The sequence below is a fragment of the Ascaphus truei genome, chromosome 15 (assembly GCF_040206685.1).
Source record: "Ascaphus truei isolate aAscTru1 chromosome 15, aAscTru1.hap1, whole genome shotgun sequence".
Lineage (NCBI taxonomy): Eukaryota > Metazoa > Chordata > Amphibia > Anura > Ascaphidae > Ascaphus > Ascaphus truei.
The window spans coordinates 925,803-997,891 of record NC_134497.1 but is presented as its reverse complement, the minus strand read 5'-3'; the positions used below and the strand labels follow the sequence as shown (position 1 = coordinate 997,891).

The 72,089-nt window shown below is 47.1% G+C and overlaps 1 protein-coding gene across 1 annotated transcript; it reads left to right on the top strand.

The window, feature by feature from the left end:
- The first annotated feature begins 33,894 nt into the window (after positions 1-33,894).
- Positions 33,895-64,511, top strand: PTPN1 (protein tyrosine phosphatase non-receptor type 1). Its single transcript, XM_075571258.1, has 8 exons — positions 33,895-34,050; positions 34,912-35,012; positions 35,808-35,906; positions 45,369-45,506; positions 47,667-47,876; positions 48,132-48,293; positions 48,841-49,073; positions 63,063-64,511. The coding sequence occupies exons 1-8, from the start codon at positions 33,936-33,938 to the stop codon at positions 63,262-63,264; spliced, it is 1,260 nt and encodes a 419-aa protein (XP_075427373.1). The 5' UTR covers positions 33,895-33,935; the 3' UTR covers positions 63,265-64,511.
- Positions 64,512-72,089: the final 7,578 nt, after the last annotated feature.

The following is a 72,089-nucleotide window of genomic DNA, read 5'->3' as shown; positions in this document are numbered from 1 at the left end:
TTCAGTGAGCTTACTTCTGTAAGCTGTCCAGCTCTAGAAGTAACACACACACACACACACACACACACACACACACTCCCAATGACTATAAATATTAGGTGCAAATAGTGAACATTTGAGAAATGTACCATTTTATAATTAAAAAAACGCAGAAGTGAAAAATATGCAAGGTGTGTAAACATAACACATGAATTGTATATAGATTAATATAATATAGCGTTCTAAGTCAAACTTCTTTGGGTTTTGTCAATGAAATTGTGTTTTTGATGCTTTAGATTGAATGATAGATTTTTCAGAGTAATGACATTTAGATACCTTACAATCCAAAATATATTTATCTTACTTTAGTTATGATAAGCCAATTATATCATGTATTACAAATGATTACTATGTAAATTTCAACACAAAAATAAATAAAATTATAATCTCAAATCTTTAATTGAATTAAAAACACCACCATCACAAATATAATTTTTGTGACAAGACGAGGTTTCCCTTACAATGGCCGTGCTCGGTGAACACAACTTTTTTTTAAAGAAAGTTAATCAACCAAATAACAGAGCTTTTAATTGGTGATCTCAAGATGGATTTTACAGAGGCTGTTTGTGTGTATTTCAAACCCCATCTAACAGGAATAGGATAAAACATATAAAGATTATAAGTAGTATTTTTGTATTTGTCCCATTTGCCCCCCCCCCCTCCAATTTGTGTATTTATTATTTTGTGCACAGAATATTATACCACAATTTTAAAGCAACAATACTATCCCCCTCCCCCACAACCCCCTCTTATTTTTGTATTTAAAGCGTGTGGCAATGTATAATTCTACATTCTTACCTAAGATGACAATTGTTTGGTGCTCCTGTTATAAATCTTTAAAAATCCTGATTATGTGCCTAACATAATGGCTGTCTTTTGATGTCATGCTGCAGTGTGTGAAATTTGCAGCTGATATGTAACATATTACGAAGTGTAACATATTATTGTTACAGCTTTCAGAGTAATAGACAGTCTGCTGTTTGGAACACAGCAGATCTGTTTGCGATACTTAGTTGCCAAAGGCCAGAGCTAAAAAAAGGTTCTTGTCAGAGCCTGTTTCAAATCAGAAAGTGGATGTGTGCTAAGCAGGCAAAGGATGCACCAAAGGGTACATTAAAACGATTATTACAAATAACATTAGGAGTTTAAGAAAAATGCAGACCGTATTTAATTCTACAGGACTGATTTAATTTGAAAAAAAAATTTGATAGGATTTGTCATGTTTTTGCTACTTTACAATCACTGCTATATTTGTTAGGTTTCCACAAGTGTACAAAGTTACGACTGGAAGTAATGGTTCCTAGATTTACTGCATAGTACATTTTATTTCTAAAGGTAACAAAAATATTTGTCAATGTACTTTTTTTTTGTATGCTTTGATTTACTTCTATTTTCAATAAATATGGGCTACTTGTATTATCCAACACTATAGCCACCTCCTTCTGCAATAAGAACCGCATTGCGATACGTGGTTCTTAGATCCAATCGGTCTGAGCTACTGTAATTCTATAAAAATAAAAAACCGGAGCATTACGTTGTACTAAAGCTATAAAAATGGCATTAAGAATTACCTGGTAAAATACGGTTTCTGGTGTTGCATGCTTGCCTTTTTATATTAAATCTTGTGTTTTATTGGCTTTTGCTTGTCAAATTGTCCTTGAAATGTGGAGACTGTGAAACAAGGCTTTCAGCAGTATTCCACAATAACATTGTGGTGATAATACACAAGCTTTGTGTAGAAGGGCTTTTGTTAATTTCTTTTTGCCGTAGTTTGATCACCTTTTTTTATAGCCTTCTGCTTGAAGGCCACGAAAAGGCAGGCATGCCATTAATAAACAGAACTGCTTGCTGCACCCTGTTTAGCCATGCAAATAGAAATACTTAGCTACTACAGTATCTTTTTTTTATGCAGTGACAAAAACAAAATTTTGCGGTCTCTACACACACACACACACACACACACACACACACACACACACACACACACACACACACACACACACACACACACACACACTCACTCACTCACTCACTATTGTTGGTTCTGGGCTTTCCAAGAATATCTGTGGCCAGGTTATTAAAGTTTTATGTACCATTTAATAAAAGGCAGCAATCTATTATAAATTACATTTGCAATAGGGAGATGACTGCAGTATCATTTAAAAGAAGTAATGTGTTTGTGTGGGACTCGATTAATAGAATATGATTTATTTATTTTTTATGGAGCGATTGCACAGAGAAATGATGCATGTCTATAAACTTTTTTTGTATTGCTGTGTTTTTTAACTTGGCTGCTTTAAAGTCACTCTGTTTTAAACCTTATAACCACGCTTACACCGTTTGTCACCATTGTTATAGTGCGGAGTTTCTCCTGGTTTAGGACTGTTGGCTTACACACCTGACCACTGAGAAATGTAGACCTATTCCCTTTTCCAAGATTGCCTCTTGGTAGCTTCATTTTTCTAAGCTGACGTAGGTCAGTTATTGGTTTGTTAGAATTTTCCCATTTATTTATAACATTATATAGCACCATTATCCCACTTGTGGCCATTTGAGCTCCCAAAAAAGTCTGTTACGTCTGAAGTAGTATCTGTTGTCCATGAGATTCCCGGTGCTAAGATGGCAATTACATAGATGGACAAAAACGTGCCTATTCGGATTTCGGCTTCAAGAGCACCTGTTGTGTGTGTGCAGCACCCAAAACCAACCTTACCTGAGGTAATATGTTTGCTCCACATTTAATTACAAGTCTACAGTTCTATCCTGAGCTTTGCCTTCATTTTCTAGTACGTCTTTGTTTTTAATGTCTGTGTTTTGAAAGGGGCGTTGGACATATCTAAGTGCTATAAATGAATCGCATAGTAATGATCTATTTTCATAAAACCCTGCTTGGTGCATGTTCATTCTGCAAGCCGTTTCTAGGGAAGCATTATTTTTATTTTATCCCATGGCAAGAAACAAAACTGAGATTTAACAATATCTTAATGTCTTAATCTACCTAAAATGCTGCTGTGCAGTAAGACTTCTGGTGTCTGCGGGTGAAGGTGTTCTAAAAGTAACCCAACTTCCTATCTTGGGAGGTCCTCTTTGGATCTCAATTTAAGTCCTACGAATTGCCCTCGTGGGTTCATGTTTATTGTCCGTTTAAACTGTTTTTGCGAGTACATTTTGTGCATTTGATTGAATGACTCTTATATTAAACGAGGGAATTGCTCGTTCACTTTGCAACCTTCTGGCTCTCCCTGGTATTTGATACAGAGCTGGCACTGGGTCCAATGAGCACATACCGGAAGCGCCTGATAATTTTAGATTGAATTTGAGCTGCTGCTGCTTATTGGAAAGCCATTTCTAAGAATCCATTTGGCCTTTTTAAGAATCATGCCCGCTCGTGTGTCTCCAGATCAATGCCGTTTTTGAATGCACAATGTTACTTTCTGTGTTTATTTCATGCTGGCTTCATCTGTGACCATATATTTTTCTTCATAGAAACACTAATTTCTCTGTCCTTGACCAGTTTGCAGTATACTTTGTAAACATGCTATAGAAAGTGCAAACCGTTGTTTGTTCCAAGGACTTGAAGATCACTAAATTGCTTAATGTAAAATAGATTGAAAAGAACCCACAAAAATGCTCTTCAGAAATATATATTTTTTTATTACATTGGGGGTTATTTTTAATGGGACAATTCATCCTAGGACCAAAGTGAACTAGTTCAGCGACATGTTTAACAGGCCTCATCTGAGTGATCAATAAGTATTTTTAAATGACTGTTTAAGTGAGATTTGGGAGGGGTGTGATTCCCTCTGGCTGCTCAGTTTGTGTGATGTCACTGTGTGATCAGCGAGCGCTTGTGCAGCCAGACCCCCTTCCCCTGATCTGTATTGTCTCTCTGATAAGGACAAAGGGGATAAGGGGAATGGGAAACACTTAATTGACAAACACTTCCCCATTTAGGGTCTGCAAAGAAATTTAACTTGTAGCGAATTTCCCCAAAACATGAGCCAAACATTTGTTATTCGTATTGTTGCATTTGCTATTAGTATTGTTGCATTTGCTATTAGTATTGTTGCATTTGCTATTAGTATTGTTGCATTTGCTATTAGTATTGTTGCATTTGCTATTAGTATTGTTGCATTTGCTATTAGTATTGTTGCATTTGCTATTAGTATTGTTGCATTTGCTATTAGTATTGTTGCATTTGCTATTAGTATTGTTGCATTTGCTATTAGTATTGTTGCATTTGCTATTAGTATTGTTGCATTTGCTATTAGTATTGTTGCATTTGCTATTAGTATTGTTGCATTTGCTATTAGTATTGTTGCATTTGCTATTAGTATTGTTGCATTTGCTATTAGTATTGTTGCATTTGCTATTAGTATTGTTGCATTTGCTATTAGTATTGTTGCATTGCTATTAGTATTGTTGCATTTGCTATTAGTATTGTTGCATTTGCTATTAGTATTGTTGCATTTGCTATTAGTATTGTTGCATTTGCTATTAGTATTGTTGCATTTGCTATTAGTATTGTTGCATTTGCTATTAGTATTGTTGCATTGCTATTAGTATTGTTGCATTGCTATTAGTATTGTTGCATTTGCTATTAGTATTGTTGCATTTGCTATTAGTATTGTTGCATTTGCTATTAGTATTGTTGCATTTGCTATTAGTATTGTTGCATTTGCTATTAGTATTGTTGCATTTGCTATTAGTATTGTTGCATTTGCTATTAGTATTGTTGCATTTGTTTAGGGTGGTTGGTTAGAATGTTAAATGTGTGTTTTCTGGCAGACTAGGATTGCACCTTAAGGCCGCGGGCATGGTCAGCGCTGAGCCGCGCTCATGATAGTCAGTGAGCCTCTGCAGCCTCAGAGAGAGAGGCTTTAGCAGGGGCTCGCGCACGCTTCCGCAGGCGTGCAGAGGCGTAGCAGACAACACATTTTTAGTTTAAGTGCTGACTGGAGCGGAGGGCCGGTCACATGAGCGGTTCGGCCAATGAAGGCGAACCAGCTCCGTGACGTGACTGGCCCGCCCCCGGACGGCGTGCGTAGTAAGGCCAGGGAAAGCACCCGCTTTCCCTTCGCCTCCGCGCCCCTCTGCACGGCTGGAGTCTCTCTATGGACTCAGCCTAAGGCTGAGGAGCCGCTGCACACGGCCGCCTTGCTTGCCGGCGGCATGTGCAAGTCACTGCACCGCGGTCTGCTGCTGACTTTTTTCGGCACGGGGGGCGTGACCAAAATGGGTCGGGTGAGCGTGGCCATGACGTGGGGGGCGGGGCGATTACCCACAGGCACACTATCAAACTCCCCCTGCTGCAGAGTGTTGCACACCCACACTATCAAACTCCCCCTGCTGCAGAGTGTTGCACACCCACACTATCAAACTCCCCCTGCTGCAGAGTGTTGCACACCCACACTATCAAACTCCCCCTGCTGCAGAGTGTTGCACACCCACACTAGCAAGCTCCCCCTGCTGCAGAGTGTTGCACACCCACACTATCAAACTCCCCCTGCTGCAGAGTGTTGCACACCCACACTATCAAACTCCCCCTGCTGCAGAGTGTTGCACACCCACACTATCAAACTCCCCCTGCTGCAGAGTGTTGCACACCCACACTAGCAAGCTCCCCCTGCTGCAGAGTGTTGCACACCCACACTATCAAACTCCCCCTACTGCAGAGTGTTGCACACCCACACTATCAAACTCCCCCTGCTGCAGAGTGTTGCACACCCACACTATCAAACTCCCCCTGCTGCAGAGTGTTGCACACCCACACTATCAAACTCCCCCTGCTGCAGAGTGTTGCACACCCACACTAGCAAGCTCCCCCTGCTGCAGAGTGTTGCACACCCACACTATCAAACTCCCCCTACTGCAGAGTGTTGCACACCCACACTATCAAACTCCCCCTGCTGCAGAGTGTTGCACACCCACACTAGCAAGCTCCCCCTGCTGCAGAGTGTTGCACACCCACACTATCAAACTCCCCCTGCTGCAGAGTGTTGCACACCCACACTATCAAACTCCCCCTACTGCAGAGTGTTGCACACCCACACTATCAAACTCCCCCTGCTGCAGAGTGTTGCACACCCACACTAGCAAGCTCCCCCTGCTGCAGAGTGTTGCACACCCACACTATCAAACTCCCCCTGCTGCAGAGTGTTGCACACCCACACTATCAAACTCCCCCTGCTGCAGAGTGTTGCACACCCACACTATCAAACTCCCCCTGCTGCAGAGTGTTGCACACCCACACTAGCAAGCTCCCCCTGCTGCAGAGTGTTGCACACCCACACTATCAAACTCCCCCTACTGCAGAGTGTTGCACACCCACACTATCAAACTCCCCCTGCTGCAGAGTGTTGCACACCCACACTATCAAACTCCCCCTGCTGCAGAGTGTTGCACACCCACACTATCAAACTCCCCCTGCTGCAGAGTGTTGCACACCCACACTAGCAAGCTCCCCCTGCTGCAGAGTGTTGCACACCCACACTATCAAACTCCCCCTACTGCAGAGTGTTGCACACCCACACTATCAAACGCCCCCTGCTGCAGAGTGTTGCACACCCACACTAGCAAGCTCCCCCTGCTGCAGAGTGTTGCACACCCACACTATCAAACTCCCCCTGCTGCAGAGTGTTGCACACCCACACTATCAAACTCCCCCTGCTGCAGAGTGTTGCACACCCACACTATCAAACTCCCCCTGCTGCAGAGTGTTGCACACCCACACTAGCAAGCTCCCCCTGCTGCAGAGTGTTGCACACCCACACTAGCAAGCTCCCCCTGCTGCAGAGTGTTGCACACCCACACTATCAAACTCCCCCTGCTGCAGAGTGTTGCACACCCACACTATCAAACGCCCCCTGCTGCAGAGTGTTGCACACCCACACTAGCAAGCTCCCCCTGCTGCAGAGTGTTGCACACCCACACTATCAAACTCCCCCTGCTGCAGAGTGTTGCACACCCACACTATCAAACTCCCCCTACTGCAGAGTGTTGCACACCCACACTATCAAACTCCCCCTGCTGCAGAGTGTTGCACACCCACACTAGCAAGCTCCCCCTGCTGCAGAGTGTTGCACACCCACACTAGCAAGCTCCCCCTGCTGCAGAGTGTTGCACACCCACACTATCAAACTCCCCCTGCTGCAGAGTGTTGCACACCCACACTATCAAACGCCCCCTGCTGCAGAGTGTTGCACACCCACACTAGCAAGCTCCCCCTGCTGCAGAGTGTTGCACACCCACACTAGCAAGCTCCCCCTGCTGCAGAGTGTTGCACACCCACACTATCAAACTCCCCCTACTGCAGAGTGTTGCACACCCACACTAGCAAGCTCCCCCTGCTGCAGAGTGTTGCACACCCACACTAGCAAGCTCCCCCTGCTGCAGAGTGTTGCACACCCACACTATCAAACTCCCCCTGCTGCAGAGTGTTGCACACCCACACTATCAAACTCCCCCTACTGCAGAGTGTTGCACACCCACACTAGCAAACTCCCCCTGCTGCAGAGTGTTGCACACCCACACTAGCAAGCTCCCCCTGCTGCAGAGTGTTGCACACCCACACTAGCAAGCTCCCCCTGCTGCAGAGTGTTGCACACCCACACTAGCAAGCTCCCCCTGCTGCAGAGTGTTGCACACCCACACTATCAAACTCCCCCTACTGCAGAGTGTTGCACACCCACACTAGCAAGCTCCCCCTGCTGCAGAGTGTTGCACACCCACACTAGCAAGCTCCCCCTGCTGCAGAGTGTTGCACACCCACACTAGCAAGCTCCCCCTGCTGCAGAGTGTTGCACACCCACACTAGCAAGCTCCCCCTGCTGCAGAGTGTTGCACACCCACACTAGCAAGCTCCCCCTGCTGCAGAGTGTTGCACACCCACACTAGCAAGCTCCCCCTGCTGCAGTGTTGCACACCCACACTAGCAAGCTCCCCCTGCTGCAGTGTGTTGCACACCCACACTATCAAACTCCCCCTGCTGCAGAGTGTTGCACACCCACACTATCAAGCTCCCCCTACTGCAGTGTGTTGCACACCCACCCACCATGCATACCAAGCCGCCTCCCTCCCGTTCCTCCCCTCATTGGCTGCTTCGCGTACCACGTGACGCGCCGGCGCTTCTATCACCAGAAGCTTGCAGCTGCGGCAGTCAGCCCTGTCGGAAGGAGGCAGCAGGGAACAGCACACTTGAGGTAAGGAGCTGGTGGACCGCGTGCCGCCGACCTCAGTGGGGCCACAGCCTAAAGCTGCAGACCAAGCAATACCCTACATGTGGTGTCTCAGCCTAAAGCTGCAGCCCAAGCAATGCCCTACATGTGGTGCCTCAGCCTAAAGCTGCAGCCCAAGCAATGCCCTACATGTGTCTCAGCCTAAACTGCAGCCCAAGCAATACCCTACATGTGGTGTCTCAGCCTAAAGCTGCAGCCCAAGCAATGCCCTACATGTGGTGTCTCAGCCTAAACTGCAGCCCAAGCAATGCCCTACATGTGGTGTCTCAGCCTAAACTGCAGCCCAAGCAATACCCTACATGTGGTGCCTCAGCCTAAACTGCAGCCCAAGCAATACCCTGCATGTGGTGTCTCAGCCTAAACTGCAGCCCAAGCAATACCCTACATGTGGTGTCTCAGCCTAAACTGCAGCCCAAGCAATGCCCTACATGTGGTGTCTCAGCCTAAACTGCAGCCCAAGCAATGCCCTACATGTGGTGCCTCAGCCTAAACTGCAGCCCAAGCAATACCCTACATGTGGTGTCTCAGCCTAAACTGCAGCCCAAGCAATACCCTACATGTGGTGCCTCAGCCTAAAGCTGCAGCCCAAGCAATACCCTACATGTGGTGTCTCAGCCTAAACTGCAGCCCAAGCAATGCCCTACATGTGGTGTCTCAGCCTAAAGCTGCAGCCCAAGCAATGCCCTACATGTGTCTCAGCCTAAACTGCAGCCCAAGCAATGCCCTACATGTGTCTCAGCCTAAACTGCAGCCCAAGCAATGCCCTACATGTGGTGCCTCAGCCTAAAGCTGCAGCCCAAGCAATACCCTACATGTGGTGTCTCAGCCTAAAGCTGCAGCCCAAGCAATACCCTACATGTGGTGTCTCAGCCTAAACTGCAGCCCAAGCAATGCCCTACATGTGGTGTCTCAGCCTAAAGCTGCAGCCCAAGCAATACCCTACATGTGGTGCCTCAGCCTAAAGCTGCAGCCCAAGCAATACCCTACATGTGGTGTCTCAGCCGAAAGCTGCAGCCCAAGCAATACCCTACATGTGGTGTCTCAGCCTAAACTGCAGCCCAAGCAATACCCTACATGTGGTGTCTCAGCCTAAACTGCAGCCCAAGCAATGCCCTACATGTGGTGTCTCAGCCTAAACTGCAGCCCAAGCAATGCCCTACATGTGGTGCCTCAGCCTAAAGCTGCAGCCCAAGCAATACCCTACATGTGGTGTCTCAGCCTAAAGCTGCAGCCCAAGCAATACCCTACATGTGGTGTCTCAGCCTAAAGCTGCAGCCCAAGCAATACCCTACATGTGGTGTCTCAGCCTAAAGCTGCAGCCCAAGCAATACCCTACATGTGGTTTCTCAGCCTAAACTGCAGCCCAAGCAATACCCTACATGTGGTGTCTCAGCCTAAAGCTGCAGTCCAAGCAATACCCTACATGTGGTGTCTCAGCCTAAACTGCAGCCCAAGCAATGCCCTACATGTGGTGTCTCAGCCTAAAGCTGCAGTCCAAGCAATGCCCTACATGTGGTGTCTCAGCCTAAAGCTGCAGCCCAAGCAATGCCCTACATGTGGTGTCTCAGCCTAAACTGCAGCCCAAGCAATGCCCTACATGTGGTGCCTCAGCCTAAACTGCAGCCCAAGCAATGCCCTACATGTGGTGTCTCAGCCTAAAGCTGCAGTCCAAGCAATGCCCTACATGTGGTGTCTCAGCCTAAACTGCAGCCCAAGCAATGCCCTACATGTGGTGTCTCAGCCTAAAGCTGCAGCCCAAGCAATGCCCTACATGTGGTGTCTCAGCCTAAAGCTGCAGTCCAAGCAATGCCCTACATGTGGTGCCTCAGCCTAAAGCTGCAGCCCAAGCAATGCCCTACATGTGGTGTCTCAGCCTAAACTGCAGCCCAAGCAATGCCCTACATGTGGTGTCTCAGCCTAAACTGCAGCCCAAGCAATACCCTACATGTGGTGCCTCAGCCTAAACTGCAGCCCAAGCAATACCCTACATGTGGTGTCTCAGCCTAAACTGCAGCCCAAGCAATGCCCTACATGTGGTGTCTCAGCCTAAACTGCAGCCCAAGCAATACCCTACATGTGGTGTCTCAGCCTAAACTGCAGCCCAAGCAATACCCTACATGTGGTGCCTCAGCCTAAACTGCAGCCCAAGCAATACCCTACATGTGGTGTCTCAGCCTAAACTGCAGCCCAAGCAATACCCTACATGTGGTGTCTCAGCCTAAAGCTGCAGCCCAAGCAATACCCTACATGTGGTGTCTCAGCCTAAACTGCAGCCCAAGCAAAGCCCTACATGTGTGTTTTTGTTTTTAAATCAGTTCTGTGCTATAAGAAAATACTTGTTGCATTTTTTTTTAAATAACTCTGAATAACATTTTTAATGTATTATAATGTAACAGGCATTTTTTGTTTCTATACCAACCATTTACAAAGTCACATCCCCTTCCTTTTCTGAAACAGGCTCTGGCACACCCCTTTTGAGCCCTGCCCTCTCTCTAGCAGTGCACTAATTGTATCTAGTGACTGCCTGGTCACATGATCTTCCCCACAGAACATTTCATCTTTGGTCCTCTTCTGCTTCACTGAGTCATTTAGTGAACCCCCGAGCCGAATCTCCGCTGATCGACAGACAACTTAGCTATTTACTTAGTGTGGATTGTATTGGTGCACATATTAAGGGGGGAAATAAATAATTAAATTAAAATGTCAGCTTGAACTGCAGCTTTAAGCATATAAAAATACCCTTGTGACCATATTCACAGGTCTGCAACCCTGCCTTTCCCCATTATCTATTAGGCCTCGTTTATAGTACAGACTGTGCGCGCAACCGCGTGATGTCACTCGCACGTTGCTTGCACTGCAGGCAACATTGGCTGAACTGCTCACGTGACCGGCAAGATAAATTTCAGATGTTTGTTGAAAATTGCTTGGACGCGCGATCAATTAAAACCATGCATTTGTTTAGTGCCACCACTCTAATCGTGTCCTTAGCATACAGTGCCTCCACTGCAGCCAGGGATTCTGGGAAATTGCATGCAAATGAGCAGAGTATCACCTTTTGCTTCAAATCCACTTTGACATGGACAACCCCTATTGGGTATATGGACATCATAAGATTAAAATGTTGTACCATGCAACACCATTTCAAAACGTTTCTCTGCTCGGGATGTATTTGAGCCCGGTGTGGTGGGGGGTGTGGTGGGGGGTGTGGTTGGGGGGTATGGGGGGGTGTGGTTGGGGGGTATGGGGGGGTGTGGTTGGGGGGTATGGGGGGTGGTAGTGGTGTGTGCTGTGTTTGGAACTGAATGCATTCTGTAATTAGCTGCCTGTGAGGCAATGCAGCGACTATATCATACTATAGATCTCTGCACCTTTTTGGAATGGCTTGCGTGAGGTTTCTACAGCAAACTCCAATTCATTAAGCAGAAGAATCATTTTTCAAGTGAACTGTGCAGAATAGGGTGCGAGGCCCCATGAGGTTGTGGCTGCATGTTGGGGCAATCAATATGTCCTCAATATGTCCTCCATGTGAGAACTGTAATCACAAATAGCTGCTGGTTTCATGCTGTAAGTTCAGCTCTAAATACCCACGAGTGGCGCAGTTGGACAGACGGAGGAGATCGGTCTCTTACACTTGCTGTAGTCTCTGATCTGACATTTGGCCTTTTCTGTCACTTTAATTTTCTTCTGTGTCAGGGATGAGGTTAGAACAGGAGTTCTCAACGCCAGTCCTCAAGACCCCCGCCCCCAACAGGTCAGGCATTAAGGATATTCCTGCTTCAGCACAGAACAGAGCCACCTGTGTTAAAGCAGGAATATCCTGAAAACCTGACCTGTTGGTGGTTTTTAAGGACTGGAGTCGAGAACCACTGGATTAGAACATTATGATAATCCTGTGTAATCGACGCAACCAGTGTTGGGATCATTGGGCTCTTGCAATTTGTTTTCTTATCTGCTTCCTGGTGCTCCCTCACCTATTCATCACTTCCCAGAAACACCTCCCTTTCTCCCTGCACCTCCGCCCATATCCTCAGGGTAACGCCTTAACCTCCCAGATCCTATACATCGGGCTCTCCAGTTATACCTAGGGGGTGGAAAGCTGGACAGACGTGGAAATGCACATCTCCAAATGGGAGAGCAGAGTATAGCTTCATTTGTTTGTTTTTTCTTGTATAGCTGGCAGTATATGCCATGGTGTACATAGAATTGTGCAGGCACAATTATTCTCTGTCCAAAAGAGCTAACAATCTAATAGTGGTGCCTGAGGCATCACAAGACTGTGACTTGACCAGGGTTACAGGGATAGCTGTGGCTGGGATGTGATCTGTGTTCTTTAAGCCCGGCTGTAAGTCTTGGAGACAAAGGATTCTGGCAACATAAATGCTTATAAGCGCTCAAAGCTGTTGCCGTTTGTGCCTATAATTGGTCCCATACATAACCTGCACCCTGTGCTTCGCACGGCTATGCTTGGTCCCATACATAGCCTGCACCCTGTGCTTCGCACGGCTGTGCTTGGTCCCATACGTAACCTGCACCCTGTGCTTTGCACGGCTATGCTTGGTCCCATACATAGCCTGCACCCTGTGCTTTGCACGGTTGTGCTTGGTCCCATACATAACCTGCACCCTGTGCTTTGCATGGCTATGCTTGGTCCCATACATAACCTGCACCCTGTGCTTTGCACGGCTATGCTTGGTCCCATACATAGCCTGCACCCTGTGCTTTGCACGGTTGTGCTTGGTCCCATACATAACCTGCACCCTGTGCTTTGCATGGCTATGCTTGGTCCCATACATAGCCTGCACCCTGTGCTTTGCACGGTTGTGCTTGGTCCCATACATAACCTGCACCCTGTGCTTCGCACGGCTATGCTTCGTCCCATACATAACCTGTACCCTGTGCTTTGCACGCCTATGCTTCGTCCCATACATAACCTGCACCCTGTGCTTTGCACGCCTATGCTTCGTCCCATACATAACCTGCACCCTGTGCTTTGCACGCCTATGCTTGGTCCCATACATAACCTGTACCCTGTGCTTTGCACGGCTGTGCTTGGTCCCATACGTAACCTGCACCCTGCACCCTGTGCTTTGCACGCCTATGCTTCGTCCCATACATAACCTGTACCCTGTGCTTTGCACGCCTATGCTTGGTCCCATACATAACCTGCACCCTGTGCTTTGCATGGCTATGCTTGGTCCCATACATAACCTGCACCCTGTGCTTTGCACGGCTATGCTTGGTCCCATACATAGCCTGCACCCTGTGCTTTGCACGGTTGTGCTTGGTCCCATACATAACCTGCACCCTGTGCTTTGCATGGCTATGCTTGGTCCCATACATAGCCTGCACCCTGTGCTTTGCACGGTTGTGCTTGGTCCCATACATAACCTGCACCCTGTGCTTCGCACGGCTATGCTTCGTCCCATACATAACCTGTACCCTGTGCTTTGCACGCCTATGCTTCGTCCCATACATAACCTGCACCCTGTGCTTTGCACGCCTATGCTTCGTCCCATACATAACCTGCACCCTGTGCTTTGCACGCCTATGCTTGGTCCCATACATAACCTGTACCCTGTGCTTTGCACGGCTGTGCTTGGTCCCATACGTAACCTGCACCCTGCACCCTGTGCTTTGCACGCCTATGCTTCGTCCCATACATAACCTGTACCCTGTGCTTTGCACGCCTATGCTTGGTCCCATACATAACCTGTACCCTGTGCTTTGCACGGCTATGCTTGGTCCCATACGTAACCTGCACCCTGCACCCTGTGCTTTGCACGCCTATGCTTCGTCCCATACATAACCTGTACCCTGTGCTTTGCACGCCTTTGCTTGGTCCCATACATAACCTGCACCCTTTGCTTTGCACGGCTATGCTTGGTACCATACATAACCTGCACCCTTTGCTTTGCACGGCTATGCTTGGTCCCATACGTAACCTGCACCCTGCACCCTGCGCTTTGCATGCCTTTGCTTGGTCCCATACATAACCTGCACCCTTTGCTTTGCACGGCTGTGCTTGGTCCCATACATAACCTGCACCCTGTGCTTTGCACGGCTGTGCTTGGTCCCATACATAACCTGCACCCTGTGCTTCGCACGGCTATGCTTGGTCCCATACATAACCTGCACCCTGTGCTTCGCACGGCTATGCTTGGTCCCATACATAACCTGCACCCTGTGCTTCGCACGGCTATGCTTGGTCCCATACGTAACCTGCACCCTGTGCTTCGCACGGCTATGCTTGGTCCCATACATAACCTGCACCCTGTGCTTCGCACGGCTATGCTTGGTCCCATACATAACCAGCACCCTGTGCTTCGCACGGCTATGCTTGGTCCCATACATAACCTGCACCCTGTGCTTTGCATGCCTATGCTTGGTCCCATACGTAACCTGCATCCTGTGCTTTGCACGGCTATGCTTGGTCCCATACATAACCTGCACCCTGTGCTTCGCACGGCTATGCTTGGTCCCATACATAACCTGCACCCTGTGCTTTGCACGGCTATGCTTGGTCCCATTCATTGCCTGTACCCTGTGCTTTGCACGGCTATGCTTGGTCCCATACGTAACCTGCACCCTGTGCTTTGCACGGCTGTGCTTGGTCCCATACATAACCTGCACCCTGTGCTTTGCACGGCTATGCTTGGTCCCATACATAACCTGCACCCTGTGCTTCGCACGGCTATGCTTGGTCCCATACATAACCTGCACCCTGTGCTTCGCACGGCTATGCTTGGTCCCATACATAACCTGCACCCTGTGCTTTGCACGGCTGTGCTTGGTCCCATACATAACCTGCACCCTGTGCTTTGCACGGCTATGCTTGGTCCCATACATAACCTGCACCCTGTGCTTTGCACGGCTGTGCTTGGTCCCATACATAACCTGCACCCTGTGCTTTGCACGGCTATGCTTGGTCCCATACATAACCTGCACCCTGTGCTTCGCACGGCTATGCTTGGTCCCATACATAACCTGCACCCTGTGCTTCGCACGGCTATGCTTGGTACCATACATAACCTGCACCCTGTGCTTTGCACGGCTGTGCTTGGTCCCATACATAACCTGCACCCTGTGCTTTGCACGGCTGTGCTTGGTCCCATACATAGCCTGCACCCTGTGCTTCGCACGGCTGTGCTTGGTCCCATACATAACCTGCACCCTGTGCTTTGCACGACTATGCTTGGTCCCATACATAGCCTGCACCCTGTGCTTCGCACGGCTATGCGTGGTCCCATACATAACCTGCACCCTGTGCTTCGCACGGCTATGCTTGGTCCCATACATAACCTGCACCCTGTGCTTCGCACAGCTATGCTTGGTCCCATACATAACCTGCACCCTGTGCTTCGCACGGCTATGCTTGGTCCCATACATAACCTGCACCCTGTGCTTTGCATGGCTATGCTTGGTCCCATACGTAACCTGCACCCTGTGCTTCGCACGGCTATGCTTGGTCCCATACATAACCTGCACCCTGTGCTTCGCACGGCTGTGCTTGGTCCCATACATAACCTGCACCCTGTGCTTCGCACGGCTGTGCTTGGTCCCATACATAACCAGCACCCTGTGCTTCGTACGGCTGTGCTTGGTCCCATGCATAACCTGCACCCTGTGCTTCGCATGGCTATGCTTGGTCCCATACATAACCAGCACCCTGTGCTTCGTACGGCTGTGCTTGGTCCCATACATAACCTGCACCCTGTGCTTCGCATGGCTATGCTTGGTCCCATACATAACCAGCACCCTGTGCTTCGCACGGCTGTGCTTGGTCCTATACGTAACCTGCACCCTGTGCTTCGCATAGCTATGCTTGGTCCCAAACATAACCTGCACCCTGTGCTTCGCACGGCTGTGCTTGGTCCCATAAATAACCTGCACCCTGTGCTTTGCACGGCTATGCTTGGTCCCATACGTAACCTGCACCCTGTGCTTCGCACGGCTGTGCTTGGTCCTATACGTAACCTGCACCCTGTGCTTCGCACGGCTATGCTTGGTCCCATACGTAACCTGCACCCTGTGCTTCGCACGGCTGTGCTTGGTCCCATACGTAACCTGCACCCTGTGCTTTGCACGGCTATGCTTGGTCCCATACGTAACCTGCACCCTGTGCTTTGCACGGTTGTGCTTGGTCCCATACGTAACCTGCACCCTGTGCTTTGCACGGCTGTGCTTGGTCCCATACATAACCTGCACCCTGTGCTTTGCACGGCTATGCTTGGTCCCATACGTAACCTGCACCCTGTGCTTCGCACGGCTATGCTTGGTCCCATACGTAACCTGCACCCTGTGCTTCGCACGGCTGTGCTTGGTCCCATACGTAACCTGCACCCTGTGCTTCGCACGGCTGTGCTTGGTCCCATACGTAACCTGCACCCTGTGCTTCGCACGGCTGTGCTTGGTCCCATACATAACCTGCACCCTGTGCTTTGCACGGCTGTGCTTGGTCCTATACGTAACCTGCACCCTGTGCTTCGCACGGCTATGCTTGGTCCCATACGTAACCTGCACCCTGTGCTTCGCACGGCTGTGCTTGGTCCCATACGTAACCTGCACCCTGTGCTTTGCACGGCTATGCTTGGTCCCATACGTAACCTGCACCCTGTGCTTTGCACGGCTATGCTTGGTCCCATACGTAACCTGCACCCTGTGCTTTGCACGGCTATGCTTGGTCCCATACGTAACCTGCACCCTGTGCTTTGCACGGCTATGCTTGGTCCCATACGTAACCTGCACCCTGTGCTTTGCACGGCTGTGCTTGGTCCCATACGTAACCTGCACCCTGTGCTTCGCACGGCTATGCTTGGTCCCATACGTAACCTGCACCCTGTGCTTCGCACGGCTATGCTTGGTCCCATACGTAACCTGCACCCTGTGCTTTGCACGGCTGTGCTTGGTCCCATACATAACCTGCACCCTGTGCTTTGCACGGCTATGCTTGGTCCCATACATAACCTGCACCCTGTGCTTTGCACGGCTATGCTTGGTCCCATACATAACCTGCACCCTGTGCTTCGCACGGCTGTGCTTGGTCCCATACATAACCTGCACCCTGTGCTTCGCACGGCTATGCTTGGTCCCATACGTAACCTGCACCCTGTGCTTCGCACGCCTATGCTTGGTCCCATACGTAACCTGCACCCTGTGCTTTGCACGGCTATGCTTGGTCCCATACGTAACCTGCACCCTGTGCTTCGCACGGCTGTGCTTGGTCCCATACGTAACCTGCACCCTGTGCTTCGCACGGCTGTGCTTGGTCCCATACGTAACCTGCATCCTGTGCTTCGCACGGCTGTGCTTGGTCCCATACGTAACCTGCACCCTGTGCTTTGCACGGCTGTGCGTGGTCCCATACGTAACCTGCACCCTGTGCTTCGCACGGCTGTGCTTGGTCCCATACGTAACCTGCACCCTGTGCTTTGCACGGCTGTGCGTGGTCCCCTACGTAACCTGCACCCTGTGCTTTGCACGGCTGTGCTTGGTCCCATACGTAACCTGCACCCTGTGCTTTGCACGGCTGTGCGTGGTCCCATACATAACCTGCACCCTGTGCTTCGCACGGCTGTGCTTGGTCCCATACATAGCCTGCACCCTGTGCTTCGCACGGCTGTGCTTGGTCCCATACATAGCCTGCACCCTGTGCTTCGCACGGCTGTGCTTGGTCCCATACATAGCCTGCACCCTGTGCTTCGCACGGCTGTGCGTGGTCCCATACGTAACCTGCACCCTGTGCTTCGCACGGCTGTGCTTGGTCCCATACGTAACCTGCACCCTGTGCTTTGCACGGCTGTGCGTGGTCCCATACATAACCTGCACCCTGTGCTTCGCACGGCTGTGCTTGGTCCCATACATAGCCTGCACCCTGTGCTTCGGACGGCTGTGCTTGGTCCCATACATAGCCTGCACCCTGTGCTTCGCACGGCTGTGCTTGGTCCCATACATAGCCTGCACCCTGTGCTTCGCACGGCTGTGCGTGGTCCCATACGTAACCTGCACCCTGTGCTTCGCACGGCTGTGCTTGGTCCCATACGTAACCTGCACCCTGTGCTTTGCACGGCTGTGCGTGGTCCCATACATAACCTGCACCCTGTGCTTCGCACGGCTGTGCTTGGTCCCATACATAGCCTGCACCCTGTGCTTCGCACGGCTGTGCTTGGTCCCATACATAGCCTGCACCCTGTGCTTCGCACGGCTGTGCTTGGTCCCATACATAGCCTGCACCCTGTGCTTCGCACGGCTGTGCGTGGTCCCATACGTAACCTGCACCCTGTGCTTCGCACGGCTGTGCTTGGTCCCATACGTAGCCTGCACCCTGTGCTTCGCACGGCTGTGCTTGGTCCCATACGTAGCCTGCACCCTGTGCTTCGCACGGCTGTGCTTGGTCCCATACATAACCTGCACCCTGTGCTTCGCACGGCTGTGCTTGGTCCCATACGTAGCCTGCACCCTGTGCTTCGCACGGCTGTGCGTGGCGATGTTGCCTGTTGATCTCTAATATTTGCTTGTGTAGTATATTGTCCTATTTGGTAACCGGGTGGTTGTGTATTTAAAAGAGCAATCCAAGCCTTTTTTTTCCCCCCTCCTTTTTTAATACAGGGTTGAAGCAGGGAATCTCTGGAGCTGAACCCCATTAATTTCAGTTTCGGGGGGCCCCCTGCTTCCAGAGATGCAGACCTCCGTAGGGGGCGCCGGTATCTCCTGCAGTTTGAAGCACCCGGTCACATGGGCCAATAGAAAGCCGCGCCGGATGATGTCACTGCTTCCTATTGGCATGCAGGGCCCGGAGCTTTGCAAACCCTGGCTACCGGCACCCACTACGGAGGCAAGTACCTTTGAAAGCAGGGGTTCCCCGGAGCTGAAAGGAATGGGGTTCAGCTCAGGAGACTCGGTGCTTCCATCCTGTGTTACAAAAGGAAGAAAGAGAAACTGCTTGTATATTGTACTAAGGCCGCGGCCCCAGTACCCCAGTACCCCAGTACCCCAGGCGTGCGCTGTGCGTTCAAGCCCCGCCCCCTCCAGTCAGTCCGGTCCCAGTTACTACCCTGCCGCGCACATTTCCCCAGCGGTGCGCGGCAGGTTTTCAGTGAGACGGGAATTTGAGATCCGCTTGTGACGGAGGCGTGGCCACGCCCCCACCTGCGGTTCAGCCAATAAGGACGAACCAGCCGCGTGATGTCATGGCCACGCCGCTGCAAACCCACCGTCATGCCCCCTCCCGTCGCAAACGCTCCCTCTCCCAGGACCGCAGATCGCGGTGCAGCGCTGTGCACGCGCCGCCTCCCCGCCAGGTGCGCGTGCTACAGTGCTGACTGGGACCGCAGCCTAAGTCGTGAAGAAACCGAAACGCGTTTTAAGCAATGTTTTATACCGAGATGTCAAGTAGCATCTTCAGCATCTGGGTGGTTTTTAAAAGGAAGCCATAAAATACACAGGAAGCGTTATCTCAGGAAATATCCCTGCTGTGAGTGTGACATTGCCCTCCACGCTTTCACTGCCAGCTATCTTTATCATCAGCCCCTGCTAGACCTGTGTGCAGTATATACTGAGGGCTGTCCCATTATATACTGAGGGCTGTCCCATTATATACTGAGGGCTGTCCCATTATATACTGAGGGCTGTCCCATTATATACTGAGGGCTGTCCCATTATATACTGAGGGCTGTCCCATTATATACTGAGGGCTGTCCCATTATATACTGAGGGCTGTCCCATTATATACTGAGGGCTGTCCCATTATATACTGAGGGCTGTCCCATTATATACTGAGGGCTGTCCCATTATATACTGAGGGCTGTCCCATTATATACTGAGGGCTGTCCCATTATATACTGAGGGCTGTCCCATTATATACTGAGGGCTGTCCCATTATATATCGCCTTCGCTGTATTTCAGTGCACTTTACTTGGATTTCTGTGAAAATCTTTTCAGCCAAACTGTGTTTTGTGTACTCGCGTGGGCTACGAGAATTGAAACAAATGGTTGTCAAAAAGGCCTCTCCCCCCAACCCCCCCCCCCCCACCCCCTCTCCTCGTTGACTGTTCTTCAATAAAGTATAGCGGTATAAGGCAGGGGTGCTCAGCTCCAGTACTCAAGCCCCCCAACAGGTCAGGATCTCAGGGTATCCTAGCTTCAGCATAGGTGGCTAAATCAGAGGCTCAGTCAAAGATTGAGCTGCCTGTGTTGAAGCAGGGACTGATTGAGCTGCCTGTGCTGAAGCAGGGACTGATTGAGCTGCCTGTGCTGAAGCAGGGACTGATTGAGCTGCCTGTGCTGAAGCAGGGACTGATTGAGCTGCCTGTGCTGCTGCAGGGACTGATTGAGCTGCCTGTGCTGCTGCTGGGACTGATTGAGCTGCCTGTGCTGAAGCAGGGACTGATTGAGCTGCCTGTGTTGAAGCAGGGACTGATTGAGCTGCCTGTGCTGCTGCAGGGACTGATTGAGATGCCTGTGCTGAAGCAGGGACTGATTGAGCTGCCTGTGCTGCTGCAGGGACTGATTGAGCTGCCTGTGCTGAAGCAGGGACTGATTGAGCTGCCTGTGCTGCTGCTGGGACATCCTGAAAGCCTGACCTGGAGTTGAGCACCTCCTGGTATAAGGTACCAGTGTAAAGGACTTGGGGCACACACTTAACTAGTATAAGCCAGATTACTGGAGAGGGTGCTGCTGTCCCCCTGTAACAAAGGGATAGGCACACCCTAAATACGCCCAAAAAAATTCCTTTATTGTTTAACGTTTCGGCTAAAGGTTTCAGAGGGGAGCGGAAATGCTGGGCCAATAAGACATTTTTTGGCATATTTATGGTGTGCCTATCTCTTTGTTATTATTGTGCTGTAAGGTACTGTATAAAATCTACAATGACTCTAAATGACTCTCTCACTAAGGGTCTGGTTCTGTGTGAGCCGAAGCCCCCGATCGGCCGTTTTCAGCTGAATTTCCCCACTGACCTGTTGCACTTTTAAGTTGTGGGCAGGGGAGAGCATGAAGGGGGGACAAGGATGTCCCTCAAGTGTAAATATTAATGGCCCGGTTAGTATGGTCTTGTCAGCTGTCTGAGCTTATTCTGCTTTACAGCTGCAAAATGGCTCATACTCATCCCTAGAATATCGTAACGGTGCAAATCCCGTTTCTCTTGGGGTTTTTTAATAGGTGGGCAGCAGGGGGTCTTTGGCGCTGAACCGCATTGATTTAAGCCCCGGGGATCCCCTGCTTCCCGAGATGGTCCTCTCTGCGGGATGGCGGCAGCCGCTCCGCAGGTTTAAATGTCCTGGTCACGAGGGCCAATAGGAATCTGCAAGGGATGGTGTCGCGGCATGCTACTGCCCGTGGGACATTTAAGCTGCCATTTCGATAGCCCCACACAGCCCATCCGGTGCTGCTACCAGCACCCCCTACACGGGTAAGTATCTTGGGAAGCAGGGGGTCTCCTGGGCTGAAATTAACGGGGTTCATCTCCGAAGATCCCACCGCTTCAATCCTAACCCTATCCTATAACTAACGTTGTGCCTGGTGCTCTAGCTTTATTGTCCAATATATGTTGCTAAAAGTGCTCCTGGAAAGCTGTTTTACCAACTAGAAAAGGGGTGCTCAACTCCAGTCCTCAAGCTCCCCCAACAGGTCACGTTTTCAAGTTATCCCTGCTTCAGCACAGGTGGCTCAATCAGTCCCTGTTTCAGCACGGGTGGGTCAGTCCTATGCTGATGCAGAAATATCCAGAAAACCTGACCTGTTGGGGAGGGGGCTTGAGGTCTGGAGTTGAGCACCCCTGATCTACAATACAATGCTTTGTAGGTAGGGTCATGTAGAAAGTTCAGATCCTAAGTAAGTTAGTTTATTTTTGACTTTTTTGTGGTGTGGACAAATCTACGTAAGTACCAGCACTCACTGTCTAATAGCTAAATGATGAAAACAGTTGTAATGCAGAATAAACATTTAATAATAAAACGAACCAGAAATAAATCAAATGTGTTTGCAGAAACCAGTATCACAAATGGGCATGTCACAAAGTGAGGGGTGGGTGGGGGGGCGGGGAAAAAAGGAAAAAGGGGAAAAAAACATGAAACACATGGAATATACACAAAAAACGGAGAACGGAAGTATGCTAGGGGGGCGACGTTTCGAGGGACTACCTCTTCATCTGGCCCATTCCCCCTGGTCCAAAAGGTCCCAGAGGTACTTCCCTAAGCCTTCCTTCCCCTATAACTGGTTAAATCAGACACCCCTGAAAATAGATAGTAAACATACAGTGTAGGCTAAATACAGCTAAACAGCTAATAGCAGGGCAGCAAGAATCCACTAAAGTCAATGCCAGTAGTTCAAGTACCACAAGAAACTGTGGGCAATGGTACAGCACTCCACACGAGCACAAGGAGCAGAGCCACACAGGGTTTGATTACTGTCTTCATTTGCTATTCCCATTAACCTTTCATTGACTGTTGTGGACTCCTGGTGCTTCTTTGCAAGCTGCTTTCTTGCAAGCTGTGTTCAGCCTTTACTGTACCATTGCCCACAGTTTCTTGTGGTACGTGAACTACTGGCATTGACTTTAGTGGATTCTTGCTGCCCTGCTATTAGCTGTATAGCTGTATTTAGCCTACACTGTATGTTTGCTATCTATTTTCAGGGGTGTCTGATTTGACCAGTTATAGGGGAAGGGAGGCTTAGGGAAGTACCTCTGGGACCTTTTGGACCAGGGGGAATGGGCCAGATGAAGAGGTAGTCCCACGAAACGTCGCCCCCCTAGCATACTTTCCGTTCTCCGTTTTTTGTGTATATTCCATGTGTTTCATGTTTTTTCCCCTTTTTCCTTTTTTCCCGCCCCCCCAACCCCTCACTTTGTGACATGCCCATTTGTGATACTCGTTTCTGCAAACACATTTGATTTATTTCTGGTTCGTTTTATTATTAAATGTTTATTCTGCATTACAACTGTTTTCATCATTTAGCTATTAGACAGTGAGTGCTGGTACTTACGTAGATTTGTTAGTACTATACAGGGGAATAAGGGTCCCCTTTTGTTCCGTGCACCCTGCAATTGCATAAATTTAACAATATCAGAGTGCTGTCTATCGTCCCCTTTTACCCTTAGTTTTTGTGGGTTGGGTTTCGTCCTTATAATGTCAAAAGCTCTCTATCGGTACCTCATCTGACATCAACAGAGGTTTCCGTGTCCTGCGCCTTGCCGTCCATTGCTGAGAGCATGTTCTAAAATGCAAGCTGGTACAGAGCGTCTAAAAATGGCAGCGACGTGTGACGCTGTAAGTGGACGGCGGGACCTACCATTATTCCCCCTACAGGAAAACCAACCAGCCGTGTTGTAGGGATCTTCGCAGCACTTGTGGCGTTAGTCCAAAAAGTGATTGCTGTGGCTGCATATTTGTGACGCACAAATACTGGAACCAGTCCAAGATTCCCTCTTAAGATAAAAACAGGTTTTGGCGTGTACAGTTAGATCCATTTACCTTCCAGCAGAATAGGTTGATTTAGACACGTTATATATACATTTTTTTTTCTCTCCATTTTAATAAACCTATTTACTTTCAAATGTGCGCAATGTAAGCTTTCAGCTGGGTACATGTCACAAGTGAATCTGACAGTATTTTAACAGATGGGGGCTAACTTGCCACTTGTTAGATTTAGGAATGACTTATTGATAAATCCTCTGAAAATATCAACTTGGATCTTCTCATGGGCCGATTTAGTTATTCTTTTTTTTTAATGCTCTATAGCAGGGTTGGGCAACCCCAGTTCGGAAGGGCCACCAACAGATCAGGTTTTAATGCTATCCCTCCTTCAGCTCAGTCAGCCACCTGTGCTGAAGCAGGGATAGCAGGATGACCTGTTGGTGACCCTTGTGGACTGGAGTTGCCCACCCCTGGTCTAGAGCAGTGGAGTGCAAAAATTTTTTTGCACCCCCTGCCGTCTGTCCCCCTATTCTCGCGCCCCCCTACTTGACGTGTTCCTGGCGTCATGACGTCACATGACCCCACGTCGTCATGGCAACGCTTGACCAGGAGCGTCTGAAACAAGGCAAGTAGAAGTTTACAGAGGCCCTGCAGCTCCCCCGGCATTAATTTAAATGTATTCGGGAAGGGTAAACCCCGCACCCCCGCAGTGTGTCTCGTGCCCCCACTTTGCGCACCGCTGGTCTAGAGCATAAAATTGGGATTTGCAGTTTTGTATTATCGTGCACATGTACATATATTCTTACATTATATGTGGGTACATAAGCAAATAAATTAATTTGTAAAGCAAAAGATAAAATCCTCTTCCCACCGAAGGTGAACATGATGGATTGTATAATGCTGGATATCTCCCTTTGTACTCGCCCCTTCAGCTCTCCATTCTCCATGAACACACACGGATGCAGGTGCTGAAAAGCACCTTTAATAAAATGTGCAAAACGTGGCATCTCTAACCCCAGAAATATTATTTTTACATGTCTCTTTTTTTTCTGTTGCCAATGCTTTTTGTTTTTATTATATTCAGGAATTTAGCAGAAAACAAGAATGGAAATGTGAATTTCACTTGTAGGTCAGAAATGTGGCATTCTGAGTGTGAGACTGAGGATTTATAGACTACTACTACTACTACTACTACTACTACTACTACTAATAATAATAATAATAATAATAATAATAATAATAATAATAATAATAATGCACATTAACATTTTGATTCAATGGATTTCACAAACTGCATCTTTTAAAAATGATGGTGAAAGAAAACCATACTTTTATAGGTGCTAATCTTGTCTTCAAACTTGGATGATTGCCAGACCTGCTTTCCAGGAACAGTAAAACGATCTATACAGAGCTTGGAAGGTTGTGTACAACTTAAATCTGGGTAGAACTATTAAAGCTGCAGTTCAGTCAATATCCTGCATGTGTGGGTTTTTTTAATAAATCAGTTCTGTAGTAAGAAAAAATACTTTTAGCATTTTCTGTTTTTAAAAAAACAACTTTGAAAGACCAATTTTCTTGTATTCTATTTTAACAGCCATTTGCTAAGGCACTGCCCCTTCATGTCCTGTCACAAGCCCTGGCACACCCCTTTGTCAGCCCTGCCCTACCTCTAGCACATGTCAGTGCAGGAGTGCTCATGAATATTCATGAGCTTCCACTGAGAGACAGAAGCAGAAGAAAAACATCCCTTCACTGATTATGTCACCAAATTTCGCCGATCAATACATGGAGAACGAATTGACCTGCAGCTATACAGTTATTTAGGTAATTAGAGATTGCACACATAAAACTATTGAAGTAAAAAAATAAATTAAAAAAAAGACTGAACTGCAGCTTTAAAAGGGGTCAAAACCTGCAGAGAATGGCGCGCTAGTACAGGGGCGGCCAACCCCCGTCCTCAAGGACCACCAACAGGCAAGTTTTTTTTTTTTAGAATATCCCAGCTTCAGCACTGGTGGCTCAATCAGTCCCAGCTTCAGCACAGCTTCAATTGAGCCACCTGTGCGGAAGCAGGGATATCCTTAAGTCCTCACCTGTTGGTGGCCCTTGGGGACTGGAGTTCGGCCGCTCCTGGTCTAGAGACTCTCTATATCTAGTTGACTCTTTTTCTAGTAAATTGCAATATCAACGTTGCTGTCTTGTAACAGATTTATTTCCTATAGCGCAGGAGCATCGATGACCTGAAAGTCCACCCTCTGGTCCCCAAGATACAGACCGGGAAGGTGCCGCCGGTAACGAGTTCTGTAAATCCCCCTTGAGTGCATGCTAATAGGAAGCTGTGACGGGTGACATCGCAGCTTGCTATTGGCCTTTAAACCTCCAGCAGCACCATCCTGTTAAGTATCTCAGAGAACAGCAGGGAGATCCCACTTCCCACCCTTGTTAAAAATAGGGGAGATTTAAAAAAAACTGTAATTTCTATAGAACAGAGATTTCCAACGGGGGGGGGAGGGGTGTGGTTCGCGAAGGGTCGCCAAAATAACGGCCCGTAATGACAAAACCAAGGCACTGGACTAGGCTCATGAGTCCGTGTGTAGACTGTGCACTTAGTAAGGTCCCAACTGTAACATAGCACATGCGGGAGCTTCCAAAGTCACGCCCCACAATGCATTACCCCTGTGGGAGCCACGTTGGAAGCTCCGGCTGTAATTGACAGTGATTGCAGACCGCATGAATGATATAGCTGAGGGGCAGTTTGGGGTCTTATTTAAGCGTGTGTTCTCTCTCCCCCCTCACCCCCCCATGAGCTCGACACTTCCTGGGATCGGTAACACAGTTATGTTAGGGATAGTCTGACGAGTCGGCAATAACGGTTATTAATGTGTTTCACAGAACAAATATTTTCTAGCAGGGGGTGCACACAGTAAGAAAGGTTGGGAACCACTGCTATGGAGAATATGATCTGCTAAGGAATATCATATGCATGTTACAGCAGAAAATGGAGAATATTGCTGTATCACCACCGTGTTTTTCCCCCTCAAACACAAATAAATGGAAGCTTTGTGATTCCTGACACTTTCTGCAGTTATTTAGTCTCCAACAATTGTGAACAACCTAATGCAGGTGTGTGTGTTGTACAAAATGATTCCAGTAAACAGACTGCATGGACTGGAGAATTGTTACAGGCGTTCTGGGACCTCCATCGTGTTGTGTCAAACATTCCTCCGTTTCTGGCTTCTGCACGCATGTAATAACACGCCGCCAGTGTCCTGCTACAGGAGTTCCAATTCCTGCTTTATTCAAGTGAAAATCTAACCTGCAGCGCTGGGGCGGACAACTCCAGTCATCACGGGCCACCAACAGGTCAGGTTTTCAGGATATCCCTGCTTCAGCACAGGTGGCTCAGTTTTTGACTGAAAACCTGACCTGTTGGTGGCACGTGAGGACTGGTGTTAGCCATCCCTGGTATAGAGCATGATATATTGTGTAAAATGTTATTGATGGCCTGTTTAACCTATGGCCCTGTGTTGAAAGAGTTGGTGTAGTCGATCAATTGGTAACGTAGTAATAAATGTATTCGTTGTGTGCTCTGGATTTCTTCTAGGAATATATCCACAGAAAGCACAGACTGCAAAACCCCAAGTATTGCATTTTTCTATTGATTATTATGTGATGAGTTTTGGGTGTGCATAGTTATTCTTGCACCTGTATGTGTTTACGCTGTTCGGTAACTTAAGATATACAGTATTTGTAATGCATTTGAAAATCGACTAGATCCAAATATGAAACGGCACGGGGGCTAAGGGCTCTTCAGTTGCTTAATCTGTGTGCTGCCAGTACTCTGAACAAATGTTTCCCCTAGCCGAGCGATCTTTACGTAAATGATGCACAAGTTCCCCCAAAGGAGGAAGTACTTCTTCTTGCACTTCCTTAAACAGCCTTTACCCTGACCGATGTTAGTTAACCCCTTACTGAGCCCCCTCTCTCCCCCCCCCCCCCCGACAGTTGACCGTACATTTTTCTTAAAGGTGCTGCTCTACATGTAATGTGTTAGAGTTGCAACACAGAGCACAATTATCACAAATCTTCATTTTTAATATACCTACTTTTTAAAATCAAATACATTTTCTATTTCAGCTCTATGGCGGCTCTGATATCTGGTTAAATACTTCTCAGCAGGGGGTGGCCAAAAAAATGTCTCTCCACGGGTGTAAATCGTGTCCCACCTCTTTCTGCTTCAGTTATCTGGCCTACCAGGCTGGGAGGATGTAGTCTCCATTCTGGCGGTTTTATTTTATTTGGGTGGTACTTGGTACGAGATTGTACAGTCCCTAACCAGGAGCAAGGACGCGCGTCCTGTTCTTCTGCTTCTCCGTGAGAACTAGGGTAAGCAGGCAGATGTAAGATACTCTTGTCACCTGTAGGAATTCCCCCTGCCTTGCAGTTCAAGTCTACAGGTCTCACGTATACTACACCAGGCCACAACCGTGGCCCCTCCGCAGTCTCGGGAGGGCTGTTTTTACGGGAAAGTATGTTTTTCCTCCATGTTGATAAAAGCCCTGAAGAAAATAAGAGGGCAAACAACTGAGATTATCCCGATTCCCCATTTTGGCCAAGAATGGCTGGTTTCTCTGACTTGATACATTGTTTCCTACAGTTTATCCAAATCCAGAGATGTTTCATTATTTGGCCTGACCGTTGAGTGGGACATGCTCAGGAAAGCGGGTGTGTAGGAAGTACGAAGTTCAGCTTTTCTGCAGTCCCATAAGACTTTCACTTCTGAGGTATATTATGAAGAGAGAGTTCTATTCCTGGGCCAAGGATTAGGAGGGATGGAATCAAGGCGGAGCAGATTATGGATTTCCTGCAGGAAAGTTTCAGGAAAGACGTAAACCAAGTTTCATCCTTGGCCGCCCTGTTAAGGTAACCTTTAGCAGGAAGAAGTACTAGTTGTCTGATTCATAAGAGCTATATGAAAGACAAAGCCACAACAACGTGATTGAGGAGACTGGTTTGGGCTCAACATCACTTTGGGAGGTATGGTATACAGAGGCTTTGAACAAATCCAGAACATTCTGATAAGACCAAACCGGCTTATAACTGCTGTTAGAAATACCGCTTTGTATCAGCCAGAATGGCGAATGCAATACCCCTTTAATGTAAACCAAGTATGCTCAACTGAAGTCGCCCGGATCCCCTAACAGCTCATGGTTTAAGGGTATCCCTGCTTCAGCACAGGGGGCTCAATTAGAGGCTCAGTCTTCAACACAGCTTTTGAGCCACCTGTGCTGCAGCTGGGATATCCCTGTTGGGGGGTCTTGAGGCCTGGACTTAAGAACCCCTGATTTAAACCATATTTTATGTTTTTAAAACCAGACGAGGTCACCAGGTCACCAGGTCACCAGGTCACTTGTCACGAGGGCGTCTCCTTTGGTTTTCTTGAGATGTATCGCCTTTTCATTTGAATAAACGGATTGTGGTCCATTTGTTTTGCCCTAATCCTAAGAATGACGGAAGAAAAACATGGGCACAAGATGTGCGTTCGGACTGCCTGTGCTAATCGGACCATTTTGTCCTGTACGCTGATGAGAAATCAACTGCATCAATAAGATCCGGTATTCCAGAATCATACGTTGGACCTGGATTCAATTGTTTTCTTTACTCGTACTGTATCCCACCCTGTCCTTCAAGGATCAATAAAGACGTGGGCAGTGGGCGGGAGGGGACCCATGCAGTATGGGCGGGAGGGGACCCATGAGGTATGGGCGGGAGGGGACCTATGAGGTATGGGCGGGAGGGGACCCATGAGGTATGGGCGGGAGGGGACCCATGAGGTATGGGCGGGAGGGGACCCATGCAGTATGGGCGGGAGGGGACCCATGCAGTATGGGTGGGAGGGGACCCATGAGGTATGGGCGGGAGGGGACCTATGAGGTATGGGCGGGAGGGGACCCATGAGGTATGGGCGGGAGGGGACCCATGAGGTATGGGCGGGAGGGGACCCATGCAGTATGGGCGGGAGGGGACCCATGCAGTATGGGTGGGAGGGGACCCATGCAGTACAAGCACTTGCTCAACACCTAGAAATGATTGTCCCTCCAAGTACAGTAAATAAAAATACCACTTGTGGGCACATTTGCATGTCTCAGACAGGTCTAGCTTAAGACCCTATCTTTCCCCATTATCGCTTGGCATACAATGCTTCCACTACAGCCAGGGATTCTGGGTAATGGCATGCAAATGAGCACAGTGTCACTCTTTACTACTTTATCCATTTTAATGTAAACCCCTATAAGCTTATCCCTGCCGCATTACACAGCTTTTCAGAACAGCCTGGGTTACAGAAGTGCAGAGCCGGTTCCTCAGGCGGCTGTTTTTGACCTTTTGGGTCTCATCAGTGCGAGGCTTGTTGCGGACTATGCCATGTGAAGCTGGTACTTGGGTCTAACCAGACACTAAAAAAAGTTGTTTGGTAAGTAACGAGGCATATTACATGAGCAATGTCCAGGGCAGAGGCGGCCTTGGCATCTATAGAAGAAATGTGTAAAGTAGCAACTTTATCATCGATTCGCACCGTGACAAAGCGTTACATAGCGTTACAAATGGGATGTCTTGGCATCGTCGGATGCAACATTTGGAAGACAACTTTTGCAAACAATTAGATTGGTGTAGAATGAGCCTGCTCAGAAATGTTGGCCTGCTTTTGGGCATACTGACGTAACACAGTATATATTTTTTTTCGCTTTCTAAATGTTTGTAGTTCTCTGGTGGTTTTTTCCCCGTTATCATGGTTTTGTTTGTATGCGTTTTGGCAGCTTGGTGCAGCTGTGACCAAGCACGCCCAGCGAAACGTACGTCGGCATGTGACGTGATCACGTCAGAGGGGTGGGATTAGTGCTCGCGATCGGAGCGCGTCCGCTTCCAGTAGCTCTCTGCTCTCTGCTTAGAGCTATGTTTATGCACTAATATGCAAGTTTTACTGTAGCAGTGCCCTTTGGTTCAGCACCCTGCACTTGTCAGTAGGTGTTCCGCTATGAAGCCTAATCGCCAGGGCTGCTAGAAACTATCGGATGCATCGTATCTGTAACATTGGACATCATGTGTAAACAGGCACTACTTGTGCACTGTTATAATAGCTTCTGATCCTACCTTTTTGCATTTACTTACCTGTGGCTAATCTAAGCACTTCAATCCTCTGTGCAGGGTATGCATTCTAAACCATACTGGCAGGAAGACTAACTATCTATATATGCCATAGGGAGTACATTTGGCACAATTTACACACTGTATTGTGCTATTGGAAGTGTACCCCCAAGTAAATTCCACCACTGGTCAGACAAGAACTTTGGACCAGTTATATTAACACTGTGTCCTAATTAATACCACATAGAGTGCACACCCAGAGACACGGTATCTTGTTCACCTAGTGTCTCACTACATTGATTAGTTCCATATACTACAGGTCAGCCACATAATTGTGGCAGGGTTCCACCTGTACTAATAGTGGTGTTATATATACACACCCAGTGGTTATCTCTATTGACCTCAGATACTTGTTAGGATCTACGTATAGCTATTACTGCCTTGGTCACTGTACTAGTACTACCCTCTTCTCAGTGAGGATAGACATTGGCAACCTTCATCGCTGCATCCGATCTGGTTTTTAATTCGCTGTTATATTGGCTCATATACTTTGACTCTACAGCGTTCTATTTTATATCATTTGAGTCATTACTCTTAATAAAGTATTTTAATTTATTCATTCCTCATCCACACATACATTTATCCACCTGTGTACCTGTGATCTAGAGCAGCGGTGCGCAAACTGTGGGGCGCGACCCTCAGGGGGGGCGCGACACTGCCGACGGGGGGCGCGGGGTTTACAGAGGCCCCGCGCGCTTCCCGAAGGCACTTAAATTAAGTGCCGGGGGAGCTGCAGGGCCTCTGTAAACCTAACTTACCGTGGCTCCGGCGGCTTCCTCCCTGTGTCGCCATGGCAACGCGGCGTCAAAATGACGCTGCGAGGTCATGTGACGTCACGTTGCTATGGCAACGTGACGTCATTACGCCGGAGCGCGGGTAAGTTGGGGTTGGGAGGGGGGCGTGGGAGTGAAGGGACAGTCGGCAGGGGGGCGCAGGGAAAAAAGTTTGCGCCCCCCTGATCTAGAGTGTATGAGTGCTCTCCTTGGGGATCTGTTTCTCGGTGTTGTTTTGGCAGCTTGGTAAGAAATAGAACTAGAGCAGGAAGGTATAACCCGATTTACACCAAAACATATTATATCATCACTCAAACAAATAAGAAAAAATTATGCTCGTGTTTCCTTTTTGATCTTCCAAAGGTGGATCTTTAATCCGAACACACAAGGAAAAGAGAAGTTGGCAGACACACACTGTTACATGTGCAAACTGGCCCTGAAACGCTGCTCTAGTTTGCATATTTAAGGCCTCGGGTATAGTGGGCCCAAAGGAGCGCATGGCATTGCGCCTGTCGGCCGAGCGATCTGTGGACTGAGATCCACAGCGATGGGGAGGCGTCACCGTGACGTCACAAGGCTGGTTTGCCCTCATTGGCTGAACCGCTCCTGTGACCCGGCCGTCACGCGACAAGAACAAATAATTTTGTCTCCTGAAAGTGCTGCTGCGCGGTCGTGCGCTCTGTGGCGCGGCCTGTCGCGCGCCCTCAATGTCTGGGAGGGGCCTAACACTGTGTCTGCTAATTCCTTCCCTGCTGTGTTCTGATCTTTTTGTGTTGCTGCTGGGGTTTTTTATGGGGGGGGGAGGGGGGAATACAGTAAAGAGGAAACTTGTTGAGACAAATAGGAACATGTCTATTATAGTGCTGATCCAATATGTTTTTTCCTGGTTAAAACCAATGAGAAATCGGTATGTAAAAGAATGTCCCACTTTCATCCATCTTCACTTGCAGAGTAATTTTACACGTTGGTAAATAGGAAATGAACACATTTGTCTGATCATCAATTCATAATCATAAATACATTTAATGAAAGGGTAAAGGTGGCTCAGTCTTTGGGTTAGCCACTGATTGAGCCACATGTGCTGAAGCTGGGATATCCATTAAACTTGACCTGTTGGGGGGGGGGGGCTGGAGTTGAGCCCCCCTGCCTTATGACATACAACAGCTTAGAGAATATAGCCCAAGGATTGATTGATTGATTTATTTATAACATGTGTTACCAGGAAGTAATACATCGCGTTGCCTCTCGTTTTCATGTATGTCCTGGGCACAGAGTTAAGAGGACAAATAATACATGGTTACAAGGATGGTGTTCAATGTGTCAGAAATATCTCCTTGCATGGCCCTGTGATAAGTTCAAGCATTTATTACAAACCACACCTTTTATATACCCCTGTATTGGGCAAACGGAGATGGCCCAAATCCCATGTCTGAGCCTGGGTACTGAGTACGTGTAACGCTTAATGAACAATGGGCACAATTATCGATGGCAGCAATGGGTTAACACCGAGTACCTTATTTTGTCCTTCCAATCTATTTGTATTGAGACAACCTTGTCAAGATTAAGGACGATATTTACTAAACCGTTTTCTAGCACAGCGCTGCGCAAACTTTTTCAGCTGCGGCCCCCTTCCTGGGAGCCGCAGCGTTGGCGCCCCCCCTCTCCCGAAGGCACGGCTTCAAATAACGTTGCGGGTCACGTGACCCATGGCAACGCGTCTCCGAAGACCCGGCTGCCAGTAGGTAAGTGAGGTTACAGAGGCCTCACGCCTCCTCCGGCTTTAAATTAAATGCCTGAGGGAAGAAGTCGGGGCCTCTAACAGCCCGTGCCCCCCCTGCAAATTCTCCCGCCTCCCCTGGGGGGCGCCCCCCCGTTTGCGCACCGTTGTTCTAGCATAAGACACCTTCCGGTTTCGGAAGACTACATACAGCCCGTTCAAGTAAACCGTCTGCAAGGTGGTTTCCAGTGTCCAAATCTGTCTTCTGTAAGACTGCTTAGCAGATGTGTCCCTAAACTGGGAGGGTTATTCATACCGTACATCTCTCTCCCAACTTTATTTCCTGTGTCTTTGTAAGAATGACTCTCGTCTGGAATAAACATTCAGGTTCCCTAAATAGGTCTATATTTGAGTTTGATCACTCTTCCATAGTCCGGCTGCCAGCGAACCGCTTGCTTCGCCAAAGCAAGCAAAGGCGGCAGTAATTGTGAGGGGAGGGGGCGGTGGGCTTGCTCTGTGTTTTATCATTAGTTCTGAACGATTCCGGAGACTTGAAATGTTTCCTGTTTCTCGCTCACAGGATATCCGACATGAAGCCAGCGACTTTCCATGCAAAGTGGCCAGGCTACCGGAGAATAAAACGCGCAATCGGTACAGAGACGTCAGCCCTTGTAAGTCCCTTTTTTTTCCTCAGAGGTGCACATTGAATCTGGTTTTATTATTGATAAAGATATTGCAATGATCCGGACCCCCGAGGAGAGGATTGGAAAGCAAAACCTTCATGTCATGTACGGCAGGGTTGCGCAAACTGGGGGGGTGCACCCCCGGGGGGGGAGGGGCTGGGCGGGCAGGCATTTGCAGAGGCCCCGCGCTCTTCCTCCAGGCATGTAATTAAATGCCGGGGGATCGCGTGAGGCTCCTGCAACACTCCACTTACCGGGATTCAGCCGACTGTGTGACGCGGCACCATGGCAACGTGAGGTGACGTTGCACACGTCAAATGACGCCACTAGATGTGTGGTCTAGCGAGACTGAGTTATCACACTCTTTGGGGGGTTTTCCCCCTTGTTCGTTCTCACAGATTTTGATAACCAACATTGGTGTCTCTCCCTATGTGCGCTATCGCACCGCAATTCCGTGTTGGCAGACCTTAAAGTCCATGGCGGTTAACAAGAGATTGCGATTACTTTTTTTTTGGCAGCTTGTTTAAACCCCTGCAATTGGGAAGTGTGTCAGATGATTACAAACGGTGACATTGTAAAACTGTAATTGTGGCACACAGCAGACTTCTGTTTCGTGTCACTGCACGGCAGTTCGTGACCTCCGTACTAGTAATGAAGGGGTTCTGGCATATATTGTCAGTGAGGAATATGTTTCACAAACTGCAAAGTACTTGCCTGCCCTGTTGATTTTTGTTTTCCTATGTGCCCGCGTTAATTTATTACATTTTCAGGATAGAACATAGTTTTTTGGGCGCGTATCCAGGTTTCCGTGCCGCGTCGCATTATAATCTTTTCATGTTGCTTTTCTAGTTGACCACAGTCGGATTAAACTGCACCAAGATGAGAATGACTATATCAATGCCAGTCTGATAAAGATGGAGGAAGCACAGAGAAGCTACATTCTCACACAGGTAAGTGGTGAAAATTAAACACAGCTGCTCCTGTCCAGAGAGGGAAAGGTTAAGATAAAATGGGCTGTGGGAGACCCTTAAAATCCCCTGAACTGCTCTCTTGGAGGTTCAATCCCTGGTAGTTGGGCAAAAGAGAAAATGTTGTAATGAATTTAACAATCTTATTGTTTTCTTTAAATAAATGTAACCATGCGGAGAGGTTAGGTAGCAGGTGTTTTGGAATTGAGCACAAATCCCCTTTCTTCTGGGCCTGTGGGGAGAGGGTCAGTCAACTGATTCCTCTGGCCAAGGCTGTCAAACTCAGAACATGTTGGGACACACACACACACACAAATGTTGAATCTGACTGGAAGACCTGGGTCGCACTGCATCATCAGCAGGGTGGAAGTTGACATTTTCCCATCCTAAACTTACGTCAATTGCAGCGATTCCCATATCCCCCTTTCTCTACCCCTTCCCATCTTCTCCCCCCTCTCCCCCTCTTTCTTTCTCTCTTTATCTCTCTTTCTTTCTCTCCGTCTCTCATCCCCTCTGTCCCCCACTCCCGAGTAAACCTTTTTGCTTGTATGTAGACGTGATGTGCATTGAGTTGCCGGTTCATTGCACATGCCAATTTGTACTTGTGTATTGTGTGTATGGGATAATTTTCAACAGTGTTTTTCATTCTGTTGCTACACATCACTTTTATACAGGGAGAGCAGAAAATAATGAGCGACTTGTCATATACAGCATTAACAGTGGTCATATCCTCACATTCAGACCCATCCATAATATTACATTTTATTTCGTATGCAGGGTCCTCTGCCAAATACCTGTGGCCACTTCTGGGAGTTGGTTTGGGAGCAGAAGAGTATAGGTGTTGTCATGCTTAACCGGGTGATTGAAAAGGGATCCGTAAGTATTTTACACATTTACTATTTGTCTGGAATCCAGATTTTTAAATAAGTCAACACCACGTACTTGCCAGGCTTTCTGGTTGTATGTACAATTAGGTCCGGAAATAATTGGACACTGACACAATTTTTATCATTTTGGTTCTGTACGCCACCACAATGGATTTGAAATGAAACAACCGAGATGCAATAGAAGTGCAGACTTTCAGCTTTAATTCAATTGGTTGAACAAAAATATCGTATGAAACATTTAGGAATTGCCACCATTTTCATACACAGTCCCCTTCTTTCAGGGGCTCAAATGTAATTGGACAAATTAACACAATCATAAATAAAATGTTTATTTTTAATACTTTGTCGAGAATCCTTTGCAGGCAATGTCTGTTTGAAGTCTGGAACTCATGGACATCACCAAACGCTGGGTTTCCTCCTTTGTGATGCTTTGCCAGGCCTTTACTGCAGCTGTCTTCAGTTGTTGTATGTTCGTGGGTCTTTCTGCCTTAAGTTTTGTCTTCAGCAAGTGAAATGCATGCTCGATCGGGTTGAGATCAGGTGATTGACTCGGCCATTGCAGAATATTCCACTTCTTTGCCTTAAACTCCTGGGTTGCTTTCGCAGTATGTTTTGGGTTACACAGTCCAGATCTTCTCTCCTCTCCATGTCCATGTGGCGGCCATCTATCGCCCACCTTTCTCTACTCACGCCCCTTCTGCCTTTCTCTCTCACTATGAATCCTGGCTTTCTTTCTCTCCTCAGACTCCCCTGTTCTTCTCCTTGGGGACTTCAACTGCCACATTGATGACCCCTTTCTCCCTTGGGCTTCCCGCTTTCTCTCTCTAACCTCTTCTTTTGGCCTTCAACAGTGGACTGAAGCCAGCACCCACAAGGATGAAAACACTACCTCGACTTGGTTTTCACTAAAAACTTCTTTCTCTCCGATTTCTCCATTTCCCCTTTTCCTCTCTCTGACCATCACCTCATCTCATTTTCTCTCTCTCTCGCTTCTCTCCATCTCCATCTCGCCCTCGTTTTTGCAGAAACCTGCGCTCTATTAACCTACCAGCTCTTGATTCCACTTTACGCTCCTCCGTCTCCTCTCTCAGTTCTGCTTCAGACCCTGACAACCTGGTCAGGAATTACAACTCTGCCTTATCTTCCTCTCTTGATCTTCATGCCCCGCTTTCTCTCTGCCGTCCTCGCCCTTCTAACCCCAGACCCTAGCTAAACTCCCACACACGCATGCTGCATTCCTCCACTCGTTCCTCTGAACGCCTCTGGAGGAAATCTCATACGCTCGCAGACTTCATTCACTACAAATTTATGCTGTCCTGTTTCAACTCTGCCCTCTCTCAGGCTAAACAAACCTACTTTTCATCACTAATCAACACACACAAATCTAACCCACGCCGACTCTATTCTGTCTTTGACTCTCTACTCAGACCACCCTCGGCTGCCTCCTCTTCTTCCTCCATCTCACCTCAGGACTTTGCTGACTTTTTTAAGGAAAGGTGGAATCCATACATCAGAACATCCCATCTGTTGCCTCCTCCCACCCCACACTGCTTCCCAACTCTCCTCCTGCCTTTCTTGACTCTCTTTCCGTTATCTCGGAGGAGGATGTGTCACTGCTGATCCTCTTCTCCCTCTACCACTTGCCCTCTTGATCCCATTCCCTCCCATCTCCTAAAACCTCTTGCTCCTTCTATAATCCCTATGCTCACACAGATCTTTAACTCTTCCCTCTACTCTGGTACCTTTTCATCCTCCTTCAAGCATGCAACCATTATACCATTACTCAAAAACAGCAAGCTTGACCCTACCTGTCCTCCTAACTATCGACCTGTCTCCCTCCTGCCTTTTGCCTCCAAACTCCTTGAACGTCTTGTATTCTCTCGATTGCTACACTTTCTCAACACCTATTCTCTTCTAGACCCTCTACAATCTGGCTTCTGCACTCCTCACTCCACTGAAACAGCCCTCACTAAAATAACTGACGACCTCCATGCTGCCAAAGACAGAGGTCATTACACTCTGCTCATATTACTCGACCTCTCTGCAGCATTCGACACCGTGGACCACCCTCTTCTCCTTCACATTCTCCATACTCTTGGTATTCGGAATAAAGCTCTATCCTGGATCTCCTCTTACCTCTCCCATCGTACTTTCAGTGTCTCTTTTGCTAACACCTCCTCCTCTATTGATCTCTCTGTGGGGGTACCCCAGGGTTCTGTCCTGGGACCCCTTCTCTTTTCTCTTTACACACTCTCTCTAGGTGACCTAATCACATCTTTTGGGTTTAAATATCACCTCTATGCTGATGACACACAAATTTACCTTTCAACCCCTGACCTTACACCTGCTATACAGACCAAAGTTTCAGAATGCCTCTCTGGAATATCATCCTGGATGGCCATCCGCCGACTGAAACTTAACATGGCAAAAACAGAGCTCCTTATACTTCCTCCCAAACCTGGCCCTACTACCTCCTTCCACATTACTATTGGAAATACGATCATTCACCCAGTAGCCCAAGCACGCTGCCTAGGGGTCACACTTGACTCCTCTCTCTCATTCTCCTCTCATATTCAAAACGTTTCTAAAACTTGTCGCTTTTTCCTCCGCAATATCACAAAGATACGCCCTTTCCTCTGTTACTCAACTGCTAAAACTCTGACTCTGGCCCTCATTCTCTCACGTCTCGATTACTGCAACCTCCTGCTGTCCAGCCTTCCTGCCTCTCACCTGTCTCCCCTACAATCTATCCTAAACGCTGCTGCCTGAATCACTCTACTCTTTCCTAAATCTGTCTCTGCATCTCCCCTCCTGAAATCCCTCTCCTGGCTTCCAATCAAATCCCGTATCTCACACTCAATTCTCCTCCTCACTTTTAAAGCTTTACATTCTTCTGCCCCTCCTTACATCTCAGCTCTAATTTCTCGCTATGCACCATCCCGACTCTTGCGTTCTTATCAAGGATGTTTTCTTTCTACCCCCTTTGTATCTTATGCTCTCTCCCGCCTTAAACCTTTTTCACTTTCTGCCCCGCACCTCTGGAATGCCCTTCCCCTCAATACCCGACTAGCACCCTCTCTATCCACCTTTAAGACCCACCTTAAGAGACATCTGCTTAAAGAAGCATATGAATAGCACTGGATAATCCTGGACACATGATACATAAAGCTTGGCCCCCTGCAGACGCACTTACTAGAATTCCCTCCTACTGTCTCTGTACGTTCTCCCTACCTACCAATTAGATTGTAAGCTCCTCGGAGCAGGGACTCCTCTTCCTTAATGTTACTTTTATGTCTGAAGCACTTATTCCCATGACCTGTTATTTATATGATATGTATTACTACTGTGAAGCGCTATGTACATTTATGGTGCTATCTAAATAAAGACATACAATACAATTGCCCATCTGTAAAGTGAAGCGCTATCCAATCAACATAGCTGAATTTGGCTGAATCTGAGCAGATAATATATCCCTTTACACTTCAGAATTCATCTTGCAGCTTCTGTCTTCTGTCACATCATCAATAAACACTAGTGACCAAGTGCCATTGGAAGCCATGCATGCCCATGCCATCACACTGCGTTTTACAGACTATGTGGTATGCTTCGGATCATGAGCCGTTCCAAGCCTTCTCCATACTTTTTTCTTCCCATCATTCTGGGTTGATCTTAGTTTCATCTGTCCAAAGAATGCTGTTCCAGAACTGGGCTGGCTTTTTTACATATTGTTTGGCAAAGTCTAATCTGTCCTTTCTATTCTTGAGGCTTATGAAGGGTTTGCACCTTGTTGTGAACCCTCTGTATTTGCTCTCGTGAAGTCTTCTCTTTATGGTAGACTTGGATAATGATATGCCTACCTCCTGGAGAGTGTTCTTCACTTGGCTGGATATTGTGAAGGGGTTTTTCTTTACCATGGAAAGGATCCTACGACCATCCACCACTGTTGTCTTCCGTGGACATCCAGGCCTTTTTGTGTTGCAGAGCTCACCAGTGCATTCTTTTTTTTTTTTCTCAGAATGTACCAAACTGTTGTTTTGGCAACTCCTAATGTTCCTGCTATCTCTCTGATGGGTATTTTTTTTTTTTTTTTTTGCAGCCTAAGGAGGCCCTGTTTCACTTGCATTGAGAGCTCTTTTAACTGCATGTTGTGGGTTCACAGCAACAGCTTCCAAATGCGAATGCCACACCTGGAATCAACTCCAGACCTTTTACCTGCTTAATTGATGATGAAATAATGAAGGAATAGCTCACACCTGTCCAGGAAACAGCTTTTGAGTCAATTGTCCAATTACTTTTGATCCCTTGAAAAAGAGGGGGCTACATATTAGAGATGTAATTCCTAAACCCTTCCTCCAATTTGGATGTGAATATCCTCAAATTAAAGCTGATAGACTGCACTTTAAGCCCATATTCATTATTTAACTGTATTTAAGCCCATATTCATTATTTAACTGTAACTTGAATTTATTTTGGTACACAGCCGAAATAACAAAACTTGTATCAGTGTCCAATTATTTCCGGACCTAAGTGTATATCTTTATACATACATGTACATGGCGCTTCACAGCACTAATACACGGGACGTAATAGGAATAAGCGCTCTGTACATAAGTAGATATTGGGTTACAATCAAAGAAGTAGTATAATGAACGTTTTCACAATGATAGGTGTTTCTGTTTTGGAAGGAGCCAGAGGCGGTTAACGGGTCAACTTCAAGAGAGAATTCAACGGTTTAATTATCCTCCGCGGCTTGCGAAACCGATTTCGATGGATGACCAAGGATAATGTGTGTGTTTTTTCATTTGTTTTCTTCACGGTTATCCGACTGACTCGACTGTTAATGAGCGGTGGATAATCGTTCCAACGTTGGATAATGTATTCCATGGAATGCATTGTGATCCGTCGAATAATCCATTCATCTGATAATGAAACAACAGATAGTGAGCACCGTGTGTAGTGGCGGTAACAAGTTTGCACTCGGTGATTACGGAAATCCCACAGTTTTACCATAACCTTCTTGATTCAAAACTAGTCTCTTCTTAAATATTCAACAGGGTTTATATTAACCAATTCCATTTCTTTTGAAACAACATTGTGTGTGAATTAGACAAACAATGCGTAATTAAGAGAAAGGGTATGTGCAAAAGTTTGTGAAACCCTGGTTTTATCAGCTAAATTAAAATGGGATCATTAGAATCAGGTGTTTTTAATTAAGTAGATCTTAAGTGGTGTGTTTTGGAGGCCCTACCCTATATAAAGAAACGTTCTGGGTTTGGTCTTCACCATACAAACGTCATGCCACAATCAAAAGAAATCTGATTACCTCAGAAAAGCAGTTGATGCTCGTCAATCTAGAAAGGGTTACAAAACCATTTCTGAGGATTTGGGGCTCTACCAATCCACTGTCAGATTGTCGCAAATGGAGAAATTTGAAGACAGTCACTACCCAGGAGCTGTTATCCTACCAAAAGCTTTCCAAGAACAAACCGGCAAATCATACAGGAAGTTGCAAAGAATCCCAGAGTAACATCCAAGAATCTGCAGGCCACTCTCGCCTTTGCTAATGTGAGTGTTCATGACTCAACTATCAGAAAGACTGAACATTGCTGCCCCTCTGAAGTTTGCCGAAGATCACATTAATGATGAACAATGTTCTCCGAACAGACAAAGTCGAAGGTAAAAGTTTTTGGCCTCGATGAGAAACGTTGTATTTGGCGAAAACCAAACATTGCGTATGAACAGAAGAACCTCATCCCAACTGTCAAGCACGGTTGTGGGAGTGTGATTGTTTGGAGCTGCTTTAGGACCGGGACAGCTTGTTATCATTGACACAACCATGAAGTCTACATTGTATCAAAGATTCTAGAATTCGAGAATGTCAGGCCACTGTCCATGAGCTGAGGCCGAACGGTCATGTGGGTCATGCAGTAAGACAATGATCCTAAACATACAAGCAAATGGCTGCAGAAGAAGAAATTCCGCGTTTTAGAATGGCCTAGTCAAACTCCTGACCTAAACTCCATTGAAATGTTGTGGCAGGACCTGAAGCGATCTGTCCATCAAGAAAGCCCTTAAATGACACAGAGTTGAAGCACTTCTGTAAAAAGGAATGGGCCAAAATTCCTCAAAAACGATGACCCTGAGAAGCAGTTACAGGAAACGCTGTCCAAGGGGGCGCCACCAGGTACTGAATCTAGAGGTTCACATACTTTTTCACACATGGATATTGAATGTTGAATCATTTGTAGATACATGTTGAAACAGTATCATGTTTGTGTCATTTGTTTGATCGGGTTATCTTTATCTATTATCTAGACTTTGATTAAGTTCTCATAACATTTTAGGTTTGAAACATGTGAAAATCCTTAGGGGTTCACAATTATTTTTTTGGTGTGTACACAAAGTACACGTTCCATAGAGTAAAACCGTAGAAATATATTTAATATCAACCAAGGGTAGAAAATCATGTACGAGTACAATATAAAATCTCATGTCAGAGGAACGGCACTATTTACCAGTCGCCGATGGCACAGCCTGAAGGCTCCAAGGTACAATATGTTAACTTGCCCAAAATACTCTGCTTAGGTGTTTGTGTAAAGATGGAATCCGCAGCGTTGCTACAAGCAAATAGCAGAAAGAAACCCGACTGAAGCTCTTGGGAAAAGCCTGTGTGGTGCTAACAACGTAATGGTGTCACTGGGTATGTCCTAACACGTTGCGTCACGATTCACGTGACTTCATCAGAGGCATACCACAGTACGTGTCCCAACTCGTTGCGTGAATCGTAACAACGCGTGTGGACACACCCAGCGTTGACAGAGTAGCTATACTGTTACCTTATGGTACCATCTGATTTAGAGGGCAAGGATTTTTGCATTCATTTCTTAGCGGTGTTTTGACAAATCACACTTGTGAACACGCACGATTGAATTGACATTGAACTGAAGCACTGCCTGGTGCTGCATCTGAATCCGTATTTCTAATGAGTTGCCGATTCTAACCGTTGCCAATTCTGTTTTTGTAGCGTAGCAAGATAACAATATAGCCCCATGATGTATATTCCCTTGGATTGATGCATATAAGGAGGTGGAGATATTTCATGGAATTATCTACTAATAATGCCTGTGTGACCCAGGAAAAAAAATGTAATATATATTTTTTTTTGTCAACTGACCCATTACTTCTCTCCATTGAATCCCTGTTATACCCATTATTAAGCGAGCATCAACTGCTGCATCAGGTATTTATGGTGGTTCTTTGGCACAGGGCCCCATGAAGAGTATGAATAACATCAGTGTGTGCAACGGAAGGCTACTAAATGGACTATGCTCTATTACAGCAGAAGACTTACCAGGAAAGACTAAAGAACCTGATGTACAGCTTAGGCAGGGGGTTAGGTTTAATGCAATATTTAAAATACATAAAACAGGAAGGATGCATATTTCAGAGAGAAGCTCTATAGCGAGGTCATTCTCTGTAGCTGGTGGATGGGAGGCTGAGGGGAGATGTGAGGAAGTACTTCTTACAAAGGGTGATTCATGGCATGGCCTCCCACAGAGGTGGTAGGGGCTAATACAATAAGGGAAATACAACATGCTTGAGATAGGCACAAGGCTCTTCCTAAATACGAAGGATCAAAAGGGGTCTGAGGTTTTCGGCGGATGGGAGAATGGGAAGACCAGTCGAGCTGAGTGGCTCTCATCTGCCGCCCAATGCTACGTGAAGCTAACACTACCGAGATAGATAGATATTGATATAGATAGGTGTGTGTACATGTATATAGAGTATATATAATTTATTTTATTTTTTGACATTTTAGTAAGTACTATGGAAATGTAGAGTATCATTATGGCAAGACACTACATGCCTCCTTACATTTGCACATACCGTCCTCGCAATGTCCTATAAATTACAGTATGAACGTCTACTGCGGTCTTGTTATATACGTACAGTTTATTAAAGCTCCATCCTATGTTTCTCATACCTCTGTAAAGCACTGCACATTGGTGCTATATAGATACAAATAGTTTTAACAAAACAAATATACAGATGTATGTCTTTATTTATATAGCGCTATTAATGAACATAGTGCTTCACAGTAGTAATACACGTGACAATCATAATCATATACAAATAACATATCATGGGAATAAGTACTTCGGACTTAAAAATGAACATTTAGGAAAAGGAGTCCCTGCTCCGAAGAGATTACAATCTAATTGGTAGGAAGGAAGGACGTACAGAGACAGTGGGAGGGCATTCTGGTAACTGTGTCCGCAAGGGGCCAAGATTTATGTATCAGGTGTATGGTATTTGCCGCAGAGCTACTCGTATGCTTCATTAAGCAGGTGTGTTTTAAGGTGGATAGAGAGGGTGCTAGTCGGGTACTGAGGGGAAGGGCATTCCAAAGGTGCGGGGCAGTCGGTGAGAAAGGTTTAAGGCAGGAGAGGGCTTTAGATACAAAGGGGGTAGAGAGAAGATATCCTTGAGCGGAACGCAAGAGTCGGGATGGTGCATAGCGCGAAATTAGGGCTGAGATGTAAGGAGGGACAAGAGTGTAAAGCTTTAAAAGTGAGGAGGAGAATTGACTGTGTGATGCGGGATTTGATAGGAAGCCAGGAGACGGATTTCAGCAGGGGAGATGCTGAGACAGATTTAGGAAAGAGCAGAGTGATTCTGGCAGCAGCGTTTAGGATAGATTGTGGGGGAGGAAGGAAGGCTGGACAGCAGGAGGTTACAGTAATTGAGACGGGAGAGAATGAGGGCCTGAGTCAGAGTTTTTGCAGTCAAACAACAGAGAAAAGGGTGTATCTTTGTAATATTGTGGAGGAAAAAGCAACAGCTTTTAGATACGTTTTGAATGTGAGAGAGGAGTCGAGTGTGACCCCTGGGCAGGTTGCTTGCTAGGGAAGATCTACCAGTACAATGAGGAAGGATATTTCTGCTCCCATGAGTTTACAATCAATCAAATCAAAAGATTGTCCTGTATAGTGTACTTTACAGTTACCCCGATCATCCTTCTTAAACCGAGGTTTTTTTCTATGTAAACTGAAAACCAAGAGCTCAAGTGCTTTACGTATTATTGTAGCTGACTGCATTGATGCGGAAGAGACCCGTTTTTAGATATTGATTTTGTTTTTATTAGACTAGCTTGTAAGCTGTAAAAGATGTTGTATACTCCGTTTTCCAAATGTTTTTTTTTAATAATAAAAATTATTATTATTGCTGATTTCACATGTAGTCTGCTACTTTTGTCCAATTTCGATGTTCATTCAATAAAATGTGTCAATGCCTGCGGAGAATGTAATGGAAAATAATTACCAGAAGGGGGAATCTCTTATGAATATAAACCTTGGCAGTAATGTTTTCTCAACCCCACCCATTGCTAGATTTTCCCTTAGAAATGTCTGCCCAGTGTGGATAAAAGGAGCCCATGTGTTTCTTTTTGTAGATCAAGTGTGCACAATACTGGCCAAAGAAAGAAGAGAGCTCCATGCTCTTTGAGGACACAAACTTGAAATTAACCTTGATTTCAGAAGACATTAAATCCTATTACACAATCCGACAGCTTGAGTTGGAAAATACGAACGTAAGTACGGCGATTAGCGAAGTAGGCTTTCTCGGTACGCACCGTTTGGGTTAATCTGAAGATTAAATCGTTCTGGAAATTCAAGCTTGCAACAGCGATGGCTCATTGTTATGAACATGTTGCGATGTGTTGCAGCCTTTGTGATCATGCAAGGGAGTAAATCGAATATTATCTGTAGTGTAGTCATTCTGCAGAGCTCATGATTTCTGGGCGTCTCAGCCGGAGAATAGCAGCTGATTTATCAATTGCTGATATTCAGGGAATTGTATGGGAAGGTCCCGCCTGTCAAATGACGTGCAGCAGTTAAAAGAACTACATGCACCCAAAGTTACTGTTCTTTAATCACATGTTGTTCCTTCTAAGCTAAACACATCTCTTGCATTCTCCTGTTACTGCGATTTCCTTGACCTTGTTTTTACATACCCATACAATTTAATAATAAAATGCAGATAATAAAATGACCAAATGGCAGAAATAGCAAACCAAATAGTTTTAGTCACTTTTTTTACCCACCATAACCTTAATAGTCGTGTATATATATGTATATGTATATGTGGAGGGTTTTTGTCGCTTTTTTTACTCACCATAACTTAACTCAGTATTATGTTTTATATATATATAAATGAGGGTTGAGATTGCTGCAGCAATATATATTGAGGAAACCCAGAGAGACAATTAAAGTCAGATGGAATTCTGTAGGTGAAACAGTCCTCCTTTTACGTGATGAGTGAATATCTCTCTATCCTATCTATCTATATATTATGCATTTTAGCCATAGTGTTCCACCGCCTTTTTAAATGCAGAGCAGGATAAGGGTCAATAATTACTAAGCGATGCTAAACCACAGATCACCTTGCAGCCTATAAACATTCATGAGTTATAGGGTGATTTACTATTAACTGCTTGGCAAATCTGTCAGCGTCAGTTGGGCACGTTCTTGTAGATATTAATGCAATGCTCCGTGTGTGTCCGTGTCCCACTCCTAAGAAAGCACTCCGATATGCCAAAAAGATCAAACCATTTACAAAAACATTAAAACAGACACAGTTTAAAAAACATTCTCTGCTAGCACAACAAGACTCCATAAACACCATATATAAACCGTGAAATAGCACTCAGGAAAATATATACGGTGGTCCTAAATCCTATACTTCCTGCAACAAAACCCGACTGTGATTAAAAAAGGGTGGGGTCAAAAACTGAAACAGGGAGTAGCCCTACTCAGAAATACCCCTAAGTGCTAACCAGTATAGACCTAGCACTACAAGACAGATACGAAACAGAAATACAAAGAACATACACAAACTATAAGCTAAGGAGTAAATCCACTCCAGGCATGTTCCAGCAGATGTCCGAATACACAATCGCTGGCAGAGTTCCGTCTACAAAAGCAAACCAATGACACTCAGTGCTGAGTAAAGTGTGGGCATGAATAATAGAGGACAGAGAGGGTGCAGGCCCGTCCCTGGGTGTACTTTTTGTAATAAAGTATTGATCTTTTCGGTATACCAGAGCGCTTTCATAGGTTTTTTTTAATTTTGTGTGTGTGCGTGCGTGTGTGTGCGTGCGTGTGTGTGCGTGCGTGCGCGCGTGTATTTGCTTTGCTGTGGAGGTTTTTTTTCACTTTTTTTACTCACCATAACTTAACTCAGTATGGTTTTCACCATCCTTTAGCTTCTCTGCATACCCAGTTAACCAACCCCACACTGATGAGACCCATTAAGGTCAAAACAGCTGTCTGTGGGTGGGTTTTCTGGGTATGCACCTTAACCCTGGCTGTGCTCAAAGCTGTGACCATGCAGCAAGCTTAAGCCTATAGGGAACCATGTTAAAAATGGTTTTTGAAGCAAAAAGTGGCACTGTGTGCTCATTTGCATGTCATTTCCCAGAATCCCTTGCTGGGTGATAATGGGGAAAGGCGGGGTTGCAGACCTGCCTAAGACATGCAGATGAGCATACAGTTGTATTTGCATTTATATATTATATATATATACACATCATATATTTGTATTTTCTTTTCTCTGGTCCATGGCACTTTTTTTATTTAGCGTTTTTTGGAGCGACTTTTCTTTTATGTCTGTGTTTAGACCGCTATATTTATGTTAACGTTACACACTCCTATCTACATATCTGCCTAATGATCTACCAAACACTTCCCAGACACAAGAGACTCGAGAAATCCTGCACTTTCATTATACCACTTGGCCAGACTTCGGAGTCCCGGAGTCTCCTGCATCATTCCTCAACTTCCTGTTTAAAGTGAGAGAGTCTGGCTCCCTTAACCAGGAACACGGGCCCATCGTGGTGCACTGCAGTGCCGGAATTGGCAGATCGGGGACATTTTGTTTGGCGGATACTTGTTTGCTCCTGGTAAGAAGTATTCAACCCTGCGCAATAGCACAGTCTTGGTTTAATTGTATTTTCTTCAGTGCTAGCAGAACAGCTTTCTAATACCTTTGATATAGATTACTGTGTGCTTATTTAGCCAGGTCTGTGTCTCTGGCCTTCCCACCTATGTACATGTCCCTTCAAACAGAACGGTATACAATGCACCAAAGCTGGAATATGAGGCACATTAGCGGAGAATAGGTCATGGTTGGCATTACATTGTCTACTTTTCTTTAGATGGATAAAAGAAAAGATCCCTCTTCAGTGGATATTAAGCAGGTCCTGCTAGAAATGAGAAAGTACAGGATGGGACTTATTCAAACAGCTGATCAACTACGTTTTTCTTATTTGGCCGTCATCGAGGGAGCAAAGTTTATAATGGGTGACTCCTCTGTGCAGGTAGGTGCTCTTACATGGGGTGTTTTAAAGACATTTCTATAGATGGTATCAATACAATGCAGTAGGTAGGAACTGTTAGTAATTTGCCTCGGTCGCTCCACTCCCCCTCGGATAAAGGGGTTGTACGAGGACCTTCTATTTGCCATATTTGCTTCCAGTTAGAGAACCAACTTCAAAATGACCTTCAGGTGATCAAGTTCCTCAGTGCGTGGACTTTATGTAAAACTGCTTTTTGAAAAGGAAATAAGTCTTCTGACATTAGCTTTCACAATCGCTCTGTATTATGTTTACTTTAGATATCATTTACATTCATTGGGTAATGGCTGTGGTGACTGCTTTGGAAAACCAAAGTAAATGCAATAAATTGATTTAAATTGGTTAGAAGGAGTATTGGATAGTTTGCTTGTATACACGTTGAATTGTTGGCCATATGGCAGCACAGGAGCTAGACAGTTCAAATACTGTTTGCCTGACATTTATTATGTTCGTTCAAAAGAATTGTGGTTGGAATATACACCAGACAATGGTAACATTTTCTCTGCCAAAGGAACAATGGAAAGAGTTATCCAACGAAGACTTGGATCCACCCCCTGAACATACACCACCTCCCCCCAGACCGCCAAAGCGCACCACTGAAACGCACAACGGGAAGATGCACGAGCAGACCGAATTCTTCCCAAAGCAAGTGGTAGAGGAGGTGATTAGACGGGCGGTCACTGTTGTGGAGGAGACCATGCCTGATACCAAAACTTCCTTCCCTTCTCAACCACCCATACAAAGGTATTTATATTCTTAAAGCTGCATTCTGTGGGTCAAAAGGGTGAGCAGTGCTGCTTTCATTATAATCTCATGCACTGCTTCACGGTCTCACTATTTGCTTACCTTTTCCAAAAATATTTTGCACTAAGCACTAGATGTCCCCATTTATCTGCAGAATTCCTGGGAACGGCTCCTTCAATGTTCCTTTTCTTTTTTTTATTTCTTATTTAGCACGTTGTGTATAAATATATTAAATGCTGGAGTCTCCGAAACATAGAAACATTTCACTGTGTCATTTTGAGGTTGTTCATTCTGCAGCGCAGTACAATAGATGCATCGTCACAAAGATGTGGTCTAATCTGGGTCTTCTTATTTAAAGAAGCATAGATCATACTTCAGAAACCGGTTGGTGGTTGACTTACAATAGGGTGAAAATAGGCAGTTTTGTAACCCATACGCAGTAACTAAATAAATACATGACAGAAAAAGGAGTATTTCAACATCTTCCTTTTAGGAAGAAAAATAAAACCGTAAAAGATAACCTTATTCTAAGAACTACCTTTACAGTCACCATACAACAACCATCTTTAATGTTTAGCTTCAAAATAGATATGTGCATTATATGATGTACCGTTCATGAAATCTAAATTAGAAGGATGCAGTATCTTAGCAGTCTGGTGTGTTTTTGATTTGGCCTGTCCTTCATTCCCCAGGCGCAAAAACATGCCCCCTTTTTGCAGTGAAAGGGTTAAGTACACATGATATATCCCTCCCCCCAGCGTAGAACTGGGAATTTGTTCAGTTACAGAAGAAGCCGAAGGGATAAATAATGAATCTCCTCCACACCTAGGGAGACGAGGTGTCAATATGCGCAACACGTGTAGCCTTAAAGGATTAAGAACCCCGATTTTAAACAAGTCCTCTGAGACCTTTACTATTCATAAGACTGAGTAGGAACTTCAGTGTCTGTCCCAAAACTGTTATCTTGAGTAATGTGTACCATATGGGGTGAAAATATGTACAGAAAATATGCGTGTCTCTTGCCCAGGTTTATAGCTGTATTCCTGGAAAAGCAAGGACATCGTTATTGTGTAACAATGAATGTAGCGTGGGTAAAAATGCATTTGATTAGGCATAATGTAATGTGTTTATTTAGACTGTAAGCTCACCACAGGGAGGGCAATGAAACATGATCGTGTAGGTAAATGACTACACATTTGCAGTAATGTGTTCATAGATTCAGTTTGTACGTGTGCTACTAAGGGCAGACATCTTTCATATATAAGGGACTAGCTGAGAGCCCCGGCGTTGCCCGGGATGTTTGTGGTGTGGGTGTGGCATTTGGGTGGGGAGTGGTCCACGCGGCCCATGTGCGGTGGTAGTGCTGCTGTGGCTGTACTGATGGTGATTGTATTGGTGTGCTGATTTGGGAGGGTTTGGTGCTGATGTGAGGGTGCGGATGTGGGTGTGCCGATGGGGGAGGTGCAAAGGTGGCGATGTGTGGGTGCTGATGGTGTTGATGGGGGCTGGGAATGGTGGGGAGGCGAGAATGCCAGTGTGCTGGGGGGGCATACCGGTGTGCTGATGTGGTGGTGCTGGGGTGTGTGTGTGTGTATACATGTTTGTGTGTATACATTGTATGTGTGTGTGTGTGTGTATGTGTACGTGTGTGTGTATACACGTGTGTGTGTATACACGTGTGTGTGTATACACGTATGTGTGTGTATACACATGTGTGTGTATACACGTGTGTGTGTATACACGTGTGTGTGTGTGTGTATACACGTGTGTGTGTGTATACACGTGTGTGTGTGTGTATACACGTGTGTGTATACACATGTGTGTGTATACATTGTGTGTATGTATATATTGTGTGTGTGTATACGTGTGTGTATACACATGTGTGTGTATACACGTGTATACATGTTTGTGTGTGTGTATACATGTTTGTGTGTATACATTGTATGTGTGTGTGTGTATAAGTGTGTGTGTGTATACATGTGTATGTGTGTATACATGTGTATGTGTATACATGTGTGTGTGTGTGTATACATGTGTGTGTATATACATGTGTGTGTATACACGTGTGTGTATACACATGTGTGTGTATACACATGTGTGTGTATACACATGTGTGTGTGTACACGTGTGTGTGTGTGTGTACACGTGTGTGTGTGTGTGTGTATACACGTGTGTGTATACACGTGTGTGTATACACGTGTGTGTATACACGTGTGTGTATACACGTGTGTGTGTGTATACACGTGTGTGTGTGTGTGTATACACGTGTGTGTGTGTGTGTATACACGTGTGTGTGTGTGTGTATACACGTGTGTGTGTGTATACACGTGTGTGTGTGTATACACGTGTGTGTGTGTATACACGTGTGTGTATACACATGTGTGTGTATACACATGTGTGTGTATACATTGTGTGTATGTATATATTGTGTGTGTGTATACGTGTGTGTATACACATGTGTGTGTATACACGTGTATACATGTTTGTGTGTGTATATACATGTTTGTGTGTATACATTGTATGTGTGTGTGTGTGTGTGTGTGTGTGTATACATGTGTATGTGTGTATACATGTGTATGTGTGTATACATGTGTGTGTGTGTATACATGTGTGTGTGTATACATGTGTGTGTGTACACATGTGTGTGTGTACACATGTGTGTGTGTGTGTGTGTACACATGTGTGTGTGTGTACACATGTGTGTGTGTACACATGTGTGTGTGTACACATGTGTGTGTGTATACACATGTGTGTGTGTACACATGTGTGTGTGTATACACATGTGTGTGTGTATACACGTGTGTGTGTGTATACACGTGTGTGTGTGTATACACGTGTGTGTGTGTGTATAAACGTGTGTGTGTGTATATACATGTGTGTGTGTGTATACATGTGTGTGTGTGTATACATGTGTGTGTGTATACATGTGTGTGTGTGTGTATACATTATGTGTATATATACCTGTGTGTATACGTGTGTGAGTGTATACGTGTGTGTGTATGTGTACATGTGTGTGTGTGTATGTCTCCATGTGTGTGTGTGTATGTCTCCATGTGTGTGTGTGTATGTCTCCATGTGTGTGTGTACGTGTACATGTGTGTGAGTATACGTGTACATGTGTGTGTGTACGTGTCTTCGTGTACATGTGTGTGTGTGTGTGTGTGTGTACGTGTACGTGTGTGTGTGTGTACGTGTCTACGTGTACGTGTGTGTGTGTGTGTCTACGTGTACATGTGTGTGTGTCTACGTGTACGTGTGTGTGTGTCTACGTACGTGTGTGTGTGTGTGTACGTGTGTGTCTACGTGTGTGTGTACGTGTGTGTCTACGTGTGTGTCTATGTGTGTGTGTGTCTACGTGTGTGTGTTTGTGTCTACGTGTGTGTGTTTGTGTATACGTGTGTGTGTTTGTGTATACGTGTGTGTGTGTCTACGTCTGTGTGTGTGTCTACGTCTGTGTGTGTGTGTGTGTGTGTGTGTCTACGTGTGTGTGTGTGTGTGTCTACGTGTGTGTGTGTGTGTCTGTGTCCCTGTGTGTCCTTTGGCCCGTGACTCCGCCTCAGGGAAGGGGGGGGGGGTGGGGGGGGTTGGAGGGGGGGGTGGGGGGGGAGGTGGTGGGAAGGAGGGGGGTGGGGGGGAAGGGGTGGTGGGAAGGGGAGGGGGTGGGGGAAGGGGGGGGGAGGTGGTGGGGAGTTGGGAAGGGGGGTGGGGGAGGTGGGAAGGGGGGTGGAGGTGGTGGGGAGGTTGTAAGGGGGAGTGAAGGGAAGGTGAAGGGGGGGTGAAGGTGGGGGTGGAGGGGAGGTGAAGGGGGGGGTGGAGGGGAGGTGAAGGGGGGGTGGAGGGGAGGTGAAGGGGGGGGGTGGAGGGGAGGTGAAGGGGGGGGTGGAGGGGAGGTGGAGGGGAGGTGGGGGGGGGGTGGAGGGGAGGTGAAGGGGGGGGTGGAGGGGGGGTGAAGGGGAGGTGAAGGGGGGGTGAAGGGGAGGTGAAGGGGGGGTGGGGGGGTGAAGGGGAGGTGGAGGGGAGGTGAAGGGGGGGTGGAGGGAGGTGGAAGGGAAGGGAAGTGGAGTGAGGGGAGGTGAGGTGAAGGGGGGTGAGGGGAGGTGAAGGGGGGTGAGGGGAGGTGAAGGCCGCTCCCTCACCCGTCCGGCCGCTCCCTCACCCGTCCGGCAGCTCCCTCACCCGTCCGGCCGCTCCCACGTGGATCTGAGGCGGGAGGCAGCTTGTTGTGGCCGCTCCCCCGCTGTGTCCCGGCGCTCGCTCGCTCCGCTGACTGTAGCGGCGCCGGGGGGGGGGGGGGGGGTGGAGGGGAGGTGATTTGAAGGGGGGTGAGGGGTGGGTGAAGGCCGCTCACTCACCCGTCCGGCCGCTCCCACGTGGAACTGAGGCGGGAGGCAGCTTGTTGTGGCCGCTCCCCCGCTGTGTCCCGGGCACTCGCTCCTCCGCTCACTGTAGCGGCGCCGGGGGGGGGGGGGGGGGGGTGTTTGAAAGCGCGGGAGACACGGGGAGAGGAGGACGTGCGCGCGGGTGTGAAGGCTGATTTCGGGGAGGAAGAGGCGGAGGCGGGTATGTGAGGCCCCCCCCCCCCCGGGTTATACAATGCTGCTAATGTACACCCCCCCCCCCCTACTGTGTGTGTGTGTGTGTGTGTCCCTGTGTGTGTGTGTGTGTGTGTGTGTGTCTGTGTGTGTGTCTGTGTGTGTGTCTGTGTGTGTGTCTGTGTGTGTGTGTGTGTGTGTGTGTGTGTCCCTGTGTGTGTGTCCCTGTGTGTGTCCCTGTGTGTGTGTTTGTGTCCTGTGTGTCCTTTGGGCCGTCACTCCGCCTCAGGCCAATGAGAGGTGTGCGGGGGCGGCCCAAGGGACCAATGAGATTTCCCCTAGGGACACCGGACATCCAGCAGGCAGGCAGGCAGGCATACAGTGCTTTCACTAATATAGTATAAGATGATGTCAAAGTGCACAGCGATGTAACTAGAGCAGGACCTTGACACCAACATTGCCCCATTGAGATACCTAGTACATCATGATGGCCGGCACGCCAGGGGCCCTTATGACCTGCCAGGTACGTTCGGGTTACTGTGAGACGATTGTGCCAACACGATAAAGAACGGAAGTGGAGGGCACTCCGCTTCAATATCCAGCATCAGGGTGCTGGGTTCGACCATTTAATTGCTACCAAACCCATCACATGATCACGAATCCAGAAGTCCGATGGCACCAAAAAGGGTGATAAGGTTAAACATAGATACGGCGTGACATCTTGTCATTGATCTCTCACATCTAGACACGGGTAAAAGTGTGATCGTGAAAACTTGAGAGTACAAAAAAAATTGGGTTTCATTCAATAAAAAAGGTATAACGTGCTTTAAAAATAAACTCCTCTAGTTTTCTCTGGAGCCATGTAGATACTGTATATGTTAAGATCAAGAAGACGGCTAGAACACTGCAGTGCAGAACATGCCCATCTCCCATACCTTCTCATTTACACACCCAGTGCAGAACATGCCCATCTCCCATACCTTCTCATTTACACACCCAGTGCAGAACATGCCCATCTCCCATACCTTCTCATTTACACACCCAGTGCAGAACATGCCCATCTCCCATACCTTCTCATTTACACACCCAGTGCAGAACATGCCCATCTCCCATACCTTCTCATTTACACACCCAGTGCAGAACATGCCCATCTCCCATACCTTCTCATTTACACACCCAGTGCAGAACATGCCCATCTCCCATACTTCTCATTTACACACCCAGTGCAGAACATGCCCATCTCCCATACCTTCTCATTTACACACCCAGTGCAGAACATGCCCGTCTCCCATACCTTCTCATTTACACACCCAGTGCAGAACATGCCCATCTCCCATACCTTCTCATTTACACACCCAGTGCAGAACATGCCCATCTCCCATACCTTCTCATTTACACACCCAGTGCAGAACATGCCCATCTCCCATACCTTATCATATACACACCCAGTGCAGAACATGCCCATCTCCCATACCTTATCATATACACACCCAGTGCAGAACATGCCCATCTCCCATACCTTCTCATTTACACACCCAGTGCAGAACATGCCCATCTCCCATACCTTCTCATTTACACACCCAGACATGCCCATCTCCCATACCTTATCATTTACACACCCAGTGCAGAACATGCCCATCTCCCATACCTTCTCATTTACACACCCAGTGCAGAACATGCCCATCTCCCATACCTTCTCATTTACACACCCAGACATGCCCATCTCCCATACACACCCAGACACACCCAGTGTAGACACTGGTAAAAGTACCTTTTCATTTACACACCCAGTGCAGAACATGCCCGTCTCCCATACCTTTTCATTTACACATCCAGTGCTTAACATTGTGTCAAGTAAAATAACAGTTTCCAGAAGGGGAGTGGGTGCGCACGCCAAAACTCTGGTTCTCAAGGACCACCAACAGGCCAGATTTTCATGATATCCCTGCTTCAGCACAGGTGGCTGTCGCTCAGTCAGAGATTGAGCCACCTGTGCCAAAGCAGGGATATCCTGAAAACCTGACCTGTTGGTGGCCCTTGAAGACTAGTTACCCAGCACGGGGCAACATAAACTGTAACTGCTTCGTGAGCTTCCTTGTGTATCTGAAACTATAACCAGTAGTTCTGCATTGCGTGCTACGAGGCCAATTCATTAAACCAGGGTGAGCAAACTTTTTATGCCGAGCCCCCCTTTTCATCCATTAAATTTCTTGCCCCCCCCCCCTGCCTGATGTAATCAAAATCACATGAAAAAAAGAAAAAAAATACCTTTATTAAACGGTATACAATGTAAATACAAATGTCTATAAATACTTACATATTTCAACAGCTCGCGCTTGCAAAATTAGACTGCGTCCACGCTGCCGCTGAGAGCGGTGACATCACCAACTCTCCAAGCATGAGCACAGGGTGTCCTGCATAATTTTGCAAGCACGAGCAGGGGGGCGTGGATCGGGGCTATTTGTTTGTGTGTTTTGTGTGTTTTGTGTGTTTTGTGTGCGTGTGCGCGTGTATTGACTGTTGCTGAGCACGCTTCAAAGTCAAATTTGTTTGTCTCCCCGAGCGTTTGAGCGTAAGTTCACAAAGGCAATCCTTTCAGTGTGGCATTCATCCACCTCTTTGCTACACCTCTTCCCCCCCCCCCCTTTCTTTTCCTTCCCCTCCTTTTTTTCCTTCTCCCATTTGCCTTTTTATTCTCCCTGCTCTTTGGCTTGCTGTCCCCAGTGTCATCACACTCCCACCTACAGTATTATGTATTATTTATTTATTTCCGTTTTCAATGTTGTGTGTTCACTTTTTTTTTTTTTTCTGTACATTCATAGTATGATTGATTGATACAGTGGCATCCTACCCTCTCACTCGCAGAGGATCGCAGCGTGGCATCCTACCCTCTCACTCGCAGAGGATCGCAGCGTGGCATCCTACCCTCTCACTCGCAGAGGATCGCAGCGTGGCATCCTACCCTTTCACTCGCAGAGGATCGCAGCGTGGCATCCTACCCTCTCACTCGCAGAGGATCGCAGCGTGGCATCCTACCCTCTCACTCGCAGAGGATCGCAGCGTGGCATCCTACCCTCTCACTCGCAGAGGATCGCAGCGTGGCATCCTACCCTCTCACTTGCAGAGGATCGCAGCGTGGCATCCCACCCTCTCACTTGCAGAGGATCGCAGCGTGGCATCCTACCCTTTCACTGGCAGAGGATCGCAGCGTGGCAGCCTACCCTCTCACTCGCAGAGGATCGCAGCGTGGCATCCCACCCTCTCACTTGCAGAGGATCGCAGCGTGGCATCCTACCCTCTCACTTGCAGAGGATCGCAGCGTGGCAGCCTACCCTCTCACTTGCAGAGGATCGCAGCGTGGCATCCTACCCTCTCACTTGCAGAGGATCGCAGCGTGGCATCCTACCCTCTCACTCGCAGAGGATCGCAACGTGGCAGCCCACCCTCTCACTTGCAGAGGATCGCAGCGTGGCAGCCCACCCTCTCACTTGCAGAGGATCGCAGCGTGGCAGCCTACCCTCTCACTTGCAGAGGATCGCAGCGTGGCAGCCTACCCTCTCACTTGCAGAGGATCGCAGCGTGGCATCCTACCCTCTCACTCGCAGAGGATCGCAGCGTGGCATCCTACCCTCTCACTCGCAGAGGATCGCAGCGTGGCATCCTACCCTCTCACTCGCAGAGGATCGCAGCGTGGCATCCTACCCTCTCACTCGCAGAGGATCGCAGCGTGGCATCCTACCCTCTCACTCGCAGAGGATCGCAGCGTGGCATCCTACCCTCTCACTCGCAGAGGATCGCAGCGTGGCAGCCTACCCTCTCACTTGCAGAGGATCGCAGCGTGGCATCCTACCCTCTCACTCGCAGAGGATCGCAGCGTGGCATCCTACCCTCTCACTCGCAGAGGATCGCAGCGTGGCATCCTACCCTCTCACTCGCAGAGGATCGCAGCGTGGCATCCTACCCTTTCACTCGCAGAGGATCGCAGCGTGGCATCCTACCCTCTCACTCGCAGAGGATCGCAGCGTGGCATCCTACCCTCTCACTTGCAGAGGATCGCAGCGTGGCATCCCACCCTCTCACTTGCAGAGGATCGCAGCGTGGCATCCTACCCTCTCACTCGCAGAGGATCGCAGCGTGGCATCCCACCCTCTCACTCGCAGAGGATCGCAGCGTGGCATCCCACCCTCTCACTCGCAGAGGATCGCAGCGTGGCATCCTACCCTCTCACTCGCAGAGGATCGCAGCGTGGCATCCTACCCTCTCACTCGCAGAGGATCGCAGCGTGGCATCCTACCCTCTCACTTGCAGAGGATCGCAGCGTGGCATCCCACCCTCTCACTTGCAGAGGATCGCAGCGTGGCATCCTACCCTTTCACTGGCAGAGGATCGCAGCGTGGCAGCCTACCCTCTCACTCGCAGAGGATCGCAGCGTGGCATCCCACCCTCTCACTTGCAGAGGATCGCAGCGTGGCATCCTACCCTCTCACTTGCAGAGGATCGCAGCGTGGCAGCCTACCCTCTCACTTGCAGAGGATCGCAGCGTGGCATCCTACCCTCTCACTTGCAGAGGATCGCAGCGTGGCATCCTACCCTCTCACTCGCAGAGGATCGCAACGTGGCAGCCCACCCTCTCACTTGCAGAGGATCGCAGCGTGGCAGCCCACCCTCTCACTTGCAGAGGATCGCAGCGTGGCAGCCTACCCTCTCACTTGCAGAGGATCGCAACGTGGCAGCCCACCCTCTCACTTGCAGAGGATCGCAGCGTGGCAGCCTACCCTCTCACTTGCAGAGGATCGCAGCGTGGCATCCTACCCTCTCACTCGCAGAGGATCGCAGCGTGGCATCCTACCCTCTCACTCGCAGAGGATCGCAGCGTGGCATCCTACCCTCTCACTCGCAGAGGATCGCAGCGTGGCATCCTACCCTCTCACTCGCAGAGGATCGCAGCGTGGCATCCTACCCTCTCACTCGCAGAGGATCGCAGCGTGGCATCCTACCCTCTCACTTGCAGAGGATCGCAGCGTGGCAGCCTACCCTCTCACTTGCAGAGGATCGCAGCGTGGCATCCTACCCTCTCACTCGCAGAGGATCGCAGCGTGGCATCCTACCCTCTCACTCGCAGAGGATCGCAGCGTGGCATCCTACCCTCTCACTCGCAGAGGATCGCAGCGTGGCATCCTACCCTCTCACTCGCAGAGGATCGCAGCGTGGCATCCTACCCTCTCACTTGCAGAGGATCGCAGCGTGGCATCCTACCCTCTCACTTGCAGAGGATCGCAGCGTGGCATCCTACCCTCTCACTTGCAGAGGATCGCAGCGTGGCAGCCTACCCTCTCACTCGCAGAGGATCGCAGCGTGGCATCCTACCCTCTCACTTGCAGAGGATCGCAGAGTGGCATCCTACCCTCTCACTTGCAGAGGATCGCAGCGTGGCAGCCCACCCTCTCACTTGCAGAGGATCGCAGCGTGGCAGCCCACCCTCTCACTTGCAGAGGATCGCAGCGTGGCATCCTACCCTCTCACTCGCAGAGGATCGCAGCGTGGCAGCCTACCCTCTCACTTGCAGAGGATCGCAGCGTGGCTGCCCACCCTCTCACTTGCAGAGGATCGCAACGTGGCAGCCCACCCTCTCACTTGCAGAGGATCGCAGCGTGGCAGCCTACCCTCTCACTTGCAGAGGATCGCAGCGTGGCATCCTACCCTCTCACTTGCAGAGGATCGCAGCGTGGCATCCTACCCTCTCACTTGCAGAGGATCGCAACGTGGCAGCCCACCCTCTCACTTGCAGAGGATCGCAGCGTGGCAGCCTACCCTCTCACTTGCAGAGGATCGCAGCGAAGCAGGTTGCCAGCGGAGGAGAGCAGGAACACAGCGCTATTGTAGGGCAGACACCGTAAGGAGGGGCGTTTGACATCACAGTGCTGGGGCTGCTCCTCCCCCATACCTCCGAAGCCCCTGCGCACGCACACACCATCACGTGGCCGCCGCCTGCGCACATCTTCGGCTGCCCGCCCATGCACATCTTCTTGGCTGCCCGCGCACAGCTTTTCCGCCCTCCTGAGCACAGCGTCTGCCAGCCCACGCACACCAGGTTTCGCCGCACGCCACCTCCGCCCCCCTAAATAAACTTTGGGGCGCCACCCCCGCAGCAAGCCGCAGCACAGAAGCCCCACCCCCGCTGCAAGCCGCAGCACAGAAGCCCCACCCCCGCTGCAAGCCGCAGCACAGAAGCCCCACCCCCGCTGCAAGCCGCAGCACAGAAGCCCCACCCCCGCTGCAAGCCGCAGCACAGAAGCCCCACCCCCGCTGCAAGCCGCAGCACAGAAGCCCCACCCCCGCTGCAAGCCGCAGCACAGAAGCCCCACCCCCGCTGCAAGCCGCAGCACAGAAGCCCCACCCCCGCAGCAAGCCGCAGCACAGAAGCCCCACCCCCGCTGCAAGCCGCAGCACAGAAGCCCCACCCCCGCTGCAAGCCGCAGCATAGAGCTTGAGCTTCTTCGCCCTCCCGCACACAGCCGCCTGCGCCCCCAGTTTGCGCACCGGTGCATTAAACTGTGATTGTGTCAAATGGGCTGTAACGCCTGGAAAATCACTGACCTAAGTGGGAGTATGGCACGCGATTGGCACGCGATTGGCACGCGATTGGCACGCGATTGGCACGCGATTGGCACGCGATTGGCACGCGATTGGCACGCGATTGGCACGCGATCGGCACGCGATCGGCACGCGATCGGCACGCTTGCAGTTAAATGAATCACCCCTTACGTCTTGGTTACTTAGTTTCGTAATCTATTTCTATTCTGCATATTTGGTGAAGCCCATTGCAACCTTTAAATGCACTCTTCTTTATTGGCTTGCATTAAAAGTGTACTGGATGGGGGTTTGTGTGCGTATAAGTATGTGTGTATGATATATATGTGTATATGTGTGCGTATATGTATGTGTGTATATATATATGTATGTGTGTATGATATATATATATATATGTATACAAAAGAAACAAACAGCGCAATTCTAAACAATTTGTTCCTGTGGGGGTAATTAATCACACCACTATTAAAAGAGCCAATATTACAAAATGAGGTACATACCCTGGTTAACACCTAACCCTACACACTGCAGCCGATTTAGGTCTGCGGCTCCACGACGCCGCCTTTTGAATCTGGAGAAGAGTGACCTAAGCGCAAATATGACAGGGAAAGAAGAAAACACAAGAAAAGATCATAGGGCAGTATATCTATAATTATATGGACTAAAATTGGTAAGATATATGCTTACACAGCTGCGACAAGTAAAAGCATGTAATCCTCTCTGGGACTCGCCACCGTAGCTTTAGGGATCTTGTTGTTGGACTGCTGGATCTCCAGATTCTTCTCCACAAGAAGTCAATTACAGCTGCTGCAGGAGCTCCTTGTCTGGGCACTTCTGTGTCTCTGCAGATGGATCTCACACAAGAGGGGAAGGGGGGGGAGGGAAATAATGGAAGGGAACAAGATATGTGTAAAACCTATTTAATATATAAAAAAACAATAAAATATGACTGATCCACTCACATTGTGTGAGTAAATAGCAAGCAGTTGAGAGTGTTTTGCGAGTCTCTCACACTCGTGTAGATTCACCGGTTGCCAGTCCTCTCCGCGATCTCCGTTACTTCCGTACCACGTGATCAGCCGTGGCGTGTGACGCGGCTAGTGACGCGGCTCGGCACTCGCGAGATTTGGTGTCTGTCAATACAGTGGAACACTGCCGGAGCTCCTCGCGAATGTCTCTCCACTCAGACCTCCTGGCGTGTCTCTCTCTCTGCTGCAGGTGAAAGCTGGCCCTACGCGTTTCTCCACATCGGGCTTCGTCAGGGGCTGCTAATGAATACCTATGCCCTACCAGGGTATATATAAGTACCTCCCCCTTACGATTGGCTCAATCTAATTAAACTAATTTGACTACTTGGAACGTGATTGGTTGTTTATAATTAGTGTCGTATACCATTGCAATCACTGCATATAGCAGATAACGACTCTGCTGTAATATATTTGTCACTTTAAACAATTTGGAGAATATAAAGAACACATTATATTTGACAATTGGATAAACATTGTATATGGTAAAATACACATATTATACAATAATGGTGCTATGTGCATAAACATGGAACATTTTAAAAAATGAACATAGGAAAGATAGGGGGACCAATGGATACTAAACTCCAACTGTATAAGCCATATAAGGCCAACCGGAACATAGTTAAAAACTTTAACTAAGGGAATTAGGGATACCCTTATGCTAACATTACCTTAATGGTATGGCTTATCGTTTTGAGTTATTTGGATAATTTAGGTCATTTAACCATGGGAGATATTTATCTTATTGTGCATCATATATGTTGTTTTAGATGCATATTGGTACTTTATTCAAACTTAACCCTAATGCCAATCCATTTAGTAAATTATACTTATGAGAGGGATTTCTAGGAGAAAATTATGAGATTAAGAATATGTTAAATACTTCTACATGGATTATAGACCAGTAGCATATTGAGACATGGGACTAGAGTTTAATGTTCATAGTATGTAACATTGGGACTACTCTCTAATACCCTTTATAATAAAGCTCATATTACCTGTATGTGTGTAGACACATTAACTCATGGTCAATACCTAGTGCACTTACTAGCGTATAGTACAAGAAATTATACCCCAAAGGAGGGGGAACAATATATCATATGGAATGAACTCTACTATATTACTATTCATTATTGTTGTGACCTCACTCGAATTACTATACACTCTAATTAATATAGTGAATAAACAAATTGCTAATATAGTGAATAAACAAAGTGGGAGTATGGCACGCGATTGGCACGCGATTGGCACGCGATTGGCACGCGATTGGCACGCGATTGGCACGCGATTGGCACGCGATTGGCACGCGATTGGCACGCGATTGGCACGCGATCGGCACGCTTGCAGTTAAATGAATCACCCCTTACGTCTTGGTTACTTAGTTTCGTAATCTATTTCTATTCTGCATATTTGGTGAAGCCCATTGCAACCTTTAAATGCACTCTTCTTTATTGGCTTGCATTAAAAGTGTACTGGATGGGGGTTTGTGTGCGTATAAGTATGTGTGTATGATATATATGTGTATATGTGTGCGTATATGTATGTGTGTATATATATATGTATGTGTGTATGATATATATGTATATGTATATGTGTGTGTGTGTGTGTGTGTATATATATATATATATATATATATATATATATATATATATTTATATGTGTATGTGTATGATATATATGTGTGTATATATATATATATATGTGTGTGTGTATGATGTATATGTGTGTATATATATATATATATATATATATATATATATATATATATATATATATATATATATATATATATATATATATATATATATTAAAACTACATTGTTCTTCTTGTACCTCAGCACTCGTCAAGACACTGAAATTAGAAAAAGAGCCATTGGTGAACCCGTCCACTCCTTCTTCAATCAAGAGGAAAAGGGCAAGTCGGAAAACATAGAGGACAAGAACACGAGTCCAGAATGGAAGCCATTCGTCATCAACATCTGCATGTTCACTGTTCTGACAGCGGGGGCTTATCTCTGCTACAGGGTTTGGTTTCATTAATGGATATACCGCCAAGGATCCCACTGTTTGACCTGTCTGTAATTGAGTTCTTCAACAACAACAAAAAGCCAGACCGTAATTGGAACAAAATAAGTGGCAAGTTGGGCTTGAGCTTAGCAAGAACCGATCTAAGCTTTAAAGGCTAGAACTTGCTAGGGCGTTTAAGAGTCAGTGCACTAGGGTTTAAATCAGCCCTGTAGTCCCAAGAACATAATATTCAAATCTCAGGGCCTTAAAATATTCAGGAGTAAGCAGAGAAAATGCCAAATAAATATTTTTTTTTAATAAAATAGTGGTATTACAACACATTGTTGTTTTTTAACTTTTTTGTTTTTAAGACCTAAGATCGCACCTTTTTATTTCTGTTGCTATATGTTACAAAAAGAAGCTAGGTACAAGCGACATAAAAGCTTGTCGTGGAACCAAACCCATGGTTCATATTCTGAACACCTCCAACATCCCCCCTTCTCCAAAAACATATCAAAGGAATGTATTGTTGTTTTTTTATTATTATTTTAAGGTTTGGCTTTAGGGGGAGAAGGGCTGAGCACAGATGTATAAGAGATATATTTTGTCATTTTTTATTTAAATCGGGGTTGGGCAAAGCCAGTTGTAAAGGGACGCCAACAGGTCAGGTTTTAAGGATATCCCTGCTTAAGCACGGGTGGCTCAGTCGAATCAGTGGCTGTCACATGTGCTGAAGCAGGGATATCCTAAAAACCTGGCCTGTTGGTAGGCCTTGTGGATTGGAGTTGCCCAACCCCGATTTTAAATGAACAAAGACCTTGTGGGCTGTGCCTGTTGATGACATTACTCTGTAACTGGTGCAACAACTTCTTTGAAATTTCCATATATTTTCTAATGAGTAATAGGAAAAGCAGCTTCATTTGCTCAGGGTAGGCCAACAGCGCACACACACACACACACACACACGTGTATATATATATCTGTGTGTGTGTGTGTATATCGTCACGTCACACACACGCACACACGCACACACGCACACACGCGCACACACGCACGCACACACACACACACACGTGAAACACACATGTCGTACACACATACACAAATACAGAGATATATACCTGTGTGTGTGTGTGTAACACACACGTGTTTGTTAGGTTTTTTTTTATTATAAATATGTTGCCTGTTGGACTTTGTTCGCACATTCTTATCTCTTGTACCAACTCTGATACATGTTACTCTGGTGCAAAATGCTACAAATAAATACAGCTTAAAATATCCACCAGCATTTTAACCCCACGGTGCTTACAAACTGGTATATGTGTCAGTGTTTCTGTGGGGTTCTGCCTAACCGCTGTTAAATCTGTTGTTGATAAAGCGTTTTCTTTGCCAGAGGGAGCGACGGTTCGTGTCCCAGCTGTCCCTCTAATACTAACGGGGTTTACATAGGATTCCATGGGGTTTGCAAGAGGGCTTCTAAGAATGGTCACCACTGAGAGTTCTAGGTACGGGGTTTCATCATTGCAATGTCCCGTACGGTAGATCTCTCTTCAGTGTCATTTTGTTCTGTGTCTGTTATATCATTTTATAAGCTTTCAGTCGAGAATTGCATTTATACAGAAAACCTGGTCGGTGCGAGGTGACTGTTGGTGTCAACTTGTATGTCGGTATAATCTTTCGCTTAACACTTGGAAAGCCGTACATTGGATCTAATCATTTCAGTGCCGGGGAGATGAGAAGACTTTGTTTGGACTGAAGGGTACTCTTGCATATTTAGCTGAACTTATTGCCAGCTATAGATTTAACACCTTCAGTGCCAGCGAGACAGACTTTCAACCTATAGCAGTGTGTTGAAGGTCCTTCTACCACCGGAGTGGAATGAGACTGGTTTGTCTCCAAGATCAAGGTCGGCCAACATTGTATGATGGCATCATTAGGTTTTTTGTTTCTTAACTCTTTACGGTACTTAATTGTATATACTTTATAATGTTTCCGGTTTTAGTGTGGGCCCCAAAGTCCTAGCAAAGGCCTCTCCATCGCTCCCACAAGGTCCTGTCACTTCCCCACTTTTACTTAGAAATGTGCCCATTCGAGGACCACATGGAAGAGCGTTTTTATGTTTCTGTGCATGTTTGATGACATTGAATGGACCTTTTTAACCTTGGACTCCACATAGCTGTTGGCCTCTGTAATGCTTGTTTTCAGCTTCATAGCGTTACGCTGCCTTAATTGGTGCTTTATACTAAGAAACATGGTATCGACATTTCTTTGCTCAAATCTGGAGCACTATGTTCGTGTAAACAAAGCGCTCAAAGGGAAAACATTTATTTTTTATAAATCTGGTGCTTATTTTTTTGGTTCCAGGATTGACCGTTTTTGCACCAAACGCTGTTAAATGGTCCCCGAAGGTTGAAATAAAGCGGGTTTATTCTCTTGCATTCTCTCTAAAGCTATAGACTGATTATTGTTCTGTTTTACAGACTCAGATCCTACTTATGGAGTTCTGAAACAAACGCATAATCGCCTTTAACTCGCAGGAATGAACCGTTAATAACTCGGCGAACTTAAGAATGAAAGCCCTTAGAAAATAACAAACTTAAAATACAATCTTTGCATCATTTTCCTATTTATATATTGCTAGTTACAGTATACACAGTATGAGTTTAGCTGGGGCCGTCTGGGATAGAAGTGTTGTTTTGACATGCTCAGAGACTTCTGTGTGGCTTTTTACGGGGAGTGGGGGGGTCAGGATAGCTCCAATAGCAAAACACTGGCAGAAGCCAATAAGTTTTTAAATAGAGATGTCGGATATTTCAATTTGACAAGGAAGAGATGCCATCTTGGTATGTTGCTTACAAAGCGGACTGCAGCGCTGCGTTTACTTGTGCTCTGTCATAGCCGAGTCTGGTGTACTGTTTAACATTCAAGAGACATCTGGTGCAAAATTGAGGAATCATTGAGGAATCACCCCTCTGCTTCCATTTAACAGTAGAAAGGTGGGATAAAATCCCAAAAAGCGGCGCTCCAGCGAATGAGATACACCAATATTGGTATAAGTTGATGATTTTTTAGGATATGGAGAATTGTGTTGCAATTGTGGTAGTATTGGACCCAGTGCAAACGCAGGAGTGTATAATCAGAAATAGTGTCTTATAGTGAGGGACTGTTTAATGCCTATTGGCACCTCACAAGACAGTAGAAACTCTTACTTGCTGCACTGTACCGGTCTACAAGTCCCCTTGAATCCATTGGTAGGGAAATGACAATACTCACTGAACATGATCTTTACTCCATTGGTGCGTGCATCACGCAGAATAGGTACACAGAGGCTTGAAATCCAAAGATTTGCAGCGGAGCACAGCTGAGGAATGGGGCCAGCACCAGCAGTTGGAGGGTTAAAAATAAGTATTTATTGAAGCATGGTGTACACGGAGGGGAGACAAGACACGTGTGTCTTGTCTCCCCTCCGTGTACACCATGCTTCAATAAATACTTAATTTTAACCCTCCAACTGCTGGTGCTGGCCCCATTCCTCAGCTGTGCTCCGCTGCAAATCTTTGGATTTCAAGCCTCTGCTTCCATTTAAGTCTAAAACCTAAATGTAACCACGAAAAACTTTCCATGTATTGCCCCTAGTGGAGAGGTTTGTGCTCTATAATAACTCCCAAATTATCCCCTCGCTGTGTCTTGCAAAGTTAGGCGGCGATTATAAGGCATGCTCGCGCAAGCGCCACCTGTGCTGAAGGGATATCCTGAAAACCTGACCTGTTGGTGGCCCTTGAGGACTGGAGTTTGTTCACCCCAGCATTGCGGATTTCCTACAACACGCAATGCTGGAAAGTTACTTTAGTGTATTAAGATCAAAGAAAGTGTTTTTTTTTTATATATATATTTATAGGACAGGATCAGGATACCGCAATATTTGTCAAAAAAATATCTCTGCGCCGTTTGAAATGGGAACGGGTGTGTTCTGTTTGACGTGTGCAATATTTCTTGTTGATGTGGAGATGCAAGCACAGTTTTAGCTCCTTTCATCTGGTATCCAGTGTCCCCTTATCAAGTGTAACATCTTTTTAGAGCACTATTGATTCATCAGGGTTTTAGATTTAAAGCGGCAATCCAATGCATTAATTTCAGCTCCGGGAACCCCTGGCTTCGAGATACTTACCCCCGTAGTAGGTGCCGGTAACCATTCTGCTCGGCTACAAGGGTTCACATGGAGGTGTTTCAAAGCTTGCAGGCAAATAGGAAGCCGTGACGTCATGAGGTTCGGGTTTTATTGGCCCGCGTGATGTAGGAGCTTTAAACGTTAAGGCTGCGTCCATACAGGGGCAGGCCGCGCGGATGCATCGGCAGTCTGAGCGATCAGACTGCCTAAAGGCAGTGATTGCGTGTATATACAGCGGGCGTGCGCGTGAAATCAGTCACAACTGATTTCTCGCGCGATATGGCGGTCATGTGAGCGATTCGCCCAATGAGGGCGAACCAGCTCCGTGAAATCACTGGCCCGCCTATAGACCCTCCCCCGGACGGCGCGCGTACTAAGGCCAGGGAAAGCACCCGCTTTCCCTCAGCCTCCGCGTGCCTCTGCACGGTTGCATTGTCTATGGACGCAGCTTAAAGCTCAGCCAGAGCAGCTATCTGCACCCCCTACCGAGGTAAATATCTCTGGAAGCAGTGGGTTCCCAGAGCACAAATTAATGGGGTTCTGCTCATTGGATACTGCTTCAATCCTGGGTTTTTAAAAGGTGCTTGAATTAAAACCGTGTACCACTTTTATTATGCATAAATATTTTTTTAATTGCTAGGCCTGCTAAATATATTGGTGCAGCAGAAATTCCTGATTCATTAGAACTTTTGAAGTACCCCTGACTAGCGCTGCTGGATGCAGATCCACAAGGAGAAATAAAACGGTCTGGGCGATCTGTTTAACTTTTCCAGTGCCATCGAAGCTCTGCATTTCTGGTCACGGGCTCTACGGTTTCCGTTGGGCCGACTGCTTCAGCCTCTCAGGAACCAGCCTTCACCCGTGATATACCTGTGCACCGTAAAGGTTTAATGCAGGGCTGCTCAACTCCAGTCCTCAAGCACCCCTCCCCCAACAGGTCAAGTTTTCAGGATATCCCTGCTTCAGCACAGGTGTCAATCAGAGGTTCAGTCAAAGAGTGGACCTCTGAGCCACCTGTGCCGAAGCTGGGACTGATTGAGCCACCTCTGCTGAAGCTGGGACATCCTGAAAACCTGGCCTGTTGGCAGGGGCTTGAGGACTGGAGTTTGGCACCCCTGGGTTAATGTATCATTTACGGGGGTTTATTTATTTAATTTTTTTTAACTTTCCATTTACAACAGGGAATTAGCACGGGCGTATAGTGGACAATGTGGTTGACGCCACCCCAATGAGAAAGTAATACAAAGATATGCACGCGCCTCCTGTCAAATCACCACGAGGGCCTCGTGAAAACGTTAAAGCTTTAGTCAGATTCAGCGGCCTAAAGTCTTTACTTCTGGGAAGCCTCTTTACGGCATCTCGACTAGGAGCCTTAAAGCGGCAATACAAGTGCCTTTTATTTCGTTGCAGGATTGAAGCAGGGGGTCTCTGGAGATTATCTGTGGTAATTTCAACCCCGGGACCCCCTGCTTCCAGAGAAACCTCCGTATGGGGTTCCGGTATCTATGCAGCCAGGGAGATAGTGTGTCTAACATAATGGCGGCTTCCTATTGGCGTGGCTGGCTCACTTAAACTCTACAGATACTTCTGGTATCTGGTATCTCTAGAAGCAGGGGATCCCCAGAGCTGCTACCTGCAGAGATACCGGGGCACCCCCTACAGAGGTAAGTATCTCTGGAAGCAGGGGGTCCCCGGAGTCCGCCCTTCTTCAATCCTGCAATACAACCATAAAAGTGTAAACACATGAAACCTAGATTGGTGCTTTAAACATTTTCGAGAACCACAATGTAATTTTTCCGGGCGTCAATCACTTCTAAACATTGTTCAATATAAGAGGGGTCTTACTCTGACGGTGATGATTGCTCCGGGCTTTGCGATTCATGGATTTTGCCGAGAGCAGATGCGTGTTTTTTCAATCATTGGCTTGCGAGACTTCCGTGGAATTCACGAACGTCCGATACTGGTTATCTCTCTGTGATTCCACGTGCAGTGTACTTGAATGGCACTGATTTGAGGTGTGATATCTCTATTCAATCATCTGTCCCTGACCGTCCTATTTACCCATTGCAAAGCTGCTGTCGGTATTTTCTGGGCACATTATCTTTGCTGCAATCTTTCACCCATTCAGTGCCCAAAGCCAATAGGCTCAAACATCACTTCAATTAGGTCTAGGCTCTTCCTTGGCCGAACTGCGAATCAGCTTTGTGGACCCCTCTACCCAGCTACACACACACCCACCCGCCCATTTACATTCTTCCTGAGGAAATAAAATGGCAACCTAAGAGCTGGCACATTGGAATCAATGATGTCTTCCTATTGGATGATCGCTCATGCATCCATCTTTTAAAAACAAAACCAGGAATGCGCTGGGAGCTAAAGCTGCAAGTTTCTTGGGTAGTGGGGGAGGTCTCTGGGGCAGTTCAGCACAGGCGAGAATCCCCCATGTCCCAATATTATTTAAAATGCACTTTTTGCTGCTTTAAAATTTGTCTTAGATGCAACTTCACTTCTGTGCTGTGTACACTGGGGTGACTTGCTATTTTTATTTTGTCCCCTTACATCGATGATATAGAAGTTTCCTTGTTCTGTGCAGAACATGAGCTGCCAACTCCAGTTCTCAAGGGCCACCCACAGGTCAGTGTTTTAAGGATATCCCTGCTTCAGCACAGATGGCTCAGTCAATGACTGAGCCACCTGTGCTGAAGCAGGGGATATCCTTGACCTGCTGGTGGCCCTTGAGGAGTGGAGTTGGCCGCCCTTGGTGTAGACACAAACATGTTGCAGTTTAACGTCTCGTAGCCAGAAAAGGAACCCTTGCTGGTTCTGCCTGCCCTCTGCCGTTTCAATCGGTGCAGAAAAATCACCATGCTTGGAAAATGTCACGTGTGGCCAATATCTGCCACAAATAAACTTTATCCATGGAACTTGTTATTTCAAATAGCCATTGAACCTAAATTAGGCACTTGTTCCTCTTAATCCTTTAAATGCGCGCACACGCCTGGCAGAACGTGCCTAAATGATGGCAATCTTAATGCGGTGTTAACAAGGTGTTATTTTCACCTGCTCAGCAGAGCTGGGGCGTCTCGCTGCGGAGCTGGGGCGTCTCGCTGCGGAGCAGTGACGCAGATTACAGCACTTTGCATTGTGCAGGATCTGAGCTCATCTCACACAAGGTGATAACAGGCAAACTATTGTTTAGGTTTATTCATTGTAAAAGTACTGTATTGCAAAGTGTGGCAGGCACCCTTGGAGTTATACATCCATCTCATGACTAAAAGCTGTATATTTTATTTTAATATACCCATCTAGATAGATTTTAACCTGGGAGTCCGTGGTTCATTTTAAGTGTAGTTAATTGTAACGCCATTACAGTATACTTCATTTAGGCATTTCTCTACACGCTGCATCTTTGCTTTTGCTCAGTGAGTTCATACGATGCACCGTCTTTAGAATGTAAATACAGACAGTGGTGTGTGGGATGTAATGATCTGATTTTATATATATATATATATATATATATATATATATAAATAAATTCTCGTCAGTGGCTGTAGCATCTCTGGATAAACCTACAAATCTGTGCTCAGTTAAATAGGTCGGACATTATTTCCATTTGTCACACAGTTGGCAATTAAAAAATATTTGCCATCTTCTATAACCTCTGCGTAAAGGGGCAATCCCTCCTGGGACCCAAGTCACCTAATTACAGGGACGTGATTACGAGGTCTCGTGTGGGTGAATCTTTTTATTTATTTATTTTAGACGCCCTAATCTGCCACCTATAAGGCTGAGATTATACAGCGCGCCAACCTCAAATTGCTTATGAGGCCGCCCCGTGTGTGCGCACGATGGCACGACCGCTATTCCAAGAGACAAAATAATTTGACTTTTCAAGCGTGGCCGTGTCACGTGAGCGGTTCAGCCAGTGAGGGTGAACCAGCATTGTGACGTGTCCGTCACGCGTCTCCAATCTCCTGCAGCCAAGCTCACAGATCGCTGGGGCTGCAGGAGTGCGCGAGGCTGTGCGCTCGGGCGTGCAGGTAATGTAAGCTTAGCCTAAGTATTATTAATGTATTAAGTGAGACTTGGGAGGGGTGTGATTCCCTCTGGCTGCTCCATTCTGTGTGATGTCACTGTGTGATGTCACTGTGTGATGAGCAAGTGCTTGTACAGCCAGAGCCCCCCCTCCCGACCTCCCCTTAACTTTATTGGTTCTCTGATGGGGAGGGGGGTAAGGGGAAAGGAACCACTTGATTGGCAAACACTTCCCCATTCATAGGCCCCTGAGAAATGTAACTGGCTGAGTATGTGAGGAGCGGCAGGAGTTTGGAGAAAACATTTTGAAGTATAAAATGCTTTCTGTTGAGCTCAGTGCTGGAAATGTTCGCTGTTGATGACGGGGGAGGCGGCCCCACATAATGTACGAGTTGCATCAACTTTCCATTTTACACCCTGTGGCTTTGTGAAACCTGTGCCGTTTTGTGATGGTAGTTAAGATGTTTTTTTGCAATTAGGCACTTGGTCTAAATTGCTGATCGCGTCTTAAATTCTTAAAAACCCCATTCTCAAGGCAGACTGTATATTGTGCTGCCGTGTGCTCAATTTATTGCAATTTCTATTTATGTTGGGGCTGCTCTCTTGGCAAGATAGGCACTGTCCTCTGGCAACCAAGGAGTTCAATTCTTGAGTC

Excerpts from the sequence above, each read along its gene's own strand:
- PTPN1 (XM_075571258.1), top strand. The coding sequence starts at position 33,936 with ATGTTTCCTGTTTCTCGCTCACAGGATATCCGACATGAAGCCAGCGAC. Across the intron at positions 45,507-47,666 it reads TTGAGTTGGAAAATACGAAC|ACACAAGAGACTCGAGAAAT; the intron begins GTAAGTACGGCG and ends AACACTTCCCAG. Across the intron at positions 48,294-48,840 it reads TGGGTGACTCCTCTGTGCAG|GAACAATGGAAAGAGTTATC; the intron begins GTAGGTGCTCTT and ends TCTCTGCCAAAG.